This window comes from Antechinus flavipes, chromosome 1, assembly GCF_016432865.1.
Source record: "Antechinus flavipes isolate AdamAnt ecotype Samford, QLD, Australia chromosome 1, AdamAnt_v2, whole genome shotgun sequence".
Lineage (NCBI taxonomy): Eukaryota > Metazoa > Chordata > Mammalia > Dasyuromorphia > Dasyuridae > Antechinus > Antechinus flavipes.
In genome coordinates, this window is record NC_067398.1 from 180,286,275 (window position 1) to 180,358,363 (window position 72,089).

Below are 72,089 nucleotides of genomic sequence, written 5' to 3' on the forward strand. Positions count from 1 at the left end.
TTGCTTAACACTAAAAGTGCCAACGGAATCGCAGGCCATTATTCCAAATGTCATTTGGTGCCAATGCCATTTCCAAATGCCCTTCCCTCTAAGTAAAGGAATCAAGGAACATCTGCCAGTCCTCTTAATTTGTCCTTGTAAATTTTCCCTCAGAAAGAGTTTTGTGCAACTTAAGTTTTAACTGATGTGAACAAACAGCATCAGAAGGAAGACTTTTTGCTCTTAAGAAATGAATACTTTTGTACCTATGGGGAGAAAATAGTGCCTTGATGGCTCCATGATTTTGGTGGTTTTTGAGTCTTTGTTTCTGAAGTTTCTTTCTATAATTTCTTTTACATTTGTCTCTGTTTTTAATTTAGTTACTGAAGAAGTTTGTTAATATACAGTTTTAGTTAAATTTGCACAGTACACTGTCTCTGTTTTTAGTTTAGTTACTGACAAAGTTTGTTAATGTGTAATTTTAGTTCAATTCTCACAGTTAATATTTGTTTTTCTTTTTTCTTTTTGAAATACCAAACCAAAAGAAGATTTTTCTCTTTCATGAAGAAAGGAAAAAAAAAAAAAAGATATCTGGAACTTACTGTTTGTTTTTTCTTCTGAAAAAAAAAAAAGGATTTTCAGTCAAAACTATGTGACTTAATCTCACTAGGCCTAAATTTTCTATTCTGTAAAACAAGAGATTTGGACTAATGATCTCTAAAGGTTTTTCAGCTCTAAATCTATGAACTTATGATCTTTTAGTCCCAAATAGACGTCAAGGATCTGTATTTTACAATAAATCATTTTCAATTAACACAGTAGAATTTTATAAAGCCAAACATTCAAGTTAGGCAGGAAGATTCTGACATGGGTACAGATATCTATTTCTTGATCAATAAAGTCTATATTGAGCTCTGTGGCTATATTCTGGGGACATAGTTGCCTTTTCTTGGCTTTATCTCAAAATATTTTATTCTCATTGAAATTTGTTCCCATGATCTGTTTCCAATTTCTTGAATGCATGAAATTTTAGAGATTAAAAAATCAAAGGATATTTTTCTTTCTTCTACAGCACATTTAAAATTATTATATTTCATCAGCTGAGATGATGTAGATAATGAGCTTTGTAAGCCTTAAAGTGTCATGAAGATTTTGGCTGACATCATCATCAATAGCATCATCATCAAAAATATCATTACTGAATAACTTGGTACTTCTATCTCAATACTATGGTATATTCATTCTTTAATATTACCAAAATTACAATTATAATTTTTATATAATTGTGTAACATTGTGTCTACTACAATTTTTGTGTAGGCCTAATAATGACAGTATATATATCTTATGAATCCAAAGGTAAAATCTAATTTCAAAGTTGTCATATGCTACTTCTCCCTTAAATGCATTAGATAAAAAGAAAAACATTATTATGAACCCAAAATAAGAAATCTTTCCCAAATATTGAAAATAATGTGGAAAATAAAGCTTTACCTCTTGTCCATAAAGGTGTGAACTAAAAATTACTCACTTCAGTTTACAAAGTGCTTTTCTTGTATTCTGGGCTGGGGCCAGCCTAAAGCCATGACTCTCATAGTTATATTCAATATTAGAATGAAATGAGACACTTGCAGGTCATTTGACTGCTTAAAAATTCATTTAGTAATAGCAGGATCATATTCGACAAGGATATGCAAGGAGAACACCTTGAGTTGATTCATTTGAGTGAAGTTATTTTGCTTCAGATATAAACATTATGGTCTGCTAAAGAAGTGTCAGAGTAAAGAGGGAGGGGGCTGGGGATTGGTGTGATAAACCTCCTTGTTCCGGCTTTGTACCAGTAAATGAGGTTAGTATCCTGAGCCTTTAGTCTTCTGAAGTCAAATTTTGAACATGATCTCAAAATATTTTAAGGGAAAAAATAGACTAACTTCCATAGGGGCATGGGAATTAGAATATTATTCCCATTGTACCTTACAACTGTCATTTGAATCCTTTATTACCCTTATTCTTTGCCTATTTTATAGAAAGAGAAACAAGTCCAAGTAAATAAAGTGGTTTGGCCAGGATCTTGCAGGTGTTAAGTGACAAAGGCAGGATTGGTCTTCTGGAGTCCAGGGCTTAATTCATTATCTACACTGTTTCTCTAATGAGTAGTTTAAGGTATGTTTTCTTTACAGGAATATGAAAACATAGAAAACATTATTTTTTTTTTACCAGAAAATAGGAGATATCTTTCATATTTACATTCTATTGATAATCGTGTGTGTGTGTGTGTGTGTGTGTGTGTGTGTGTGTGTGTATGTGTTATTCTGAAACTATGGGTTTAATTAATGTGGGGAATTTCTTGCAGTCAAACTCTAGGTTGCACAGTGGATAGAATAGTCTGCACTTAACAAATCCTGAGTTCAAGTCCAGCCTCAGACACTTATTAGCTGTATGACCCTGGGAAAGTCACTTCATTCTATTTGTCTCAATTTCCTCATCTGTAAAATGAGATAAAAAAGGAAATGGCAAACTTCTCTAGTATCAATGCCAAGAAAACCCCAAATGGGGTCATGAAAAGTTGAACATGACTGAAATGAGTGAACTGCAAAATCCTCCCTAAGATAAGCATTCTTAAAAATAGTCTCACCTGTAAAGACCTTTTCAATGTTAAAACCACACGAATCTCTAATCTCTCTCTGAATTTCTAAATTCAACAGGAGTTAAATGTTACCAGCATTAGGATTATGATGAATCTTAATTGTGGATAGGATACGTCAGCAGGCAACTTTCTTTTTAAAAAATACTTTTACTTATGTAATTGTAAGCATTTCAGAATGAAAATTGCAGCAGGAAAACAAAACATAGCCAAACAAAAATCTTAATAGAGAAAATGATCCAATTTAACATACTCTCTGGCTACTAGTTAGAAATAGAGAATATGGTTACATCTCTTTATAAGTGAAAATATCTGAGACGATGACATCTGCTTCAGTGTCTCTGATTAGCTTCTAATGTTGTACGTTATTCTCTATGACAGAATAATAGACTTTTTTGCCAATAGTTGGTACTCTCCTACATTTGTACCTAAGCAAATATTTCCTGCTGTGTACAGTGGAGATTTTGCTTAGCATCACAGGGAACTCTCCTTCCATACATGATTTTTTTCTTTAATTTCTGCATGCTGCAGAGCATTGGGTACAGAGATGTCTACATAAGATTCAAATATATATACATATTATATATATATGTATATACATATATACATATATATACACACACATATACATATACACATACACATATATTATTAACAATTACTTAATATTATTAAATTAATTCCTCAATATCAACAAAAGATATTGTATAGTCTACTAGGAATTGGTACCAATGTTTTGTAACAGTAATTAAAGACTACATAATTCATTTACTTGGTATTAATTTTGGTAATTGAATCATTATTTGCTTTACTAGGTAAAGGAAGTACTAAGCACTGCATCCACTAAATAATGGCACTACTAAGTAATCTTTATAAGTAAATTATTTAACAGAATTTGACAGGAACCAGTTTATGTTTGTTATGGTTTTTATAAAGGAGTAATAAAATTTCAGTGTGGTGTTAGGCAGGGGAAAACAATTGCAGTTAGAGCAAAATGGAATAAATTTTAGCTTTATAAATGGATTCTTCCTATATTAATATTTTCTTCTTTATTATTATGAACATAATTTCTGCCTATTTCCCTAACTTTCTTCAATTCTAATTCAAAAAAGAGTTAAACAACCAAATCTTAAACCCTGTAAAGTTTGCAGATCAAATCAGAATGTGGAAGGATGTGATTTTTAGAGAAAATACAAAATCTCATCATTTTTTGTTTGCATGGAGAGAGCTGTCTGAATTTATCTTTATGCCACTTTTTAATTGTGAAGAGAAGTGTTTCATTTCTAGTAACTATATAGGACTTTGGCTTAATTTTGATGATAACAAGGCAGAGAGGCAAGGTGGTCTTGAAGTCCAGATGATATGGGTTGAAGTCTCTCCTCTGTTAGTGGTTGTATGATCCTGAGCAAGTCATGTATCATGCAATTCTATAACTTAAAGTTCAGGTTGAGGTGTTAATCTGCCCAGCTAGAGGACATGGTCAAGCCTGGAAGTTCCCCACATAGAGTTACATGTTGCTGTTGTTTCCTTCATTTTTGAAGAAGACCAAAATGACATTACCATGCTAAAATCAAGGTACAGTGTGTTTTACTGTGGCTGACTGGACCAGTACAAACTTCAGATTTTCTTGACACTTTTTTTATAATCCTGCTTTTGACAACTCCCTTTCCAGTGGAGAACTCTTCTGTCACAGGTGTTCAAAGTCCTCACACTAGCTGAATACTTTTCTCTTTCTCTTGATCTTATGCAATTTCCTTGACTTTTTAAAATTCTTCATAGCTAGGAGTAGGAAATAAAAATTTACTCAGTGCCTACTATATTTAATACTTTACTTAATATATTATGTCATTTGATCCTCACAATAATTCTGGTAGGTAAATGCTAATGTTATCCCCACTTTACAGTTGAAAAAACTAAGGTAGACAGAAATTAAGTGATCTTCTCAGAATAACCCAGTTAGTTTCTGAGGTCATATTTGAACTCAGATCTTTCTGAGTCTGGACCCAGGACTCTATATATTGATTCACCAGTGCCTTACACCCAACTAGATTGCTGTTTGTCTTTTGTTCTTAAAGAACACCATGACATAAGGGAGGTGATGCCATGTCATGCAAGTGAATTGAATTTAAGTGAGGAAAACGTGCTAATCTTTATCCATCGTAATGGTCTCTCTGGAAATTAGAATGAATCAAAAAGATCATTGGTCCCTCACACACTAAGATATATTAAAACACAGTCAAAAGATTGAAAAGAAGAAAATATATCAGCTATCAGAAACAAATTAGGAAATCATTAGGTTTCCTGAAAACCATGTTTAAAAAAAGCCAGATCATATTTGGAGTATTGTGTTCACATCTGAATATTTAAAGAAATATGTTAATAATACAGAAAAATATATATGGAGAAGGAGAAAAGAACTATAAAGGTCCTCAAGTTCATGACACAAGAAAAGATATTCAGTCTGTAAAAGAAGTAGCATGATGATTGTTTTTAGCTCTCTGAAATACTGAAATGGGAGAGGAATTTCATTTTCTCTGCTTGTTCCCACAAGGTAGAGCTAGGAGCAATGGGTTAAAGTTTTTAAGGTTGGATTCCGGAAGAGCTTTCTAAATCATGGTGTTCTACCAGAGTAAGAAAAGTAGCTTTAGGATGAAGAGTTTCCCTCCTTGCTCCAAGTATTTAACCAAGGCCAATGTACTTCCAAACCCAAGATGGTGTGATTAAGTGGACTCTCTACTTAGTGCTTCTCAGTTATACCTTATGGCAATTGATACTTGGTGAGCAGGTAGGTGACACAGTGGATGGCATACCTGGTCTGCAATGATTAAATCTTGAGTTCAAATCTGACTTCTTACTAGCTGTGTGATCCTGGGCAAGTAGTTAAATATCTGCCTCAGTTACCTCAAATGTGAAATGTGGATAATAGTAAGATCTACTTTCCTGGTCTCTCATAAGAATCAAATGAGTTAGTATTTGTAAAGCATTTGTTAAGCTTTATTATTGTTATTTAGCCTTTTCAATTGTGTGTTTGGGGTTTTCTTGGAGATATTGGAATGGTTTGTCATTGTCTTTTTCAGTTCATTTTATAGATGGGGAATCAAGGCAAACTGGATTAAGTGACTTGATCAGGGTCCCATAGCTAGTAAGAGTCTGAGACCAAATTTGAACTCAGAAAGATAAATCTTTATGTCTCCAGATCTAGCACTCTATCAACTGGACCACATAGTTCACTCTTTATGGCACTGTATACATGCTGGCTATTGCTGCAGTTATGGTACTTGGCTGAACATAAGAATGAGAGAAGGAAATCAGCGATGAAAATGATCATATTCAGTAATATGGACTTTTACAATATAATGATTGGTAACTTGGTAAAAAAAAGTTTAAATCCTGATTCCTGCTCTCAAGGAACTTACAATTTAGTTGGGGTAGGGGAATCAACCATATACACATAAGAGAAGAGGAAGTAAATCAAAGAAGAAAATAAGTACAATAGGAGATCAGAGAAAGAGAGAAATCACTTTCCACAGTAGCCCACATATATTGTCTTATTTTTGAAGATGATTCGCTTAACCCATTCACTACGATCTCTTTTTCTATTTGTGGTGGTGGATTTGTACTGATCCACACATATTCTTTTATCTATCTCTCCCTCCCCTGTTTTGACCAAGGATATGCATTTGTGAGGTGGATGTCCAGGGCTTAGGCTTCAGTCTTTGGCCACAATGGAGTGAAGTTAACAGGCCCATGTGGGGATTGAACCCATGACCTTCATCTCATTAGCTTCCTGGGCTAACCAAGGGAGCTAGTCTGCCACAAAACCTTAATACCTCCATGGAAAACTACACTAGCAATACAGAGGTTGCTACTCTGAGGAAGCTGTATATCCATTTTTAGTCATTAGGGGAGAAGATCTAAGAGAAATTTCAAAACAGCTATTGAGCTCACTCTTAAAATACACACAAGCATATATGTGCATGTATTTCTGTGAATCTAAATGTTTTATAATTAGTGAACTAGACTGAGTGATAAATTCATCCAATAGAAACTGTTCAGGGACCAAGATTTTAAAGATCTATTGGAATACTCCTGATTTAATTCAGTCTCACAAACATTTATGAAGTACCTACAATATACTTTGTATTGTGCTCCTCACTAAAGGAGATATGGAGTTGACTAAGTTTTGTCCCTCCTCCAAAATGCCATGTACTTAATATATGTTTTGTTTTGTTTTGTTTTGTAGTTATTTAAAACTCATAAAATTTAAACCTTACAGTGACCATAGAGATATTGCCTCTTTTTCTCTCATCTTAAAGGTGAGGCAATTAAAGTCAGAAAAAATGGAATATCTTGCCAAAATTCACAAGGCTTGTGAATAGTAGCATTAGCTTTAGAGCCCAGACCTCTTAATTTTAAATGACTTTTTCCTGTTTGATTTGTGTAGCTTGGATACTGGTAACAATGATTTTTGATTGCCAAATTTTGAATTAAAATCCAAAATATGAATAAGAAATAGTCATTATTCCTAGTTACAATCTGGAGTTTTAACCTAAGATCCATGAACCTCTTTAAAAATAATCACTTAATTAATATCCTTTATAATTCTATGTATTTTATTTTGTGAACTTAAAAGCATTGTTCTGAGAAAGAGAACATAGATTTCACCAGACTGCCTTTGGGGTTCATGTTGTACAAAACAGTAAAATATCCCTTAATTAGATATATCTTCTCTTTGCAATTGGAAGATGGAGGAGAAGGATAAGCCAGTAAGATTCTAGAAATATATCAAGAATGTTTATTATTGTTGGTTTTAATTTCTATCAAAGGATGTGTTAATAAAACAAGATTTTTTTTTCTAATGTGGCCAACATAGCCTCCAGATTCATCATCTGCCAGCCAACCTTCTAGTTTTAAGCCCCTCTTAATTTAGAGAGGCTAGTCATCTCTAAAATATATAGCAAATTGACTCAAATTTATAACAATTAAAGCCATTCTCCAACTGATAAATGTTCAAGGGATTTGAACAGAAAATTTATAGATGAAGAAATTGAAACTATTTCTAGTCATATGAAAAGATGCTCTAAATCACTATTGAACAGAGAAATGCAAATTAAGACAACTCTGAGATACTACTACACACTTCTCAGATTGGCTAAGATGACAGGAAAAGTTAAAGACGAAGGTTGGAGGGGAAGTGGGAAAAAAATACATTGTTGGTGGAATTGTGAACAGATTCAACATTCTACAAGCAAAATGCCCCAAAAGTTATCAAACTGTGCATATCCTTTGAGCCAGCAGTGTTTCTACTGGGATTATATCCCAAAGAGATCTTAAAGGAGCGAAAGAGACCCACATATACAAAATTGTTTGTGGCAACCCTCTTTGTAGTGCCAAGAAACATCAGTTGGAGAATGGCTAAATAAATTATGGTACATGAATATTATGGAATATTATTGTTCTGTAAGAAAAGACCAGCAGGATGATTTCAGAAAGTCCTGGAGACACTTACATGAACTGATGCTAAGTGAAATGAGCAGAACCAGGAGATCATTGTACCCAGCAACATCAATATTATATGATGATCAATTCTGATGAACATAACTCTCTTCAATGATGAGATGATTCAGATCAGTTCTAATTGTTCAGGGAAGTAGAAAGCCATCTACATCCAGAGAGAGGACTGTGGGAACTGAGTGTACTTCACAATATAGCATTTTCACTCTTTTTGTTGTTGTTTGCTTGCATTTTATTTTGCTTTTTTTTTTTTTACTGGTTTGATATGATTTTTCTTGTGCAGCATGATAATTGTATAAATATATATGCATATATTGGATTTAACATATATTTATATCATGTTTAACATATATTGGACTACTTGCCATCTAAGGGAGGGTGTGGGAGTAGGGGGGAAAGTTGAACACGAGGTTTTGCAAGGGCTAATGTTGAAGAATTGTCCAGTCATATGTTTTGAAAAATAAAAAGCTTTAATAAAACATTTAGAAAGGCTAGTCTGTTCACTGTTATCATCTGTTGCTTGTCTATCCCAGCTTGGTGTAGCCTCCAAGAGCCCTGGTATATCCAAAATCACATCCATATCATGAAGAGCCAATGTAGTAAAACTCTTGTGGAGGATCTCTATAATAATAATAATAATAATAATAATAATAATAATAAGTGATAGTCTGTTGTATGTCTATTACTTTCAGGATTTTCTTTTCTTTTAATTTACTTTGGGAGAAAGAATGGTGCAAAAAAAAAAAAGAATGCTGTTTATTGTCAGGAAGTTGTGTGTGATTTTGGGCACTATGGGCCTCAACTGAACTGAAGATTAAACTAGATAACCATTAGGTCATTTTCAGCTGTTTCTCATACTATCTGAGGAGAGGAAAATTATTCTTACTGTACCTAAACACTTCATTGTATTGTCAAATAATTGATCATGTAGTCAATATTCTGCCAAATAAGTGGAATTTATAGTGAAGCAAGCTATATTTCAATATAAGGAAAAAAAAATTTCCTGACAATAAGTATCACCTGAGAATATATGGAGGCAACATCCTCCTGACATACTGCATTTTCTGTCATACTGCATTTTCTGTCATCAGACGTATTCAAACAGAAACTGGCTGATGCCTTATCAGGGATGCCATATGGAATTATCTCTGGGGTGTTGAACTTTGAACTTTGTTGTTTAGTCATTTTTTTTTTGTCATGTCCAAATTTTTGTGACCTCATTTGGGATGTTCTTGGCAAAGATACTATAATAGTTTGCCAATTCCTTCAACTTATTTTACAAATAAGGAAACTGAGGCAAACAGAGTTAAGTGACTTGTCCAGGATCATACAGCTGTCTGAGATCAGATTTGAAGTCTTCCTGATTGCAGGTCCTGCATTGTGCTACCTATCACTAGATCAAACATTTTCAAAGGTCCTTTCAAATGCTAAGGTATTAGAGCAGGGTGGGGAACACCCAGCCTGTGAGCCATAAGAGGCTTGCAAAATCCTTTTGTTTGGCTCTGCTCAGGCAACCAAAGGTAATGTTTTATATGGCTGGCAAATGATATAAATATACAAAAAGCCCTTGGCAGAAATAAAGGTGCCCCTTTGCATTAAAGTGACTAATTAGTGGCTAATACCTAAATTTCAATATTTATCAACTAAAAAGTTATTATTAAAGGTTATTATTGTTTACTATTGGGAGAGTGTGTAAATAAAATAGTTCAGGGGTCATATGACAGTGAATAAAAGTCCAATCTGGGTATCAAATCCTGCTTTTGACAAAATACAAGATATGTGGTCAATGGAAATTCAACTATTCTCCCATTACATTTTTTTCTTTTTAAGTTTTTTTATTAAAGCTTTTTAATCACAAAGCATATGCATGGGTAAATTTTCTAACACTGACCCATGCATAACCTTTTGTTGCAAATTTTCCCCTCTTTTCCCCACCCTCTCCCCTAGCTGGCAGGTAGTCTAATACATGTTAAATATGTTGAAATACACGTTAGATCCAATATATGTATACATATTTATACAGTATGTTGTTGCACAAGAAAAATCAGATCAAGAAGGAAGAAAAAGAAAAATTGAGAAAGAAAATAAATGTAAGGAAATAACAACAGAGAGAGTGAGAATGCTATGTTGTGTTCTACACTCTGTTCCCATGGTTCTCTCTCTGGGTGTAGATGGCTCTCTTCATCACTGCAAAAGTGGAACTGGTCTGAATCATCTCAACGTTGAAGACAGCCACATCCATAAGAATTGATCAGTACCTTTTCTTTAAATAAAGAAGAAAAAATATCAAAAGAGAAAAAATTCAGTAAAATTAATCAATATATTGAAAAAATAGTATGAAGAATTATTCAGTGTCTCATATACTACAAAAGAGTGGATTGGAGTATTTTCTCACATTTTGGCTCTGCTTACTTCACTCTGTAGCAATTCATTTGCTTTTCCATATTTCTCTATGTTCATAATTTTTTTGTCACATAATATTATTTTATTTTCATTACTGCATTACTGGGGTTGGCTATTCCCCAATTGATTAACATCAATTTTTTTTCAAATTATTTGATAGCACAAATATTTGATACCACAAAAAGTATTACTATAGTTTACATTTACATATATGTATACATACATACATTATCTATATGTGTATATGCATATATATGTGTATGTATAGTTAGTTTCTTTTTTCTTATCAATAACCTTCTTGGGGCATATATCTAGCAGTCGAATCTCTGGATCAAAGAGTATTTTAATCATTTTATTTGCATAATTCCAAATTGATTCAAGTGGTTACATTGATTCATAACTCCACCACCTATGCACTAGTATACCTTTTATCCTACTCCCCCATCATTAGTTACTGTTATTGTTTGTCCTATTTGCCAATTTCCATAGCCCTCTTTACAAAAAGAAAGGAAAACAGAATTATTAAATTTTAATTGGAGAATTGGGTTCAAATCCTGTCTGACATATACTGCCTCTGTGATCATTGATACCTCATTTAACCTTTCAGTTTTCTGAGAAACTCAGAAATTGTAAGATATAGAAAAGTTGCTTAGTACAGTTCTTTATACCAGCTCTCTGTAGACAGTTTTATTCCCTATCCCTATAGTAGTTTTATTCTATTATCAGTTCTCATGATTGAGCAATGGTAATATAATAAAATAAAAAATACTAGTTAAAATTAATTTATAGATTCAATGTTACACCAAACTACCAAAGGATTAATAGAATTATGCAATATATTATGACAAAATAAAAGATAAATAATCCAAAAAGAATTAATAAATAAAATCTGGAAGGAAGGGAATCTAGCAGTTCTAGACAGCAAAGTATATTATAAGACAATAATAATGAAAACTATTTTGTATTGGTTAAACATCAATGGCAGTATAATATTTTGACAAGAAGAAGAACACCAGTAATTGAAGCACAATCACAATTTGATAAAAATTAATGAAAAAAACTGCCACATCATCTGGTACATATAAGATGTAGAATAACATCTCATATTCCACAAGTTTTAAATGAGTTTATATCTGATCATATGATATCACAATCAAAAAGAGAAGGAGGAAAAACTTTACACAACTTTGTCTAAATGGACAGTTCTTGACTAAATAAGGGATAAAAGTTATCATAAGAAAAAATAGACAATTTCTATTACCTAAAATTGAAAAGTATTGCACAAACAAAATGAATGCAGTTAGAATTAGTAGAAAAATAAACTAGGAAGATATTTGTAGCAAATTTCTCTGAGAAATGTCCAATATCTAAAATATATAGGCAATTGATATAAACCTATAAAAAGTATAAGCCTAGCCATTCCTCTTTAGATAAATGGTTAAACAATATGAACAAGTCAAAAGAAGAAATGAAAGTTATTATTAAACATATGAAAAAATATTCCAGTATGCTAATAAAGAAAAAACATGCTATAATAAAGAAAAAAATGCTGTAAAGAAAATACAAATTCAAACATGCAAAAGCTTCCAAATTGTTATAATATGATGAGATAATGTGAAATACATGATAATAGTAGACTGTTTCGTACAATGTCTGGCACAAAAGAGATGATTTATAAATGCTCATTCCTTTCCTTCCTCCCCATCTGATATTCCTCAAATTCTTGAAAGTGTTCCCCATGAGGAATTGTTGGAGCAGATTTGGGTGGTAGACAGTGATATCAATTTATTGTGAATATATCTGTGAATTAGTTTAATCATTTGAAAAAAAGGTAATTTGGAATTATATCTCCAAAGTCACTACACTGATGAATTGAATACCGTGAAATGATCAGAAACTGAAGGAAAGAATTCATATTACAAAAATATTTAGAGCAGAAGTTTTTGTTTTAGCAAAGAATTGAAAACAAAATAAAAAGCCATTATATTCCATTTTATCAATGGTCTATTATAGTGCCATAAGAAATGATGAAGAATGGAAATAATTCTGAGAAATCTGCAAAACCTTTTTTGAATTAATGCAGAGGTAAGTGAGCAGAAACAAAAGAACAATTTATGTGATGCCTATAATAATTGAAAGGAAAACAACTTTGAAAAACTTATGATGAAGCATGCTACCCACCTTTTCAAAAACAGGAATAGATTGTAGATGTAGAAGGGGATAGGCATTTTTGAGACAATATCTCTATATGAATTTGTTTTGCTCGACTTTTTTTTAATCACAAAGAAAGGCTTTTAATTTCTGGTAGTGGAGATGTAGGAAGAAGGAGAGCACATGGTAGGAAAAAAAGAAAGGAAAGTACATCAGTGAAGTATTAAAAATTACAAAAAGAGAGCAGAAGATTATGAAAGAGATAATCAGGGAATTATTGATACCCTCATATTAAAATATACACATAAAAATTTAAACTGTGTACAGTAGACACACAGTTTTATATATAAACATTTTTCTATTGTTTATATGTGAAAGATTTCAATTTGTTGATTATCAAGCTCATAAAATTACTTTTTTTAAAGGAGATTAATGAGCAGAGGACAGGCAATTAACTTGGGACTTCAAATCTCATTTCTGATGGCATATTACCTCTGAATAGTTATATAACTACTACGTGTATCACTTTCTTCATATCACTTTCTTCATTTGTAATGTTGGAGGGTTAAATTTCATGGTTTCTAAAATCCCTTTTAGATCTCAATGTATAACCTATGACCTATGAATTTCTGAAGAAAAATATTAAAAAATAGGCAAAAATTAGATTGCCTTAAATATTTTTTAACATTTGCTTTTAACGATTATTTAAAATATATTTATATGACAGAAGAATTCTATTTCATTTGATAGCTTTCATACTAAATAAGTAAAATCCCTAACATGATAACTCTTAGTAAAGGTTTGTGAATTTATAAAAGATAATGCCATTTTGAGAATATTTTAGTTGAAGATAGGAGGAAAAGAGAAGGAAAACATCATCAAAATGGTATACAATGTGATGGTGATGATAAGGGTTAAATATGTAATTAATTTAGGAAAGCTCCAATTTTTTTTTAATAAGTTAAGCTAAAGGCTTTGTTATACCTCAACACATTGTAAGAAGGAGGACTCCTGGGTCCCTGACTCTTTAGAGGGAATTGACTAACCCACTATCATACTTAGCCCCATAATAAGTTAATTACTTAGGGCTTCTGTGGTTATATGCAGGACACAATAATTTGGGGGGAGGGAATTGTTTGTATTATAACATTTATTAAAGTAAGAAGTTGCCCAAGTAAAAATAATGGCTTGTACAAGAAGAGAAAGGTTAAAAATGTTAGAACACATGCAATTTTAATTTTCAATTTTATAAACTTATTTTTAAACCAAGGACAATTTACATTTACTTTTTTACATCACACCTATGCTTTTTTTTAAAAGCAGAGATAAATGTATCTTATTAATATCATTAAATGAAAGCTTACGGTCTATGAACCAACAGTTATGTATTGAGTATGCTCTATACTAGGCACTATGGAGAACAAAATAAAAATAAGATAAATATTCTTACCACAGGAACTTAGGTAAACAAATGTTGTAAAATAGTGAATAGAACAATTAAGATTATCTCTTATTTCCATTCCTCTTTTTCTCTATAGCTACAGCTTTAATTCTAGAGCTTTAAAGAGTAATCTTTAACTTATCTTTATAAACAGTTTTATATCTTGATGCAGAAGAGACGAGGATAATTGTACAATAATTATATATGAATCACATCTGGTAGGTCAACATTACTAGATTAGGAGTCAAAAGTACTGGGGTATAGTCCTGAATCTTCACCTGATTGTGTGACTTTGGATGTCTGACCTTGCATCTTTCTGAGACTTAGTTTCCTCATCCAAAAAATGAGGCATTCAAGAAAAACTATCTCCAAAGTGCTTTCCAATTCTTTCATTGATAACTCTATAATATTATTCTTTTGTAACTGTGATAATAATGCTCATTTCAAGGCTGAACTTACACAAAGGTAAATATGCGAGTCTAGGTGTTGTGGTATGATCTGTGCTATGCAGGGAAGGATTTCTTCCCCTTCTCCAAATCTTCTGTCAATTCACATACTATATTATCTCACTGGTTCTTTTAAAAACAACAACAGTACTTCTACAAAATGATATTAAATACTAATTCATATTTTGGCATATAGCAGAACAGCTTTCCTCCTTATAATAGAGTGGAGAAAGGTAATGTCTGAACTATAGAAGGGACTAACAAAGGGGGAAAGTAGCAAAAAGGGAAATTATGTTCTCTTTCATGATTTTTGCAGATTATCATGTTGTTTCATATCAAATGGACAAAGATGACCTACTGTGCAGTACAGTCATATTTGGGTGGGAACGGGTTCTGAGTGACATTGTTTCATTTATTCAACATAAAAACACACCGATTTGTGCAGAATGGTGTCCAAATCTATTTAATTATAATTATATGTCCATACACATACACACACATATGTACACACACACACACATATATATACATATACACACACACACACACATATACACACATATGTATATATCCAAATTATGGTGAGTGTTAAAGTTTGATCCTTGAAAAAGAAGAATTTGTTAACAGAAATAATGTCTGTGAAAATGGTTTTAAATATTTAAAATACTATTCAGATACATGTTATGCCTTTGATATTATTATTACTAAAGTAGATGATTTTTAGGAGACTGATATAAATGAATCCTCTGGATTTTGGTGAAGGTGCAATCTCTAAAGATATATTTAATTTTCTTTATTACTCATTTAAGAAGAATTAATTTACATGATCACATATAATAATTTAAAAGCAGGACATATGTTAACTCTACAAAGAAGTAAAGTCTTGTGCCCTAAGAACTTTATCCTGCCCTCTTGGGACTTAGCACATTTAAAGTTATTCACAACTGGATTTCAATAGACCTTTCTAAGTTTATTGTACATCATTCTCTTCTATGCATGATATTTCTATCTAAACTGGACTTTCAATTGCTCTGTACAGTGTCCCATTGGGTGTGCTGAAATCAATCTTAACTGGTTTCTGAGAGCCAATTTTAAAATTTCCTGTATATGTTTATACCTTAAAACTGGCAATTACTTCAGACCAGAGTTTGATTTATTATTTAGTTTATTGCCTTGAATTAAGAATGGGCTAATAATGAAGATTAAACCTAAGAGTATATGTATTTTTTTCCTGGAAAGCCTGGCTGCTAAACATTTACCAGCACAACTTGTACTGCTTTATAAATATTGCCTGAGTTCAGTAGGAGTATACAAAAGATTCAGAAAATGAAGTCATTATAGGATAATAATAATAATAATAATTGGAATTTATATAATACTTTAAAGTTTACAAAGTGTTTAATATCTATTTTCTCATGTAAGCCTCACAGCACCTTGATCTTTCTTCTTCATGTCTTTGGAAAGGTTGTACCTCATGTCTGCACTGTATTTCTCTTCATCTTTACCTCTTAGAATGTCCAGTTTCCTTCAAAGATTGGCTTGTGTAGCACATTTTACTTGAACTAGAAATTGGAAAGCTTATAGTTGAATGGAGAGCCATAGAGAATAATGAAGTTCTGTTACCTCTCATGATAATCAAGGGATTTTCTTTCTTATCTCTTACCCTGACCCCCACCCCATGGGAGATCATTTCTCATAGAAAATAAACTCCTTGTGGATAGAGACTTTAATTTTTGTCTGGGTATCTTCAGTACCCAGGACAGTTCATAATGGAATAATTATTAGGACTCCCAACTCTTATTCTGCCCCCACTTTTCCACTCTCTCCTCTGCATGGATTAGATTAGTTCTCCCTCTTTCCACTCCCTTGTCATTGCCCAACAAAAGGCAACAAAGGTGTGTCATTAGACTTTGTCTGGTGCTAAGGGACTAATCCTGAAGTTGTGCCTCTCTTGAAGCAGTTTTTTACTGTCTCTTAATTGAAGTAGCTTCTGACCTCCTAATTACATAAAAAAGTTAACCCACTAGGACAGGAATAACATCTCTTTTTACTTGTGTTACTCTCTCCCCAGCTAAGTATTATAGGGCCCTTGTTAAATATTCCTTTTATGCTTTGATTTAGCAAACCTATTTTTTATTAAAGTAAGTCAGCATTTATTAAAGGCCCACTATATGGCTGGGAGCAGTTAGATGGGCCAGTAGATAAAGGTTGGGTCTGAAGTAAGGAAGTCAGGAAGAGTTAAGATTTGACCTCAGACACTTACTAGCTATGTGACTCTAGGCAAGCCACTAGACCTTGTCTGCCCGAGTTTTCCCATTTATAAAATGCTCTGAAGAGTATTTCAGTATCTTTGCCAAGAAAACCTTCAAAAGGGGTTATGAAGAGTCAGCATAATTGAAAACAGTTCAACAATAAGAACAACAACATAATTATGGCACTACGTTAGTTAAGCTCTAATAATACAAATATAAACAAAATGACAATTTTTTGCCCTCAGGGACTTTGCATTCCAATGGAGAAAGATAACACTGAAAATCAAGCTGAAGAGGGTTGGGAAGGTTTATGGAGAAAGAAATCTAGAGGTTCTAGTGCACAGCCTATAGGGGAATGAACGATTAAACTGGGGTACTTTCCTAAAAATGATGATGTAGGGAGATACTAACCAATCAGAAGAAGAAATCTCAGGATAGAATGATTCTCCAAGACAAAATAGACTGTTTAGATTCATTGTGGAGATGGAAGACTGAAAGAATCAGGAGCAGGGCTCTAAAAGAAATCAACATCTGATTTCATTCCAAAATGCAACATATACAATAGTGGACAGGCATGCACCAAATCTGTGCTGTCTGGATCTGATATGGGTGATAGAGTAACAGACAAAATGAAGGGATACAATAGATACTGGGAGTGGTAAATATGAAATAGAGTGGGAAAGCACATGAAAAACTACTTCCTCAGTGGAACTAATAATTACCTGAAAGGAAATACCCCATGAGACTGGGGTATGTCCTTAGGTGACAGGCTAAATCTTGAAAGGCACTAGCACTCTAAAAAAATTAGCTGTAAAGAGAAGTAGAGTTGGGAAGCATAGTGCGATTAGGAGAGATATATGGTATGGGAAAAGGGGATGGGGAAAGACACCACTGCCATAGTGGACTGACCCAAAGAAAGGCAGCAGCCAAGGGATGGTGTTAAGGTAGATTTGATAGGGAAACTTTTGCCTCAGAGACATGAGGCTGGGATTTCTGACAGGGCATAGCAAGGTGAAACAGCTCAAGACCCCTCAGAGGATGGGTCTCAGGGATTTGAAATTTGGATTTCAGACTGGACCATCTTCCTAAAGGTGGGATTGTGGAGCTGAACTAATCTCTATCAGTGTCTTCTCCCTACTTGCCTCAGGGAGCAATTCTTTAGTTTTTCTCTGTGCAACATACTACTCAAAACCTCATCAGATCCACTACAAATTTATGTTACATAATCTTAACTAAGCTCTCTCTCTACAGCAAAACAATCCTTTTCACTTCCTCACTCTCCCATTTACCATGAATCTTTTTTAGACATGCCACTGAGAATCTTATTTCATATTTCAATAAAAAATTGAGGCCATTCACTAAGGACTTTCTCTTTTCTCTTCTTCTCACATCTTGTCTTCTGTCACTATCTCTTCCTTAACCCTAAATGAGGAAACTGAGGCAGAAGTTAAGTGGCTTTTCTGATTTTAAGTCTGAGACACAAGAAGTCTTTCTTGATTTTTTCATAATGCTAGTACCTTTACTCTTGATTATCTCCAATTTATGTTTACATATAATTTGCTTATTCATAGTTGTTCATCTGTATTTCCTCCTTTAGGCTGTTGGATTCCTGAAAATGAGAGCCATCTTTTTCTTTTCCTTGTATTCTGAGAACTGTGGGTGAAGTGAGTGTGAACATAGTAGGTTTTTAATAAATGTTTATTGATTGAACAAATTAAAATTTACCTTCTCATCCAAGTCATCATGACAGGAAAGAAATCATCTAAGACATCAGATTGGGAACATATGAATTAACTCAATCACTGTAGCCTTATTTTCTGTAGTCTGTCTCTGATCCCTACAAAATGAAATGGGAATAAAATTGCAGTTGGTTAGTGCTAATGATGAGAATGGAAATTGTTTACTGTTAAACACTGTAGCCTAGTAATATGAAAACTGATTGAGCTGGGAGATCACAGAACTTTTTTATTATCTGTACCTTCCAATTCAGCAACCAGCTCTCCAGTTTTGATTATTGCCTTGCTCTAGGAAATATTCCTAAAGAAAGTGGACATTGTTCTTCTTTAGTATTCTACTCTTAGTAAGTTGTGATTTTGTTTAATTCATGGATTATTCAATATATTTGTGCAATGTCGGTTCATTTATCTATTTTATATTTGTCACTTTCCTATTAGCTTATATTTTTTCTGTCTTCAATGATATAAGCTTCTCAAGAATAAGAATTTCTTCTTCCTTCTTTCCTTCCTCCCTCCCTTCCTCCTTCCTTCTTTCCTCCCTCCCTCCTTTCCTTCCTTCCTTCCTTTCCTCCTTCCTTCCTTCTTTTCTTTTATTCTTAATTTCTTTCTCTTTCCTTCTCTCTCTCTTTTCCTCTCTTCCTTCCTCCCTCCCTCTCTCCCCCTTCCCCTTCTTCCTCTTTCTGTCTGTCTCTTATAATGGTATTGAAAGAAGATTTGTTGTTTGAATGAATCACTGTAAAACTTGAAAGGGCAAGAATCACAAATTCACTTTCTATGATGTCCAGGCTTGGTCTATCACAAATAAATACTGAATCCATGTTTTGATGAAGAAGAGAGAGGAGGGAGGGAGAGAGGGAAGGAAAGAGGAAAGAGAAAGAGAAAGAGAGCAAGAGAAAGAACAAGAGTGAGGGGAGGGAGGGAGAAAGGGAGGAAGGAAGGGAGGGAAGGAAGGAGGGAGGGAAGAAAAGAGAGAGAGAGAGAGAGAGAGAGAGAGAGAGAGAGAGAGAGAGAGAGAGAGAGAGAGATTGAGATTGATTGAGGGGGAGGGAGAGGAGGAGGAACAAAGGAAAACATAAAACATTAGTTAAACCCTTATTATGGGCTGGATACTTAGGTAAGCCTTGGGATACAAATGCAAGCAAGGTGGTCCTTCCCATTAAGGATCCTACATTTTAATGAAAGAAGAGGATATAGGAGGGGGATCCAGAAAAGGAGACAATAGATGGTAGAGTATAGAGATGTTTGAGAAGTGATGGGGATGCCTGATCTTGGACAAAATAAGGCACAGGTATTGTGATGTAAAAATATTCAGTTGCAAAGGTTGGTTGTGATTACGTAATCTTCATTCCATGAATAATTCAGACATTAGACTTCAACTCTGGAGGAGATTGCTGCGATATAGCTATTTCCCAAGTCTTGTTTTTTATTATTGAGATATAAGGAGCTTCTGAAAATGCAGGGTCTCTGGGGCCTTGTTACAGGGGCCAGCCCTTCAATTCCATGGTAAACTCTAAAGAATATATCAGAAGAAACTCTGGAACAGGAGACCAACATCGCTGGAAGGATTTATTTTTGGTGGGGGAGGGTGCCAACAATATACATTAAATTACATGAATACAACCATATTTATTTAGGTCAGGGTCATGAGCTAGGTTTTATTATCTCTTCATATTTTTTAATGTAGCTTTGGGCTAGAAATCTCAATAGAAAAAATAAAAGAATAAGGACTTATATAGACACAAGATATGTATGGATAATAATCAGATAATTATATACATGATATAATATGAAGTATTCATAATTTAAATATGAGAAGTTATTTTATTAAGTTATCATAGATTCATACCAACTAATCAAATGATAATCAGATGTCAAGGGAGGGGGGAAAGTGTATGCTGTATGTTGCATATGCAATAAGAATACCCATAAGCTATCTTAGGAATAAAAATGAATTAATGCTCACTGCAAACACTAGGCTAAAGAAGTGTCTGAATCTTATACTATGTCCCTTGAATCAAACCAAAATTAAACCAAACCAAACCAAACCAAAACAAAAACTCTTTTAAACTGGAGGAAGAGGCTTCTAGTAATTTGTTTTGAATGGAAAGTTTTCTGTGTTGAATAAATAATTGCATTAGTGGATTAGCTAGATCTTTATATTTCACTCCAGATGTGAATAAATATAGCAAAGATATATTTTCCCATACTTCTAAATAATATTATTTCATGAAAGCAAATAACATTCAACTTTAATAAAGGCATTCCCATAATCATGGGGGGAAAAGCAACTTAATGGCCTTTTTTTTTTTTTTTTTTTTGCTAGTATTTGATTCAATGAAATAAACCATTTTTCTACACTACTAACTTTTCTTTTTCATGTACAGCACAGAAATAAAATCCTAGGTGAATATTTTCAAAAATATTGCTTCATTTACAATTTTGAATAATACTTTTCATAAGAAATCTTATGACAAAGGCAGCCCAAACAGGAAAAACAATAGGAAAGTTTATGACGTATAAAATGAATTCTTCAAAAGAATTTTGTTTCGAAATGCCAAGGGTTATAAGTCAAATATATGCAGCACATATTACTATTTATTACCTTGCATTGGCTGAAATTCATCTCTTCTGACAGCTCTGGGTAAATCATGTTACATATTTTTATAAAATATGAGTGCTGGTCTTTTTCTGAAGATACCACTTAGTAAGTGAACTCACTGCTATTGGCTGCATCCCAGTTGCTGTAAGCTCCCTTAAGACTCTTACTTCTACATAGTACTATGGCAGTTGAATCAGAGAAGAAAGAGTATTTATAGAAAACATATGCAAAAGGTTGATGGCTCGTCCAGTATTTTAGTGCACAGACTGACAGCTAAATACAAATTGAGAAATGTAAGTTTCACTTTCGAGCAAATTTACTGGGTGAAAGCCTCATTTTTTCATTTCATTTGAATATGTTCACTGCTTCTCCGAATATGCAACTTTATAGTGAGCATATTTTTTATTCTTGAAGGCTCATTATTTTACAGTGAGGTTACTGAACCTAGACCACGTAGTGCAGATTACACAGCATAGTATTAATCAAAATATACATGGCAAATGGGATTCCAAACAGTGCCAAATAGGCATCTGCTTTTAGCAGAGAACAAAAAAAAATGCATTTAACTCCTTTATTAAAAGGTATTATGGACAATTTATTTTTAAACCATCTCTCTAACACCATTAACTAGCATGTAATTTAATGTACTCCCAAGCAACTTGACTTTTACATTTCCTTCAAAACATTAATTTGTGAAAGCAAGTTGATGTAAAAAATGCCTTTGACCTCTAGGAGCGATTCGAGCCATTAAGAATAAATTAAATTATCTTTTGGATGTATGTAACTCTGACTTTTAGGGTTGCAAAATAACATATTTATAGTTGCTATGTGTAATATAATATCACCAGGTAGGAAAATTAAAAAAAACAAAAAACAAAAAACTTTAGCTAGTTCTAATGATAGAATTCTTTTCTTCCTAACTAATGATGTCAGTTTCTGTCAGATTAACTGAAACATGAAGATCGTCTCTGTATTCTTAGGCCTTGATAACCAAACAAATTAGAGAAATCCCTCAAAGATTATCTTGGATTGAAAAAAGAGGAATACAGGGAGACTCTGGTGAATTTTTGCAGTTGGACATTTTTGCACTGACTGTTATGCAGTGCTTTTAAAATTAAAAAATAAATAATTAAACTAAGCTTCTGATGGTGCAAGCCAACCAATTTGGACTGGGGAGCTGAAGGGTAAAAAAGAACCAACTATACTTAGAATTCAATTTATGTAAGTGATATTTGTTAATTGAGAATCAGTTGTGAGTAATAACCTAAATGTTATATATGTCCATTTTCTACCCTGAAGTGTGATTTTTATTTTCTTTCTTGAAGCATCTAATTAAAGATTAGTTAATTCAAATCATTAACTTCACTGGAATAATTACATCCTTATTTTTATGAGGGAAAAATGGTACAACTTAAAATATAAGAGTAACTTGCTCTAGTTAATACATACATATAGCAGGTGTAGAAACAACTTTTTCTAGTTACCAATCAAACTGATTGAATTAAAATGAGACCTATTTTTGGAATGATCATATTTTATATATAGCTTGAGGGAATTAGGAAACCCATTTCCTCCTGCTATAGGAGGGTAAATAGAAGATATTTGAATGGGATCTTACTCATACCTACAGATAAATTGGTAAATAGCTTGATTTTGGACAACATGAAATGTCCATTGTGAACCTGCAGTTAATTGGTCTGTAGTATCTGATCTGAAATCTTCCAGATTTCACAAAATATAATTTTCTATTATTAACCCCCCTCCAACAAATCAAATGTTTTGAATAATGACTTTGTGAGGCATTTATGAAATGTGTGTGACCTTAGTGGGAACCAGTCTGAAAGTTCAATTATGACTAGGATTCTAAATAACCATATATCAAGTAGGCAACAATAGGAAATATTTTGAAGGGGTAGGTAGAACGCCTAAAATTATGTCTTCTTTGAAGAAAAAGAACCATCGTCTTTGAGGAAAAGCAGGTGTTTACTTTGTAATTGTAAATTTAAAAAACGACAGCACCCCAGACTCAATTTCAGTCTGTGATGAGTAAGAGAGTTTATTGAAAGAGTGAGAGAGACTCTTCCTTCCATCTCATGACAAAAGTGCCTTTTAGAGAGTGCACTGTTACAGAGGCCAGAGGAAGCTTTTCTAAATTAGTCCACTCCCTGCCCCCTCCCAGTAAGCCTTTAATTCGCTGGGATGCCAGCCCTTTTCTCCACCCCATTCTTTCTAGATTTGTGTCATTGCTCTCCTCTCTCCCTTCTACCTCCCCCTTCCCCTGCAGAGAAAATCCTGTGTATGAACCTCATTAAATAAGCTCAGTAAAGAAAAAAAGTCTTCTCTTGGTCTTTGACCTTGGCAGTTTAAGTGAGTTCCTAGCCAAGACCCCTTGTCAAAAATTTGGAGCCAAGTGAGTCTCTTCTGAAATTTCCCAGATACTTATTATCGTGCATCACCTTGAAGCTAACAACATTCAGTGGAAACTTAGCTTTTCAATATTTTTCATTGTCTGCTCAAAGTTTCTGAAAAACTGTTCTGTGTAAACTTAACTCTAGTTTGTCTCTCACATTATGTCCAAAGGAACATGTATTTTGTAGCCACCCTCTCTTGATATAGATGTAAAGTTGGCTTAAAAAAATTCCCCAATGCAATTAAAAAATGTAAAAAAAAAAGTCACACTCACTTTACAAAAAATCTAAGGTATAAAATGAAAAATTTATAAAATCAAACAGTTTCTGAATATTTGTTCTTGATTGAATGTAAGCTCTTGGAGGGGAGGGTTGTTTAATTTATGTCTTTATATTCCTCAGCACCTAGCAATTTGCCTGGCTCTTTGTAGACACTTAATTAATCCTTGTTGATTGATTATCTGAATTCTCCTTAAAAATAACCCTACAAATATTCAAAAAAGTGTATCAGACTTAAAAACACATCATGGAGTGACAACTCTTTTGTCTTTTATAGCCTTCAAAGCCTATGCACCAATAAATATGGATGAGAAATATTAACATAATTCTATCCCAAAAGTACCAGTGAGATTAAGTAGATTTATAACTGGAGTATGGCAGCAGAAGATTATGTCTTGTTGAAAAGGAGCATATCTGAAAGAAAAAGAATAAGTAAAATATTTATTTAGAAGGCTTACTTTTTTCTAAGTAATGTTGCTTCCTTCTTTCTTAGCTTGCTAGTGATATTATAGATCCACAAGTTTTTATACTACCTATCTATGAATCATGGAACACCATTATCTCAGCTGAGAAAAATCGAAATTATTAGTGACTAAAAGGCAATGGAAACATCCATCAAAAAAACTGGTAATCAGAACCATAATACCAATGCTGTTGTGTACCAATACTGACATTTAAGTTATTTTCAGGAATATATGCAAAATAAATACCTGAAAAAAAAGAGGTAGGCCAATCAAAAAGAAAGAATGAGGGGGGAAAAGGTGAATGACTCAGTACCACTAAAATATTAAAATATTCCATTAATTGATCATATTAGATGGATTGTCAGTGAAGGGTTTCCAGAAAGATAGGAATAATAATCAGATAAGTCATTCATGGTTTTGTGTATAGCCTAAAGGAAGAAAGAAAATATTTATTAGATGCCTATTGTATAGCAGTCATTTGCTAAGTGCTTTACAAATATTATCTTGTTTGGTGCTTATAATAACCTTGAGATATAGCTGTTATTATTTACCCCAATTACAGTGGAGGAAACTGAGGCAGATAATTTAAGTGACTTGCTAAGGGTCATATAGCTAATCATATAGCTAATAATAACTATTATTTTAGATCTCTCTCTTTAAGAAAAAAATGAGTTTTACTTGGAGGCTAGTGTTTGCATTAAGAAATTGGCAGAAAATTTTAAATTACAGATCACGTTCTCCTAAATAATTAATGCCAGATATCCAAAGGAAAAGGTAGGGTGAGGTGAACCTGTTATACAGTGAAAGTTTCAAATAGCACTGGTGGGGACAAAAGTGGGATAAGCATAGACAAGTTGCAAGTTGGTGCTTAATGCTCGAGTCATAGCAAAATCTTGTTGGATTAGAGGCAGAGAGCTGACTATCTCTGAGAGAACAGAGGAGATGGAAGTGACTGGAAGTTCAATTTCTTAAAAATACCTTTGGACAGGCAATACTTGACAATAACTTATTTAAATCTGTATTTCCAGGAATCACTAATTATAGATTTAAAAAAAAACCTGAGCCACTGGTTATAGACATCGTGAAAAAATAGATAAACCTGATTTTTTTTCCCCTAAAATGACTTTACTAAGGAATTTTCAGATAGGGATTATCATTGCATATATACCAGCCTACTATTTATTCCTTGAACATTCCTTTTTTTTTTTTTTTTAAATCACTACTATGTTTTCTCATAGTTGTATGTTCTCTCCATCCTCTCAGACCTGAATGGATTTCTTAATTTTTTCCTTTTAGATTATCTTAGCTTTCTTCAAGGTATCAGTTTCTGGGCAGTTGGTGTTGGTGACAATAGAGATGGAGAACTTATTTGCAGAGGAGTTGTTCTGAATAGCAAGCTGGTAGTTGAAGAAGCCTGCTGAAGGTACACCAAGAGTTTTTAGAAGGATGGACTTCCTCTACCAGAGTGTGAGAGGAGTTGCTGGTCAGTGTAGAGACCATGTTTTAATTTGTCTGATATTGTGCTTCTTAGCTTTCTTTCAGGTCACATTGCTGCTTTGTTCAAGTTGATTTCCCTAGAACTCTCAGATATGGTTATTAAGTCACTATTGGTTGCTTTTGGAATATTATAGATACTAATGTAAATACTCCAAGATTAGGAATGAATAAATGTTATCAGAATTAAAAAAACAACAACACCAAGTATGGGGGGAGAAGAATGAAATCTACATAGCACATGATTAAAACAATGGGTAGTGGACATATTAAAAATGAAACCACGCTCAAAAAGAACTAATGTAACTTTATTAAAACCAGATCACAATAGACTAAATGCATTTCCTTTGTCAAAGAGGAGATTAGAGGAAAGCAATAGATATAATAATCAAAATACATAGAAAGATCAAATAAAGAGATAAGATCTGGATAGATATGATGATAATAGATAATGAAGAAAAAAAATTCCCTGTCCAAATTTTCAAAAAAAGGAGAAAGGTGGGATTATTCAGGCAATTAGTCCTGTTGTGTTTAATTTTTTTTTTAAATGACTTAAATGAAAATAAACTCTTAGGATCAGAGTGTTAAATCTGGGAGAGGCAAGATTTTGACTTGTGAGGTCACCATCCCTCTCAAAAGAAAAGATTAAGGGTTCTTAAAGAACACCTCTCTCCCTTCAGGTTAAAAGAGACTTAGAACCTAGGGGCAGCCATATGATGCAGCGGATAAAATGAGTTGGAGAAGGAAAAGGCTGTATCCCTCCAGTATCTTTGCCAAGAAAATTCTAAATGGAGGCACAAAGAGTCAGACACAATTGAAAAGCAACTGAACTAAAGAGAATTGTTTCTAAATAAAATAGAAGCTGGATTTTAAATTGAGCAATAAAGGGATTTGAGGTGGAGATGAAATGTGATTTGTATCAAACAGATGAATGTTGGAAAGAACTGGAGGATCCAATGAGGATGTAATTTGCTATTTTCTAAGGAATGACATAGTATATCTACAAAAGCTTTTGGATAAGAAAAATTAAAATTTGATTGAAATTTAAATCTTTGGCAGCACTGCTGTTTATTGCTTGAGACTTTAGGTAGGTCACTTTATCTCTCTAGGTTAAGAGAATAGGCTTTGGAGTAGTTTAATATATAGATATAATATATAGAAGTAATGATTTTTGGCATTACTATAATACACCAAAAGGAAAGATAAATATATATTTTTGGATCTTATAAATCTATTAAAAGGACTTTAAACTACAAAAGAAGGGGGTGGTAAAAAACTGCCTATATATTTCCACAAATATAGATATCATAGAAGTGAGTATAATGTAGGAATAAAAGAAATATATGTAAGGGTGAGACAGAAACCAGTCCACTCTATTTTGATTCTGGTAATTTGGTAAAACTAATTCTCAATCAATCAAATGAGCTTAGGCTAAGTGTAGAAAGTGTTCAAATGCCACTGGATGAAATAAAATGATTGTGGACAAGGAGAGTGTTTTGATAGGCTGGGAAATTGGTTATATCTTCAAGGATAATCCATACAAAAGGAATTTCAATGAAGGTATAATTTGGACTAGATGACTCTGAGTTTCCTTCCAACTCTGGGTGAGTGAAATGGAAGAATATGTTCTTAATGAAGAATAACTGTCCAATAACTGTCCAAAAATTTGAATCCCTAAAGAATAAGAATTAATGATATTTAAATTTATCATAATATGCATTTTAATTTTCCAATTGATAGTATAACTTATTAGATACAATTTAATTAGGTGATTATGTATATGAGTTTAGTTTGTATAATTTTTCCATTGAAAACTAAGTCAAGGAATTGAAAGATTAAAGGTTTTGCAAGGTCATATTCCTCAACTAGAAGATAGAGTCTTTAAGAAAGATTCCTAGAACTTCACACAGTGTTCTGCATCTGTTAGATCCCTAATAAAAGATCACCTAATTTAATTAAAAACTTAGGTTTTTAAAAAAATTTTCTTTGGCACAAATCTGCCAGAGAAAAAAAATTAATTAAACTATCAGCATAAATATCTCCTCCTGAATCACTGCCTTGTGGCAGAAGGGTTTGTATCACTCGATAACACTGTGATCTAAGCCATTCAGAGTTATCCAAGACAGGTCAAAGTGGAGCGTGTTGACCCAAGGTGATCCACTGGACAAGTAAATGACAAACTATTCCAGCGTCTTTGTCAAGAAAAGCCCATTAACAGTATTAAAGTAATAAAACATGACACCAGAAGATATGCTTCTTAGGTCAGAAGTTGTCCAATGTGCTACCAGTGAAGACCAGAGGGCAACTAAAGTTGCTCCAGTACTAATCAAGCAATTGGGCCAAAGCACAAAAAGGAAGCTTAATTGTGATGTGTCTGGTGATGAAAGGAAATATCTGGTGCTATAAAAATCAATATTCCTTAGGAACCTGGAATGTAAAATCATTGAACCAAGGGAAACTGGATGTGGTCAAACAAGAGAAAGATTAAGCATCAACATTTTGGGTGTCAATGAATTTAAATGATTAGGAAAAGATAAATATATGTCAATTGTCCATTACATATACTACTGTAAGAAAGAATATCTTAGAAGAAATGGAGTAGCCAATATAGTCAATAAAAGGATGAGGAAAGCAGTACTAATCTTAAAAACAACAGAATGATATCTGTTTGAATCCAAGACAAACTGTTCAATATTACTAAAATCCAAGTCTATGTTTCAACCACTGATGCTAAAAAGACCAAAGTTGATCAGTTCTATGAAGACTTTCAACATCTAGAAATAACATCAAAAACAAAGATGTCACATTCATCACAGGGGATTGGATTGTTAAAGAAGGCAAATCAAATAATAGGCAAGTTTGGCCTCAGAGTACAAAATGAAGCAGGGCAGAAACTAGATCTCAAGTCTTAGCAAAATACTCTTTTTCAACAACTGTAAAGGTGGCTCTATGAATGGATAGTACTAGATGGTCCAAATCAAAATTAAACTGATTTGTACTTTGCATCCAAAGGGGGAAAAGTTTATATAGGCTCAGATCACAAGTTTCTTATTGCAAACTTCAGACTTAAAGAACATAGGGAAAATCACAAGACCACATAAATATGACCTAAACAACATCTCTTATGAATGTGAAGTGGAAATGATGAATAAATTTAAAGGATTAGATCTGGTGCATAGAGTACCTGAAGCATTCTGGACTGAGGTTTATAATAATGTGCAGGAATTGCAACAAAAAAATCCAAAGAAAAAGAAGAGCAAGAAAGCAAAATATGTATTTGAAGTAGTTTTATAAATAACTAGGGAAAGAAGCAAAGAGAAAAGTAAAGGAGAAGGGGAAAATATATTAACTGAAAGCAAAATTCTAGAGAAAAACAAGGAGATATAAGAAAGTTTTCTTAAATAATCAATGCAAACAAATAGAAACCAATTGATGAGGAAGAAAAGAGATCTCTTCAAGAAAATTAGAGATATTAATGTAATGTTTCATGCAAAAATGGGTATCATAAAAGGTAAAAAAAGTAGAGATTTAACCAAAGTAGAAGAGATCAAGAGAAGTTGGCAAGAATATATTGAAGAGAGGCAGTGAGGTATTGTAATAAATGGAAGCACCAGCTGAGTTAGCAGTCAGTAGGACCCAACTGAACCTCAGCTTCCATTTGAGACCTTGACACCTTCTAGTTATGTGGCCCTGGCCAAGTCACTTGCCTTGAAAAAAGGGTGAAAAAGAATATATAGAAGAATTATACTAGAAAGATCTTAATATCATCAACAACCACAATGGTATGATTACTAATCTATAGCCAAGACATTCTGAGGAATAAAGACAAGTAAGTCTTAGGAATCATTGCTAACAATATAGCTAGTGGGGGAATTGAAATGCTAGCTGAACTATTTAACATTCTAAAGGATAATTCTGTTGAAGTGCTGCAATCAATGAGTCAGTAACTCTGGAAAACAAAATAGTGGTCATTGGATTGGAAAATATGTGTCCATCCTAAAGAAAGGCGATGCCAAAAAATGTCCAAATTACCAAATAGTTAGACTCATTAAGCTTATATTTAAGATTCTTCAAGCTAATATTTAGTTATACATGTGAAATGAGAATTACCAGAAAACTAGACTGGCTTTAGAAGATGCAGAGGGATTAGAGAACAGATTGACAACATTTGATGGATTATGGGGAAAACAAGGAATTCTAGGAATAACAAACAAATAAACAAACCAAAAAAAAATATCTGCTTCTGCTTCATTGACTAAAACCTTTGATCATGTAGATCACAACTAAAAGTGGCAAATTGTCAAAGAAAAAGGACTAGAAGATCAGCTCACTTTTCTCCTACAGGATCCATATTCAGGGCAAGAAGCAACAGTTAGAACTGCACTTGGAAAAATTGATTAAAAATTGGAAAAGGAGTACTACAGAACCATATATTGTCACCTTATTTGTAACATGCATAATATATCATGTGAAATGCCAGGCTGAATGAATCAAAAGCTGGATTGAATAAAAATCAAAATTAAAGTTTTTGAGAAAAAAGCCAACCATCTCAGATATGGAGAGAATACCACTCTGATGGCAGAAAGCAAAGAAGAATTAAAAACCCTTTTAATAAGGGTGAAAGAGGAGAGTATAAACACTTGGTAAAAAACAACAAAAACAATAAAACAAACCGAAACAAAACAAAAAACTAAGATCTTGTCAACTGGTTCCACCATGCCTGGCAAATAGGAAGTGAACAAATAGAAGCAGTATCACACTACATTTTAGGCTCAAAAATCACAACAGGCAAAAATTGCAATTATGAAAGGCACATGCTTTTTGGGAATAAAGCTATGGGAAATCTGAACAAAAAAGAAAACATTACCTTTCCAATAAAGATCCAGATAATCAAAGGTATGGTTTTTCATTAGCAATGTGTGGCTTTGAGAATTGGGCTATAAGAAAATTGTGCATTGTACTTTGGAAATGATACTTTCAAATTGTAGACTTGTGAGAGGAGTACTTTGAACATCAAGGAGATCAAATCAATCAATACTTAAAGAAATTAATTTAGACTACTGAAATATCTAAATATTGAATCTGAAGATTAAATACTTTGATTACATAATGAGAAAATAGGAATCATTGGAAAAGGCTGATGTAAAAGACTGAAAGCAAAAAGAAAAGGACCTGGTAGAGAATGAGGCAGATAGAGAGTGTCTTGGAAGCAATTAATAAGAGCTTGGATAGACTTCATTAAATAGTGCAGGATAATAGGATCTGATTTCATGGAAAGTTCATGGGATCAAGAAGAGTTGGATACAAATGAACAACTGAGCAATAACAGCAAATGAATATGTAGAGTGAAATCCAAAGTGACAGCGCTATCCATCTTTCTTACACAAGTTATTTGTTTGCTGTAATATTTCTGGACAAAGAACAAAATTCCACAATGAAACCTAAACAGGAGGACAGAGTTTCATGTTGCAAGAGTTCTCTAATCTAATCTTTTCAGATCCAATCAAGTTACATTTGTTCATCTTCCCTAGGCCTGAGGGGTCTCTTTTGTATAGCTAATGGCTTAATCTCCTTCTGACCATGTTATCCACATTTTTAGGCAGCCTTGACAAGCAATCTCTGTCCCACCTTCCACTAATCAATTAATCAATAAACATTTAGTGACAACTATGGGCTACTTAAGTGTTATGTTAGATATATAATATCATTTGCTTTTTACAGAGTGTTATTTATAGATATGGCAAGAATAAAATACAAACATTTCATCTCAGAGTATGTTAGAGCCGTTCTTTTTCTTACAGGGAAGCCCTACAAGCATCTACAAGGTTCAGTGATAGAGACAGAGAGGGGACTTGGAATCAGGAAAATCTGAATTCAAATTAGTTACTTGCTAGCATGTAACCCTGGACAAATCATTAAGCTCTCTGTCTCAGTTTCTTCATTTGTAAGATATAATAATAATATATACTTCCCAGGATTATTATGAAGATAAAATTTTAAAATTCTTAGCATAGTACCTGGCACATAGTAAGAGCTATAAAAAATTAGGTATTATTATTATTATTATTATTCCATTATTACACCATCTTGTTCTCTGGGGCATAAGTTCAGCATTGGTCTCACAAAGTTTATGTCCAGAGGAGAACTGATGAATTCTCTTCTCAGCTTCCATTGGACTAGATCCAGAAAGGAAGTCTTCTAGTAGCTCTTTGCTCCCTGAAAAGTTGAGAATAGCCTGTGATTCCTGGATTTCTGTAGCTTTTGAAATTACAATATCAGAGACTCCAAATTCTTCTCACAAAATGAAAAAGGATAAAAATAAAGGCTTTAAAACCTTTGGGTTCAGACGGGAGAAAGTCCCAAGGTCTTTCTCCTCAGGGCAAGGCAGGATACTGTGAACAAAGGAGTGGAACCATCCAAGCAAGACAAGAGGAAGCAAACAGAAAACTATAGAGGTTGCCTTAGTACTTTTGAATGCTTTTCTAAGCCAATAAAAAGCTTTCCCATTCATCACCTAGTTAGCAGACCAGAAACAATTACAGAATATTTTTCCATTCTCTAAAATATCTTGTAGGCACTTACATTACATACATGTCATCATCATTATTGTGCTTATAAGCTCCTCAGATTCTCCATTTGGAGAGATGATATTTGAAGATCTTTGGTCAGGGGCCAGACCCCCATTATACTCTTTGGAAAATTTGCCATCACTGGTTAAGAGGCAGTATTCATATTGAGTATATTCTTAATCCAGAACAATCCTCTGGGGTATCTGAGAAAGCATAAATGTCCTTTTGCAAGCTTCCCTGTTTGAGAAAGGAGAGTCTCAAAATAGTGTAATAAATCTTATATAATCCCATCTACAAGGGAAAATCACATTTGTCTCTAAATAATAATAATAAAAAGTTATGAGAACTTGATAAGCAAGGAATGTTTCTCAAAGTTTATCAAATATTAGTGCTTGCTCCAAAAGCAAAAAAGAAAAGCCAAATAAAATTGACTTCCTAACCCAAAAGGAATCTCCCGCAGACCTCTGCTTGAAGAGATTGAGGAACTTGGTTGACTGGAAGTTGCCTCCTGAGTCCTAAGAGAGAAGCCAGACTAACTTAGTTTGATGCTTACAAATTAATTCTAGGTCAAAGAAAGCTGGGAATGCTTTATCCTCTCCATTTCTTAACTAAGGGAGACATTGTTTTCTTTTTCATAGTCCAATTCTATGTGATTTGGTAAATGAAAAAATAATCTGTGTTATTTAGAATTTTCCTAAAAATTTGTTTATTTAGGATTTTCAAATGTTTTAAATTATACTATGTATAAATTAGGTCCACTTTGCAAATTTTATAAAGCTTTTAAAAATTTTATCATGTTTGCTAAATGCTATGTTTCTTAATAGTTGTAACTAAAAATAAGTGAATATTTTAATATCATAAAATATTTAACTAAATTTTTGTCTATTATTTTACTTTCATCGAAGGCATATAAACTCAAGTACAAATTCTCAGCTATGTAACAGAATAGGTATTTTGGGTGCTTGCAAATTATAGATATGCAAACACATTCAATCTCTTCCATTATATTTTATAGATGCCAGCATATATAAGCCATGTGGATCTATCTCTTTTTGTTTCGTGAGCTATCAAACATGCACTATAGAAAATAAGTTGAATTACCCATATGAAGAACTGTAGTCTCTATAAGCAAGTTACATTTTGGCAATAAGTGAGTCTTACTGCTTGAATACTTCTTTCTAAGTGGACATGATCATTGAAAAAAATGTAGAAGAACAGACCAATGGCAAAGGACATGTGGATTTTCCCTGTAAATGACCTATATGGAAATTAATTATAACTCCTGACATCAATGTCAGAGGTCAAATTCAAGACCTTATTGCTAACTCAGGGAAAATTCTCTTTTCAATGACATATGATATGACCTTCAACTTTTCGTAGTTATAGAGGGATGAAGGTCAACTATTCCTATATTCAAAAAATCCAAATGATATACATGACAAATGATAGAGTCTATTGTAACTGAATTCTGAAGGCATTTGCAGTAAAATATTGCCCTTTGGGTTGAAAGGTTTTTGACCTTGTGATAAAATGTCTGATGCTAATCATTATTTCTCAATTGAATTATTTCAAAGGATAGTCAATACTGTGTTTGTTATACTTTTATACTTCTTACTTTTATTTCTAATAAATGGCAAAGTCAGAAAATTCTGAGAATTAGAATCTTTCTATTGCTGTTGGGAATTTATCAGTCACAAGTGTATTTTAAATAAGAGAGGGGATTTTTGTTTTGGGATATTTTTTGGCTTTTTTGGAGCTATTTTTTAATTCTTATTTTTTTTAAATCTAAAACTTTTCTTTTGCTCCATGAGTAAGAAAAAAAATAAATTCCCAATTCTCATAGATTGCTTCAGGATCTAAGAAAAAAAGATATAGTATTTCAACCATGATGAACAATGTAGGGCTTATTTTTTAGAATTTTTCATATGCTTAATCTTCAGTAGAATGTGCTTTAGAAGTACTTAATCTGTCCTGTCTATAAAATGTCTGATGTTGCTGAGCTGTGTAGTTTTGCCAGGTATATTCTCCCTCCCCTTCTAAGTTGACATTTTCTCACCCTATTGTCCCCTTCCACAGCTATCTACCAGCAGTCCAATTGCCAATTAACAAATGCTATCCAGACACCTTCTCATAACATACTGGATTGTTTTAAAGGCCATTGTCCCATTTCATTGGGCACCCCATCCATTATACAGTATTGGCCACACAGTGTTTTTTAAAAGCTTAATGTATCTTGAGTACCATGTATGCAGACATCTGCTGCCTACCTCAGGAAAGCCACTATTTAGATTTCTAGGCAACAGAGTAGAATTGCAGATGATCCTTTGATGAGACCTCTTCAGGAAACCAGAAATTTAAAGAAAGAAAGAACATTTCACAAAATTATTTGACTTTTTCTCTTTAATGTTTTATAGGGGAGAGACAGGACAGCCAGCGATCTGACTGTATTCCTTAGTCAATTTCTTCTTCCAATTCCTCTTTCTTGCCCTTACCCTTATCCCAATTCTTATTACCTTTTTAAACCTTGAATGAATACTTAGCTGCTTAGTGGATTCAGTCTTTGAAAAAGAGCTCCACCTTTTGCTGTACTTCATTTAGGACACAATACTTCTTCAGTTTTCCTTCGGGAGAAAATTCTCCCGTTGAGGCCCTAGATTCTCCAAAATTTATGCTTGACTACCTCTACAGAACTTCTAGGCTCCTCCCATTTCCTAGCTTGGCATTGGGAAGCTGGGGGCATAAAGGCTTTGTGAGATTCTCAGATAGTGTACATATTTTTGTAATTGAATAATTAAATAAATTATGAAATATTCATGTATGGAGCCCTTAATTTGTAGTCCCTAGACTCTTATGAATATATGGATAGATTTCCAGGACTTTACCAAACTGCTAGAGGAGTGCAGGATACCAAAAAGATTAAAAATCCCTTTTTTAATGGAATGTCAAGGGTCTGTAAAAAATAAACATCAAAAAAGACAGCAAAACACAATAAATATAAAAGATATAATGAAAATTATAACACCAAAACAAAGTGATACAGAGTAAAATCAACAAATCCAGACTTGACTACAGCTATATATGAAATAGGAATGGGAGTTGGTTTTGTGGTTTCATTGGAATAGCAAATTCCTAAGTGAGGAAACCTTTCTACAAATATGAGTTTAAAACTTAATATCTTTACAATATTTTTAATATTTTATTTTTCCAATTATAGGTGAAAATAATTTTAGCTTTTTTAAAAAAAAGAGTTATAAATTCTCTCCCATTCTTCTTTTTCTCTCCCCTCATTGAGAAGGCAAATTTCACAAATTAAAACTAAAGTTTTAGAGAATATAAAACATCACTGAGAATAAGTGACTTGCACAGGGTCACATACTATGTGTTGGATGGAGGACTTGAGCCCAGGTTTTGCTGGCTTTAATTTAACTTTATCTTATACATTCTATTTTTGATAGATAGATAGATGGATGGATGGATAGATATTCAAATGGATGAATGGACAGAAAGGTAGATAGATAGATAGGTAGATAGATGTAAATAAATCATAACTAATTAACTGGATAGTTAGGCACTTAAAAGAAGAAAGAAAACAGACTCCAAATGATATCTAGACAGGCCTAGAAGAGACAGAACAAAAGTATTTTCTTTGCTTGTGGCTATTAATTCTTTTCCTAGGTGTTTGGGAGTAGTGGTGGTTATGGAGATGGCTTTGTTCCTTACTTTGATTAGATTGATTTATCACTAGTTATTGTGTTTATAATCTAGAAAGAAATTAATGAAGATCAATGTGCATTCTGAAGGTACTGCAAAAAATTCAGTGTAAAATGAAACAATCTTTTTTTTGCAGAAGTCTTGCCAACCTTGATCTGGAAGCTGCCTAGAATTATATTATATCTCTGGCTTAAGTTGTAGGGCATATCAATTTCCCTTGAATGAACGATGAATATAGCAGAATGGACATACTTGTAAGCTGACAAATGTTCTATAGTTAGCAAATTTCCCATAGCTAATAAAACTTCCCCTACCAAGAATTAGAGCAAACTCTTTTTCTGATGATGAATGCTCAAGTTGAAAACACAGAATGATTTGCTCAAATATCAGTCAGTATCACTTTCTTATAAAAGTGTAATTTCAGTCTCACATCTGAGACTCCACTGTAAACATGTGATACATGTGTGTCCCATGGTCTTATGGTCATTCCTCCTCCTACCTCCTTCAAGCATTCTGGATTTAATTGGACTTGGAGCCTGAGAGTCTGACCCTAAAGAAATGAACTTCTTTTTAGCTTTTAAATTCCTCTACACAGAATAAAACTCCTGATAAATTTTAGTGAACTCCAGGATTTCTTTCTATTCTATTTACAATTCAATTCAACTCATATCTAATATTTCTTCATCTATAGATAACTAGATTCTTTTATATTAAAGTACTAATTGTACAATGTAGGTATAGAGCAATTTTTTATTTCTTCTACCACAGAAATTGTACAAAATACAATGGACTGAAAGAATAGTATCACTAGATACAAAAAACAAAACAATAAAATATCTCAATAGACTCATTACATTCATTGCCCTAGTAGGGCAATCTCATTGCAAGGCTACTGAAAAGCTCACTATAGCCTTGCTCTGCTGAAGCAACCCCCACCAATCATCACAGAGAATTGTTAAGGTATAGATCACCTAGTCCCTCATTGAATAATTTTAGTCTGCCAGAGACAGAGCAATCCTTTTGGTAATACTCTTTTAAAAAATGGTCTTGTGATGTAGAGAGCCATCTGTACCCACAGAGAAGACTGTAGGAACTGAGTGTGAATTACAACATAGTATTTTTTTTTTGTTGTTGTTGTTTGCTTGCATTTTGTTTGATCTGTTTTTTTTTCTTTTGCAGCATGATAATTTATATATATATACATATATATAAATTAATATATATATATATATATACATATATATATAAATTGCACATAGGACTGATTCAATATTAGGAAGACCATTAGCATAATTGACTACATCAATAACAAAAAGCATCATAAGATTACCTCAATAGATGCAGAAAAAGCATTAGGTAAGATACAACACCCATTCCTATTAAAAACACTAGAGAGTATAGGAATAAATGAAGTTTTCTTTAAAATGATCAATAACATCTATTTAAAGCTATTAAAAAGCATCAGATGTAATGGGAATAAACTAGAACAATTTCCAATATGATCAGGGGTGAATCAAGGTTGCCCACTGTCACCATTATTAATCAATATTGTATTAGAAATATTAGCTTTGGCAATAAGAGATGAAAAAGAGATTAAAGGTATTAGAATAGGTAAGGAGGAATACAAATTATCACCCTTTAAAGATGATACAATGATATACTTAGAGAATCCTAGAAAATCAACTAAAAACTACTAGAAACAATTTACAACTTTAACAAAATTGCAGGATATAAAATAAATTCACATAGATCATTAACATTTTTATAGTTGTTTGCCAACAAAGTCCAGCATCAAGAGATATAGAAAGAAATTACATTGAAAATAACTTTAGATAATATAAACTATTTAGCAGTCTACCTGCCAGGGAAAAGTCAAGAACTACAATAACATAATTACAAAATACTTTCCACACAAATAAAGTTAGATCTAATCTCTTGGAAAAATATCAAGTGCTCATGGGTAGGATGAACTAGTTTAGGTACAAAGGACACAAGAGAAACAGTATGATATTTAGTGGGGATTGAAGGATCAAATGAAAGGTTTATTTTTTCAGAATGAGGGAAACATGTAACATATTTATAAGCACTAAGGAATGCATTGATAGAGAAAACTAAAACAAAAATGTGATAGTGAGGACAATAGAGGGCAATTTATTGGAGGAAATGGGATGGAATGTTACAACTTGAACAGGTAAAAGAGTTAGCTATGATAAGAAGCAAAGTCAATTCATCATGTATGACAGGAATTAAGGAGGAGATAGTTGCATAAGTCATTTGTCTGAGTGATGGGAGATGAGAAAAAGGAGATTATTAGGAGCTCATTAAAAAGAGGCTCATTTATTTTTTCTGTAAAATACGAGGAAAAGTTTTCAATTATATTGGGAGAAGAGGAGCCATGAGAAATTTCATAAGTGAAAAGGTTTGGAAGAACTTTTGTGGAAACTGGGATAGTGAATTGATAAAAGAAGTAGAATAGGCTTGTCTAGCAGCAGTGAAAGCTCAGACAAAGTTGTGGAATATAAATTTCTAGTAGCTCCAATCAGAACAATTGCGGAATTTTTTCCACTTTTTTTTCAGCAGCACATATATAAAGACAATGAATGGGAATGATCCAAGTCTTAAAGTCATGAACTCAGCATCAGCCACGAAGTAACCCCCAAGTTGTAAATACACATTTCTCAGGATTGTTGACTATTAATTGATCTTTGCATGCAAATTCCTGTTATATGATGAGAATTGAAATAAAAAGTTTCTTCTTTCTCCTGGGCATTCCCTTCTCTTGAAAAACTCTAGAAGCTCCATATTACCTCTAAGAGCATCTGACATTTATAGCTATTCATAATCTGTCCCATTCCAATCTTGCCAGTCTTCTTCCGCTTTGCTCTTCATTCTACAAGCCAAATACAATATTCTTCTATTTTTTCCCACTAATGAAATTCCATTACTCAACTTTGTTTCTTTGTACTGACTCCTCCATGCCTAGAATATTTTCTTTTTTAATTCCTGCCTCTTTATTTCCATGGCATCCTTCAAAATTCAGCTCAAAAATATCTGGAAGAGTTTTTTCTTGAACATCCCATCTGCTAGTCCCTTTCATCTGCCCTATTTATTATATATGTATATTTAATTATATGTTATCTCTTCCATTAAAATGGAAGATCATTGACTAAGTCCTTTTCAGGACTAAGTCCACTATGAGGTATTCTCTTTCTCCCTCATAATACCTTTTATTTAATGGTGTCTTTCCCCTTTCTATATAGCTAACTCTTGTTAGTCAACTAAACTACTCTATGGATTTAACCTGGCAGTCAATAGTATATCATGGCCTCTTGACTATTCCTTTAATGACTTCTCCAAATTCCTTTCTATGATGATGATAAACCTATTGCTCTCCCAAATCTATTTCATATTTGCCATTCCTGGTACCAATTTTACCTTCTATTTTGTCTATAGCCTCTTCTCCTAACCAACATACATTTTGGCAAAGAAGAAAAAAAATTAAGATCCTCAAGGGTAAAGAGTCTGTTTTTACAATTATCAATTCTTATTGATTAAGTAAGAGGCTACAAAAACAAGAAATCAGAAGAGGCAGGGGACCTCTAAAGAAAGACAATGTAGGAGGCAGAGTCAAGATTTCATAGTAAAGACAGGAACTTCTCCAACTTCTTCCCCCAAAAGCACCAAATTCCTTTAAATAAACAAATTTTAGAGCATCAAAACACTCAAAAAAAATGGATTAGAACATTTTCCAGATGAAGGCAACTTAGAAACTTAGCAGAAAAAGTCTATGATACCAAGATAGGAGTTGACTGTGCAATCTCTGGCCAAGCCCCAGCCCTGGCCTAGGCCTAATCTCAGAATCAGGAGTAGTCCTGGTGGTTTCCAGACTTTTCAGCCCAGATACACCAAAAAGGAGCTGGAAGGTCGGTAGAAAAGATCTGTGGAATTAGAGGGAAACCAAGCAATCCTAGCTCAGGTCCAATTCTCACCCCAGCTCTGGCCTAGACCCTAGTATCAGTGGGGCAGGACCTATGAAGTAGCAGCAGTCCTGGAGGCTTCTGGACCTCTCAGCCTGGGGACACCTGGGAGGTCAGTGGAAATGGGGTGGGAGTCTAGTGCTCAATCTCAGCACAGCCCAGATCAGTGGAATCCCAGCCCTGGCCAGCATACAAGACTTTACAGCTACAGTGGGGCACTGGCACACCTAACAGCTCAGATTTCTAAAAGGATTTTTGAAAATAGCTGCACAAAACCCTGAAGCCTGGAATAGTGCACCTCTCACTCTGGAAACTTTCTGCTTTAGCAGAGTTAAAAACGGAATAATAGACAAGGAAATTGAGCAGAAAACAAAAATAGCTTTTGACCATTGAAAGTTATAGTAAAAAGGAAGATCAAAACACACACTCAGAAGATAGCACAGTTGAAGTCCTATATCCAAAGACTCCAAGAAAAATAAAAATTGAGCTCATCCCATGGAAGAATTCTAAAAAGTCTCAAGTAAGAGTCAAGTAAGAAAGATAGAGGAAAAATTAGGAAAAGAATTGAGAGAGGTGCAAAAGGAAATACGGAAAGCTAATGAAGAGAATACCTTAAAAAGCAAAATTGGCCAATTGCAAAAGTAGGCACTGAAGCTCACTGAGCAAATAGAAGCTAATGATGTTATGAGAAATCAAGATCTAATAAATGAAAATTAAAAAATGAAAAAAAATTAGGAAAAATAGCTCATTGACAAAACAATTGACCAGGAAAATAGATCCAGGAGAGATATTTTTAAACTTATTGGTCTACCTGTAAATCACCATAAAAAATATCTGGACATCATCTTTCAAGAAATTATCAAGGAAAACTGCTCTGATATTCTAGAACCAGAGTGTAAAATAAAAATGGAAAGAATCCACCAATCATCTTCTGAAAGAGATCCCAAAATAAAAACTCCCGGGAATATGATAGCCAAATTCCAAAGAAAATTTTGCAAGCATCCAGATAAATAAACAAACAATTTCAGTATAGTGGAGCCACAGCCAGGATAACACAAGATCTAGCAGCTTTTAAATTAAAGGACCAGAGGACTTGGAATATGATATTCCAGAGAGCAATGGAGCTAGGATTGCAACAAAGATTCATCTGCCCAGCAAAACTGAATGCAATCCTTCAGATGAAAAGGTGGTTATTCAATGAAACTTAGGATTTTCAAGCATTCATGATGAAAACATAAGGATTTAGTGGAAAATTTGATTTTCAAATACAGGACTCTGGAAAAGCATAAGGAAGTAATCAGAAAAGTAATGTCATAAGGGACTTAATGAGGTTTATTTGTCTATATTCCTACATGCGAGGATGACAATTCATTAGAATGCTATCAATACCATGGCAGTTAGGAGGAGTATATATAGACAGAGGGCATGGGTATGAGATGAATATGAAAAGATAATATCTTTTTTAAAAAAAATGAGGAGACTAAGGGGTGAGAGAGGAATGTACTGAGAGAAAGGAAAAGGGAGAAGTGTAATGGTGCAAATTATCTGCTATTCAAAAAGAGGCAAGGGGGGCAGCTAAGTGGTGCAGTGGATAGAGAACCAGCCCTGAAGTCAGGAGGACCTGAGTTCAAATCTGATCTTAGACACTTAACTCTTTCTAGCTATGTGACCCTGGGCAAGTCACTTAAACTCAATTGCCTCAGGAAAAAAAAAAGAGGCAAGAAAAAACTTTTGTTGGGGAGGGGGAAAAGGAGAGAAGAGGGTGAATGAGTGAACTTTACTCTTATCAGAATTGGCTCAAATAAGAAAAAAAACATATATACTCAGTAAGAATATAGAAATCTATCTTACCCTGCAGGAAAATAGAATAATGAAGAATGGGAAGTGGAGGCAGGTGATAAAATAAAGGGCATATTGGAAGTGGGTCAGTGGCAAAACACTTTTGAGTTGGACAGAGTAAAGGCAGAGAGAGAATAAAGGTGGGGGAAATACAATTAGCAATAATAATTGTAAAATTTTTTTTGAAGCAAGTTTCTCTGATGGAATATTATTGTTCTCTGAGAGATGATGAGCAAGATACTCTCAGGAAAAAAAAAAACAAAACAAAACAAAAACTGAAAAGTCCTCCATGAACAAAGTAAAATATATTGTATACAAAGTAATAGCAATATTCTAGGATGAATATCTATAAATGATTATTATTTTCAGCAATATGATCATCTACAACTACTCTGAAGGACTTATGGTGAAAAATCATATCCATATCCTGAGAAAGAACTGAGAAAGAACAAACAGAAGCATTCTTTATTTCTCTCTCTATCTTTCCATTTGTTTTTAACTTAATTTTTCTTGAGGGATTTTATTTTCATTAGGAAAAGAGACTCATGTTTTCTTTCACTATTTGACTTTTATGGAAATATTTTATATAACTTCACATGCAGTTTCTTAATTGTGGGTGGGTTTTTAAGGAAGAGAACCTAGAACTTCAAAATTTTAAAAACAAATGAAAAAATTGTTTTGAATGTAATTGAGGGAAAATATTAAATAAATAAAAAAGAAAGACATTGTAGAAAATTTCTGGTCATTTATCTTTAATAGAATCAAAATTAATTTTTTCAAAAAATTATTATTATAGGACTCAAATGCTTCATAGTGGCATCAAGAAATATATTTTACTAGATTCCTTTCATATAAAACAGCTTTTCTTAACAGAAGACATTATATACCTGTTTCCAAAAGATATTACCACCAATCACTCCAAATATAGAACAATTACTTGTTTATACACTTTCAAAGCTATTACAACCTTGCATATCATGTATAAATACATATGTAGACTTTCAATGAAATATATATTGACTGAGAAATAAAAAAAAACCATTACCAATTCAGTAATTTTTAAACATGCTCTCTAAAAACATTGTAATATTTCTTCTGCCATTATTGATAAATAGAAAGCCTTTCATTCAGTTCTACACTCATGGCTTACTCATTTATTACAAATATATAGAATAGATCCTTGAAGTCCACATGAAAAACTGTCTTCAATATAAAACACATTACCATCATAATATTATGTAGTGAATCTCTGGCAGTACTTTTCAAACCATCATTTATCCTAGCAGAGTTAGGCTGCCACATCTCCCCTCAGGATTTTATGGGTAGTCACCTGGGGTTGAACATTACTTTTCTTTAGAACTATAGTTCATGAGTACCCATTTATGTTCTTTTCCCATGATTTTCAATTGATATCAACTAGTCAGTCAGAAAGAATTAACTTTTAGAAATGAATATTTACTCCAATGGTACAGTTGATATAAAACATAACCTCCCTACTTTTGTTTGTGAATCATTCTTCCAGTAATACAAAGTCTAAGCAAAAGTGGACTTAGTATTAAGAAGCATATGAGGAAAAGAGATAATCCAAAGGTATAGGAAGTTCTTTGGATGGAGTCTTCAAGATATACTCTTTAAATATTGTGTAGATTTTTCTGCTGGGCTCATTTTAGAGCCTTAAATCAGTCTTTCTTTACTGCATCTATCCTAGGGACCTGCTACTAGCTATGATTGACCTGGGAACATTGCTATAACATTGGTGAAAAGTATGCATTCTCTGGTACCTGAAGTTTATAAGGTCCTACTTTGGTTAGGGATAAAATAAGTAAAAAGATCTTGAAGTTAAGATGCTTTCTTCCTTTCTACTCCCCTCTATAACAAGCAATTCCTTCTCAGTAGTCTTAAATAGAGCCTTCTGCCAACCAGCAACTAGGTTGTCAAATCATTCTGACACGAAACTAGTTTGTCATTTTATAAATTACCCAGAAATTATGACCAATTTTGTTCAAATAACCTAGATGCACTTTCTATACAATAATACTTGAGCTCATCTAATAGCTTTCAAAAACATTTAACTCAATTGTTTTCTTGGGGTACAGAATCTAAAGACTATAATTAGTTGATTCAATAGAAATGTGTTCTCACTAGACATATGAGCATATGAAATCATATGTTTTTTCATTAGAAGTGGCTTTATTTGTTTGATCAATCCAAGATCATTTGAATAAATGTCAAAAAAATAGATATAACACATGAGATTTTCTGTGGAAACAGTTTAAGTACATTGTAGTTGTGCCTCGCTTTACATCTACTACCTACTTTCTTTTTTTCTCCCCTTTTTTATTAAAACTTTTTATTTACAAAATATGTGCATGAGTAATTTTTCAACATCAATCCTTGTGAAGTCTTCTCTTCCAAATTATCCCCTCCTTCCCCCAAGTAGTCCAATACATGTTAAATATGTTAAAATATATGTTAAACCCAATGTATATGTACATATTTATACAGTTATCTTGGTGCACAGGAAAAATCGGATCAAGAAGGAAAAAAAAAAACTGGGAAAGAAAACAAAATGCAAGCAAAAAAAAAAAAACAACAGAAAGAGAGAATTCTATGTTGTGTTCCACACTCAACTTCCACAGTCCTCTCTCTGGGTGTAGATGACTCTCTTCATCACTAAACAATTGGAAGTGGTTTGAATCATATCGTTGTTTAGGAGAGCCACTTCCATCAGAATTGATCATTGTATAGTCTTGTTGTTGCCATGTATAATGATCTCCTGGTTCTGCTCATTTCACTTAGCATCAATTCATGTAAGTCTCTCCAGGCCTCTCTGAAATCATCCTGCTGATCATTTCTCATAGAACAATAATATTCCATTACATTTATATAACTTAATTTAGTGAGCCATTCTCTAACTTATGGACATCCATTCAGTTTCCAGTTTCTAGACACTACACAAAGGGCTGCCACAAACATTTTTGCACATATGAGTCCCTTTCCTCCTTTAAGATATCTTTGAGATACAGGCCCAGTAGAAACACTGCTGGCTTGAAGGGTATGCACAGTTGGATAACCCTTTGGGGGTAGTTCCAAATTCCTCTCCAGAATGGCTGGATGTGTTCACAACTCCACCAACAATGTATCAATGTCCCAGTTTTCCCACATTTATCATTATCTTTTCCTATCTTCTTAGCCTATCTGAGAGGTATATCCCCTTTCTTAAATATAATGAAACTTGATTCAGAATTTAGAGAACAAGTAATTTCTAAATCTAAATCAGGAAAAAAAAACATTTTTTAATTACAATTTTGCCTTTGGTCAATAAGAAGTTGAAGTTAAAAATAGACTTGAGCCCGTGTTAACTTGTTAGCTTAGATTATTTTGTCTTCTAAAAAGTTTGACTCCTGAGCAATGAATATCCTTATAAAGAGGAAAACTCTTTATTCAAAGATTTAAGAACATAATTCAATTCTTATTAGAGGAAAAGCTGCTGTAAGTTTTTTCCACTGTCTGTTGACTATGTAAGAGGATTTTATCTTTCCCAAATGCTTTAAAGTCTTTGAATTTAAGGTAAAACAGTAATGGCAGAGAAACTCATCTTTCTCTTATAATAAGAAACTAGAACCTTAGTTAATAACACCAGCTGAAACCTGAAACTGAAGGCAGAGAGAATCTCCATAACTTCTTGCTCAGTAGAAGCATAGGGGGCAACCGTGAATAAAGACCAAAGGAACACCATTATGAAGCGATCATTTAAAATGAAAATGGAACATTCTCAATAGAAATCACATATTTGCTGGATACTATGTGTCTGGATGAAATTATGTACCATAAAAAACTAGTGGAGCCTTTCGATAACATTATTAAAAAACATCAGGAAGGTCTGAAGCATCAGAGCTGTTACCTTTCTATACATGTATCCTGCCTATCCCTGTGTTTTCATTATATATCTCTCCTTTTCTTATTGATATTAGATGTGTTTATGAGAAAGTGAGCCTTAGGTTTATGTAGGAAATATTCTATTGATGCTTTTTTGTATACTATTTCATTAAATACTTTATTTTGAAATACTTATTTGCTTTGGCTGATTACTAAAAATAAATACATGGGTGTAACTGATAAGATATGTTTTTCAGGGACATGGAAGCATACTTTGAATATGGAGAAATTTTGTTTCATTTACATGTAAGTTGGGAGGTACTCTCAGATGCTATATATATATAAAAATAAATACTAATCTTTCCTCAATTTTATGAGTAGATAAATATAGCCATAGGAACAATTATGTGACTTTTCAATAATATACCATATCACTGCAAATCAAGGATGGAAATGAACTAAGAATCCATATTTCCTGGCTTAGCTTTCCTCTGGACCTACATCAAAGATTTTAAATCTGCCACAGTCAGTGAAATGATCAAATAGGTTTCATCTAACACAGAGAAGGAAGTGGTCAGGATAAGAAGTACAACCCTAGGATGCAGTATTTTTCCACATAAATTCATCATATTTTCAGACAATAGGATTGAAAGTACCATTATGAAGCAAGAAGGGCACAAAGGAGATTTACTGCTGACCAAAAAGGATTAATAATTCTTTGTTTGCTCTTATAAAACTCACCATACAACAGGGAAAATATATTAAAGGAACATTTAGAAGGTATATCATTGCAAAGGAGAGTATTTGAGGTAAAGTATAGAACCTGCAAAAGAGAAGTGGGTGTCCTCTGGCTTCTTATGATCTTGTAGTATTCAACACAATACTTTTAGAATACATGCATTGGCGTTCCTTTCTGATAAAAGAAAATACTTTAAAATGGACTTGTACATTCCATGTATAGTAATATGTGCATATATATGAATTCTACTGATGTCAAAATTGGAAGAACCATCAATGCTTTTTGAAAAAAAGGGAACTTTTCCCATAAATATTAATATATTTTTCTCTAGGGAAATATAACAAATGTGTTTGCGATAATCATATCTTACATTTCCAAAGTAATTAAAAATTTTCAATCAATCTTTGCATCCTTTATGGATTCTTATATGGTACAGAAGGTAGGCATTGTTATTCTCATTTATAGATGAGGAAATAGAGAGAATGTGAAGTTAGATGATCTACCCAGGGTCAGAGGGCAAGTTTCTAGTAGAATCAAACTCCAATTCAGATGTCCTGATTCCTAGCCCAGGAAACTTGTCATTATCTCATATCAACTATGAAAAAAAATGGGTGTAGATATTGAGACTCAAAGAAAAAATAAAGAGAAACTGTTTGAAACTAACAACTTTAGTATGCAGTCCATGGGAGGCACCATGTTGTGATGGATGGAGAAACCAGGAAAATCTGAATCCTGCCTCTGGCGTGTGCTTGATGCTGTAAAATCCTGAACCTGGAATTGGAAGATTTGACCTCAAAATCGATCCTAGACACTTCCTCCTAGTTAAATGTAACTGAACAAGTCACTTAATTATGCTTTAGTTTACCTCTTGGTAAAATGTAGCTAATCATGATAGCACCTAACACTCAGGGTTGTTATGAGGATAATATTAAATAACATTTGTAAAGTTATTTGCAATCCCTTAAAATCATATGTAAATGGTAGATGATGGTGATGATGATGATGAGGATGATGATGATGATGATGATATGTAACTCTGTGTAACCCTGGGCCAGTCATTTAACCTCTCAGTGCTCTAAGCCAGAAGTATTAAATATGAGGTCAGAGGGCTACACAGAGCTCATAATAATCCTATGGTCTCAAACCAGATTAAAATGTAATTGGGAAATAGTTAACAAAATAAAATTAAAAAGCACAGCTAATTCTAATGTGATTTTCTAAGTCAATCTGTGAGTCACAGGGATCGTTATGTGCAGTTTAGTGGCCCTCATTTCTATTTGAGTTTGAAACCACTATTTTAAGTAACTCTAAAAATGAATTCTAAAAATTGCAATTCTCTTAACCTGAATTGAGAGAAAGAGCTTCTTTATTTGACCTTTACTTTTGAAATCACAGAAATATTCTTCTTATCCTTATGAACTTTGTGCAAAATAAGTAATATTTTTTATCAGGCAAAAAACTCAACCATTTTGAGTTTCAGTTTGTTCATAAGTAAAATGGGCACATTAATAGTCATTCTGAGATGTTATGAAAGAACTTTTTCAATCAAAAAACCTATGAACATATGAGTTATAAGAATTATATTCTTGATGGTAATACTAATCTTCTTGAGCATTCTGACCTGAAATTTAATCAGTGTAGGAAATTCCTGATGTGGAATATATCTTGTTGCTTCAGATTGGTAAATTGTCTATAACTTTTAATCTTTTCGAATTGAGTGGAAGAGCCAAGTGGTTGAATGACTTGTTCAGAATCACCTAAGTAATGTTTCAGAGGTGGGGGCTTGAATCTATGTCTTTCTGATTCCAAGATCAAATTTTGTCCACTATACAATGGAGGTTTCTGATGATGATATTATAACAATAATAGTAATAGTCATGCCAAAACATCATACAAATTACATTGTATATGGATGATATCAAATTATGTGTCCTCCTTAAAACATATTAGATGGTTCATCAGTAGTAATTTTCCTCAATGACACTAGTACTCAAAAAACTGTATTTTATCCACAAAAATCATAGCGATTATGCATATAGAAAATGAAAACCTATTAAGACCATTTTTCTGGGCCTCTGTATTTTTAAAAACATGAACTCAAAAATTACTTTTTTTTTTCTTATTGGTTGTCCTTTGTTCTCACAGGGGACCAAAATGACATCATTAAGTTAGTTAAGTTACATTGTGTTGGACTTTGACAGATCAGACCAAGATGAGCTTGGAATGCTCTGCTGCAGGTTTGACACAAATCTTCCTTATGAACATTTGATGTGGCTTCTCTAACTTTGCACCATTGGAAAAAGTTTAACAAAATAAATTTACAAAACCATAGCTAATGCTAATGTGAATTTTTAAGTCAGTGTGTGAGCCACAGAGATCCTAATATGCAATTTATTGTCTCTCATTTCTATTTAAGTTTGAAACCATTACTCTAAGTAACTCTCCAAGAATATGAGTTCCAAAATTGTGTTTCTTCTGAGCTAATTCAATTCTATTTTGCTTGTAGAGCACAGCATCTTCTCTGAGGAGGTCAGCATCTCATGATGCTAAGTGTGACCTTCATTGTATATGGTAAGGAAGACTAAAAACTGAATGCTTGAACTTGAATTCAGAGATAAAGTTAAGTTGAAGGATTAAGACAATACATGTTATCCAGGAAAGTTGTATAAAGTATTAGAATATTAAGAAGAAAGATGAGGCTATATATATATTTTAAGACATTGTTATTTTGAAGTCAAAACTTAATGGGAAGAACACATTTAGAGTAATTAACATCAGTCAGTCTTAAAATATATTTTTGGATTAGTAAAAAAGATGGTAACAGATTTAGAAGGTGTCCAAACAAAAGCCCACATAATGTTAAGAAAATACAGGTCCTTTACCACAAGGCAACTGGAGAAAGTTAGCACATCACATCAGGAAGAGGAAGAAATTGATAGATATGTTCTGAGTAAAAGATAAAGAAGTTAATAATGCAAAGAATTACATTTGGAACAAACAGTTTTTATTCCAATTCACCACTGGATTTGCTAAATGTAAATGAAATTGTTTTTTCTCCATATGGAATTATAAAACTTCTTCTATCCAACAGTGTAATCAAAAGGTGTTTCATGGGTAAAATCTGCATGAATTAACCCAACACTTCATAATCAAAGAAACTTTGACCAAGTGGCTGAGTTATGCAAATGTTTTGTAGACATTGAGTGGTTTTTTAATAGGAATTCAAAATCAGGTCATCACTACTGAATTCAGAAAGATTGACCTTAAGGAATTCAGACTTACAATGAGTTCAGACTCTTTTATACTTATTATGCAATCAAATTATGTAAACTATTCAACATGTCATATAGATAATAAAAATGAAGTATCTACTGGATACCTAGAAAGATCTAATTAGGCACTTAGATACACCAGAGCTATGCAAATTCACAGATGATATCATATCCTTACATTATAAGAAATAAAACCCAAAATATTTTTGACAATACAACAAATACATTGTATTCCAGCAAAATAACTGTATGGACATGTATACATATATTGTATTTAACTTATACTTTAACATATTGGTCAACCTGCCATCTGGGGGAATGGGTGGGAGGAAGGAGGGAAAAAGTTGGAACAAAAGGATTCGCAACTGTCAATGTTGAAAAATTATCTATACATGTATCTTGTAAATAAAAAGCTGTAATAAAAATACATTGTATTCGATCAAGATAATCATAAAAATGGAACTATTGCTTCAAATCATCTGAATGTAATGTTGATGCATAAAAATTTAAAAAATTTTGAATAGTTGTCACTATAATAAGTACTCATAATCTTCAAATTACCTGAAATGAAACATATTTAGTATAAACAGGACCAAAATAAAACCTTAAAGGTGGGATATATTATTCATGTTTTCTTGCTATTAGAGTTGTCTATAGATTCTTTCAGGGCCTACCTCAGATGAGTCTATAGATTAGTAATCTTATTCACTTAAAAAAACAAGTAATTTCATCTAATTGTGAAATAGACTTCAGAACTTTAGCTATAAAGATAAACTATGTCTATCTGAACTTTCATATAAGATGAAAATGACTCCATAACAATAACAAATGGTTGTTAAACTACTACATTTTTTCTAGGGCAGTTGATCTGTATATTTAAAGTACATATTGAATTAATATTTAGAAAGGTCTCAAGGTACATTTTAAAAAGAAATAAAATAAAACTTTAGCATCCCAAATAATTTGGGATCATAGCAGTATTTGTGAAAAAATTGAAAACAAAATTAAAAAAAATCTCTTCTTCCTTTCAACAATATTTTACTAATTCAAGACATGGTGAGGGTGTAGTAGAGGGGAAGGAAGAGGAAGAGGGAAAAAATGAAAAGTAAGGGAGCAAAGTTACTAAAAGAAACAACTACTTAGTCTATGGAATCATGAACTCTTAGGATAAGAACAGTGGGAAAATGTATTGGGAAGCAAATTTTCTTTTGTTTGTTTTTTTTGCTTCACTTCCTTTTTGGTTCCATTTTTAGAGTTTATGGAGTGAAACTGTCAGTTTAATCCTCAAAGTCTAGATCCAGAATTCAAAATAAATGAGCAATAATATGCAGACATCCTGTCTTTGCAGTCCCAGTCTCAGTACCAGTGATGCTCTTTGACTTACTCTTTACTTTTTGTGACTGTGATAATACCTAGGCCAGGGCTCCATATAAAATAGCTAGGAAATAATTGACAATTTCAACACCCCAAGGACCAAAATAATAGCTTTGGCCTTCATGGGTGGTGCAGTTAAGTATCCTCAAAAAATTCAGTTATACTAGATGTTATTGTTCTTACTTCATTGTTTGTCATGAACTTTTGCTCATTTCTTAAAGTTTGTGGGGATTCAAATGGCAACAATATTCTACCTCCTGATTTTAATTAGTTTTCTCTAGTCTTTAGGATTTAGGATTTGTTATTAGCTATTAGGCTGGGAAAAACTGCAATAGAGAAACATGTAAAAATCCTTCTACTGTTGAAAAGTTTTCTTCATTGTAATTCAATTTGATTAAACAAATGTTTATCATGTGCCTACTACATATTAGATAATATGTAGTTAGAGAGGTTAGAGATATAAAGACGAAAATGAAACAATTTCTGTCTTTCGGGAGTTTACATTCTAATGAGTGTGTGTGGTGGCTTGAATGACTAAGGGGTAGGAGTATTTCAGAAAATATTTCATAGGGAAAGTGGTACTTGATGCTTCATAAACCACTTTAAGAACCCAGTAATATACTTTTTAAATAGACAAAAGAGGGCTTTTAGAGGAAATTATAAATTAAATACAGTTCACAAAATTTGTTTACTTATGGGTTAGAAAGTAACATTTTAAATATTCTCAAATATATATGTATTATTCCAAATATATGTATATATACATCTATCTATCTATCTATCTATCTATCTATCTTTCTATCTATCTCAGGGCTTTGCTTTAACGAAAGTCCAGACACCTAACTTGGAAGGAGACATTCGAAGTTCCCCTATTGTGTAGATGGGAATAGTCTCTATTCTTGGCTTTGTAGTCAGGATAGATTGAATTTTTAAAGCTAATAAAACTGGGATAACCTCCCTAGTTTACTAGCCACTCCAAGCAGCATTTATGGATAGAACAGGTCACATTCACCTACAACATGAGCAACATGAACTGAGTAGGTAAGAAGATTCTGTGGCCTTGTTTGTCCTTTTTAGTTTTAGGAACAGGCAGTGGGACAGCTGGCTTAATGAGAAGCTCTGAGAAGCCAGAGTACTTGAGATTTAAGCCTAAGAAGAGTTTTGGATTTAGAGCTTGGTGGCGCCATGATAATAGGAACTTTTCTAAACTATGAGTGTGAGGGGTGAGAATTATGATCCCTAATGCTTGGGGGATGTTCCTTTATTTGTTATTATTGTATTTATGAAGGAAATATTCCTTTGTGAAATCTAATCTGATTGATAAGTGGTTAAATGAAATGACTAAAGGGAATTCCATATGTGGGTGTTAAAGCCAATGATAGAAATTGGACACCCCAAAACTCTCAAATATTTTGGAGAACTCTGGGGAAGAGTAAGACATAACGTACCTGGCTTTCAGGCAAAGGGGTCCAGGGGAGTCACTGTTACCTATATACAGAACAAGTCTATGCATGTATGTCTCTAACAAACTTGCTGAGATTGAAAGTAATTTACTCCTCCCAACACAAATATTAGATTCAGTTATGTGAAATCCTGCCTAGAGGGAAGCAAAATATTCTAAAAGACTAGCTTAACCTGAGGGGCTCTGGTCTGCAGCTAAGTATGGATCTGATTTTCAAAAAGCTCAAATAGCCCTGAGGCTGATTCACAAAATAGCAGTAAAGGAAGCATTATTACTTAACCTTTTTTTTGTGTCATGGATTCCTTTGACACATTTAGATGCCTTATCAGAATAATTATTTTAAATAAGAAAAATAAAGTGTATAAGATTACAAAAGAAGCCATTGAAATACAGTTACCAAAATATATTTTAAAATAAATTCATGGACCCAGATCTTAAGAAATTTGGATGTAAACACTTCTTGTGGTGTGAGCCCAACTTGCAGTGAATCAATTTAATAGCGAAAGCAGGTATGGCAGAAGAAAATCAACAGAGGAAGCAGCCCAGCAAATATCATTAGCTTAGTAGAAAAGCAATAAATGGCAACTTCAAATACTGTGAGAAATTCTAACAAGAAGCAAGCTTGAAATTCCTTCTTGAACTGGTAGTATGGCAATAGGGGAGACAAAGAACTTTTTATCTCCAGAGAAGATTCTCATTGTTTCCTTAAACACATAAGAATTCTACAGAATTGAAAAATATTATTCTGAGAAGACTCCATTGTTGTTTAGTTGTTCAATAATCAAGTCTGACTCCTCTTGTCCAGGTGTACCATCTAGTTGCCCCATGGATTATTGGTGAAAATAAAAAGAGATATACTTAATCCAGTGCCTGGCACATAATAAGTGCTTTATTAATGGATATTTTCTGTTTTTATTATATGCCCTTTGTTGAGAATATTCAATGTCAAATTTGACTTGACTTGAGATAATATATGCTAAATGGGGGCTGAATCAGAAGTTTTGAATAGAAACTTACATAAGGAATACCCCAAACATTGATTTATCTTTTTTGGTTATACAATGAGAAGGAATGAGACTAGACAAAATTTAAACAAATAGAATCAGACTGCTTAAAGTCTTCTCACTTATAAAATGAAGAGATTGAATTAGATCATCTCTTAGGGTCCAGAGTTCATTCAAGATCTGATATATTGTATCTATATCCACATTTGAAAAAAAAATACAAAACCCTAATATTTGAGCCACATAGTCTTCTATTGAGTGATATTAGCTTCCTTGCTGTTCCTAGAAAAAGACACTGTCTTTCAACTCTGTATTTTCTCTGACTGCCCCCATATACAAATGCTTTACCTCATCATCTCTGCCTAATTCCCTGTCTTATTTCAAATCCCAGCCAAAGTCCCATTATCTATAGAATGTCTTTCCCAAATCCTCCTAATTCTAAGTGTTTTCCATCTTTTAATTGTACATATATATATTTTTGTTGTCTCTCCTATTAGTTTGTGATCTCTGAAGACTGACACTCTTTTTGTATCCTCAGTTCTTAGCATGATGCCTAGCACATAGTGAGCATCCTATAAATACTCATATATTAATTGATTAACTGAAATTCTGGTGTATTCTACATAGAGCGTTATATTTTGAATCAATGGATCTGTAATTAATTTCTGGCTCTCACACTACAACTATAATGTTGTGAAATGCTTATTTTTTTCTGAACCTTTGTTTTATTTTAACAGTAACAATATTTATGATGACTAAGAATAGAAATTATGGAAATACCCATCAATTGGGAAATGGCTGAACAAATTGTAGCATATGCTTGGGGTAGAATATCACTCTCCTATAAGAAATTATGAGCTTGATGATAAAAAAAAACAAAACATGAATAGATTTCCATGAAATAAAGATGATCCAAATGAGCAGAACCAAGAGAACATCAGTATACACTAATAGTACTATTGTTTTAAGAACAACTTTGAGCAAATAAGTAATTTTGACTATTATAAATTCCCAAGTCAATTACAAAGGCCATTTGAAGTAAGCTATAGTCTCCAACCAGAGAAAGAACTAATAAACAGAAGAATGTATGGAATGATTTTATATATGTATACATGCACACACACATATTTGTGTTTTATGGTAGTCATTTCTAGGGTACAAAAGGGATGGAAGAAAAGAAAAGGAAAAATATTTACATGACAACTCCATTATATGTTTAAAAGTAATTTCAAGTTGTACATAATGAATCTACATGTGAAATTATCTTTCTTATTTTACTTTGCTATGAAAATTCTTATTTTTCCATGAATTAAAATAAAATAAATAAAAATTTTAAAAATATAATAATAAATAGCAAGTATTTTTATAGCAGTTTAAGGTTTGCAAAACACTTTACCTATATTATCTCATGCTTACAACTACCTTGTGAAGTAAATGCTTTTACTGTGTCCATTTTACAGATGAGAAAACTGAGTCTGAGAGCAATTCTGTGACTTGCACAGAGTCAAACAGTGTCTGAGACAGACTGTGACCTCAGTTCTTCCTAATTCCAAATTAGGTTCTCTGTTCTTTATACTATCTACTGCTGATCCACAAAAATATTAATATTTGGTATATGCAAATAGGTGCTAGAGATACAAAGACAAATATGAAATAGCCCCTCCCCTGATTGGGCCTCCTCCTGGGAGGATATAACTAAGCACAAAACTAAACAAAAAACAAACAAAAACTAATAATCTGGGGAGAGAAAAAATACGCACACACAGAGAAAAGACAGAAACAGATATACAGAGAGAGACATGTACACAGAAAGAGAGAAAGACAAAGAAAGAGAGAGAGAGGTAGAACAGAGAAAGATAAAGAGACAGAGGCAAAGATAGACACACAAAGACACACAGAGAGACAGAAAGTCAGAGACAGAGACAGAAAGAGACACACAGAGAAAAATAGACAGAAAAAGACACAAAGACACAGAGACAGAAAAATAGACAGAGACAGAGAGATAGACAGAGAGAGACACAGAGAAAAACAGAGAGACAGAGAGAGACAGAGAGGGAGAGACAGAAATACACAGAAAGACAGAGACACACACACAAAGGGACAGAAAGATAAAGATAAAGAAACAGAGAGGCAGATAAGGAAAAAACAGAGAGACAGAGACACAGAGAAAGAGACAGAAAGAGAGATGGAGATAGAGATATGCAGCAACAGAGAGACAGAAAGATAAAGAGACAAAGATAGAGAGTCAGAGTCGGAGACAGAGACAGAGACAGAGAAAAACAGACAGAAGGAGGGACAGAGACAGAAAGAAACACATGAACAGCCAAAGAAGCACACAGAAAGACAGTGACAGAGCGATAGAGAGAAACAGAGGGAGACAAATACCTTTGCAGAGAGACACACAGATACAGAATTCTGATACCAAGTGGGATAAGTAAAGATTTTGTTTAAAAAGTCGACTCTAAACTGTGCATTGGAGGAAGCTATTAGTTCCATAAAATGGAGGTAAAAGAGAGTCTTCTAAATGTTCGAGACCATTAATGCAAAGGCAGTAAAGTGAGAAATGGAAAGTTGTGTAGGAACACAAACGTGTTAAAGTAGGAGATTGGAATAGACCAATCAATTAACAAGCATTTGTTAAGCTGTTAGAATGCACAAAACATTGTGTTAAGCAAAGAAGCAAGAAAAACAAAGGTGAAACACTCTCTGGCCTCCAAATACTCTCATTCTCACTTGCTTTTGAGGACAGTTCTAAATACATAATCTTTTAAGTTCCATTTCCAGTTACACAAATCTATGATTTCACCTCCTTACAAATAAGACATCATCAAATGGTGTTCCAAGCCATAACAACTCCTGTAACTGCACTGAGAATGTGTTTGAAGATATTGGGGTCTCCTGGAATTCCTAAATCCCTATATCATTGGTTCATTTAGGACTTTGAGAGAGAAGCATTATTTGGGAAACTAAAGCATTAAGTTTTATGAGGGTGGTAAGGTCCAATGGAATAGGTGTAAGATTCAGAGAAAGAAAATATAGGTTTCAGTTCTTTACTTGACATCAACTATGACTCTAAGCAAATCATAACCTCTCTGAATCTCAGTTTCCTTATCTGTAAAATATGGAAATTAGCCTAAATGATATCTCGGGTATCTTCCAGGGACAATTAGGTGACAGGATGGATAGAGGGCTACGCCTGGAGTCAGGAAGACCAAAGTTCACATCTAACTTCAGATAATTGGTATGTAGTCCTGGACAAGTCATTTAACTCTGCCTCAGTTTCCTCACCTATAAAATGATCTGGAGAAAGAAACAACAAACCATCTCAGAGTCTCTGCCAAGAAAACTCTAAATAGGGTCATGAAGAATTAAAGATGACCCAAAATGACTGAACAGTAACAACAAAGAGCATCTTCCAGAATTAAACCTAGGTTCTTATGATCTTCCCTTCACACATTTTTTTCCTGACATATTCCTCTAATCCAATATATAGCTCTGAAATTAGCATGCATAATAATAGTAGATTACATTTACATAACACTTACTCATAGATCCCCAGCCCTTTTCTGCAGAATATCTTCTTCCCAAAAGACAGAAGGGGAGAAAATGGGTCCCCAGCCCTAGGCTCCAGAATTTACTCCTCTAAAAGACAGAAAGGGGGGAGATATTGCATATCTAGCTAAAGAATATGGAGCAATAAAACTTAAAAAACAACCTGGCTTCTTTATCTCTCTTTTATAATTTACAACCTTGTAGGCTGTTGGCCTGCAGACCGAAGCTGCAGATTTTCAGTATAAAAACTCTTCCAAACTTCCTCTAATTTCTATCTTCCTTAGAGACTAGTCTGCCAGCTATGATATAAACAGCTTTTGTAACCATAAGAGAATCTCTTTAAATTCTTTCAAACTTCATGACTATATACTAGGTATTGTGCTAAACAATTTAGTCCTCAGAACAACTCTGGGAGACAGGTGCCATTATTATCCCCATTTTACAGATGAGGAAACTGGGAAGAATGGAGGTTATGTTTAGTGTCACACAGCTACTGAGTTATTATAACCATATTTGAACTCAGGTTTTTCTGAATTTGGTTGGCCACTTTATGTACTGAGCTACCTCGCTACCTGTTACATGTTAAACACACTGCTCAAACATTAATTTTTTAAAAAAAAATTTCTACATCACTTACTCATATTGGGACAAGAAAGAAATTGTTGAATCCTTTTTTTTCTTCAATTCTTAGAGTGTACTTTTCAATGGGAGATGGCCAACACTACACGTGATTATTTCATTTTTTATAATAATACTGGAGTGCTTCATATTTTGTGAACTTTATTCACAACTTTCAGATAAATGGAATCAACTTTCTCTCTTTTTTCAAGTCAAAAGGATCTCCATTGTGAGAAATCTTTCAAAACCAATCTATTAGATATGAAATAGATTTGTAGTCATTAGGATGTGAAGAAATAATTAGCTGACTTTCAGAAGGCATTTGGCAAGAATTCTGTTTTCAAAATATTATAAAAGTTTTTAAGCTCTTCACCATTTTCTTTTCACTAGGCTTTTCACATATTTTATAACTTAAAATGAAAATAAAAATGAAAACTTGTTACTGAACACAATGTTCAATGTTTGCCTCTAAAGCAAAATACATGGAGGAGGAGGATTCTTTCACCTAAAAAAAAAAAAAGCCTTAAGTTTATAATCAGGATGACAATAAAAGCAAATGTATATTTATTTACATATCTAGAAGAAAAGGGTGTTTAATGAAAGTCAAAAAATATTGACCTTTTACCCCATGACAAAATTCAGTGGAGGTATAGAGATTTATAAACTAAGGAGGTGAGATAAAATTAACTTTGAGGTCTTTGTAGATGTGTCAGTTACTATGTAAATGGAGTATTTTATTCTGTTGTATATGGGTAATGTGGAATTTTATTTAGTGATTAAACTCTTAATCAGGCTTCATGTTATTTCAGAAGGCTATTCTGTGAATAGGTAGAAGTTTATGTAGGAAATATCTAAATTCAGCAAACAGAAGCATCTCAGAAGCATACATCATCAAATGGTGCAAAAATGTGAGGAGGGAATGACAGAACTAGAGTAATTAGATGTTAAAATTCACTGATGGTGAAACTCATTTTTCTAATGCATAGTGAGAGAAAGCTAGTGGAAGGGGAAGGAAAATGGGTCACATTTTGTCCTTCAAGTACTTAGTTCAACTGGGCTTTCCTTATTTCTATCTAAATTTTAAGACTAAATGATACAAAAGGATTTCTATCACATTTTTGCCTGTATTCTTGGAGGATGATCAGGTTATAATTTGTGATGAATTCAATATTTTGAATTGAAAGCATTAATAGTATTTTAATTAATAGTATAACAAATCTTTCTAACAATGGCTTTAGCATAATTATTTAGATAAAATCAATGAATTCACAGAGAACTTAACAGAAACTAAAAAACACCTTTTTAAAAATTTTTTTCTATAGAATCATTAAAATTACTTTGTACCTCTGGCTTTTCTTTGGCTATTGTAACACATCTGCAGAGATTGAAACAATGGAATGGAAGAAAGATATACAAGAAGGTGCACTTTTCTCTGAAAGAAAGTACAAGAAATAAAGCAAACTTAGAACTTAGGTCATCTCCTTCAATGAGGAAGTAATTCTTTAATTTCTTATGGAAAGGCCTCATTTTGGTTTAGCTACTAATGGTGTCTTGTTAACTCTTATTATAACAGTTATATTGTTTTGTTTTTAATGGTGCAAAATAGTTATAGTTTTTCTTTAAATTTCCGATGTCAGATTTTTTAAAGTGTGGAAGCTTCATAAACTACATTGCTTGGTGTCCTTGTGATACAATTATGCCGACTAAGATGTTGTCGGTAACAATGACCCCAGACTATCTTTCTTCACAATATTCCTGACCCATCTCTGAAGTTTCTTTTACTAAACTTGCTTCCTCAGAAAATGCATATTGACTCTGATATCCTCCTTTATTATTGGAATTCTACTTAAATTGCTAAAGATATATCTTGACTTATGAATAGTATTTTGCCTATTTTATCTGATAGTAATAATAACTCACATTACCAAATTAATTTTTTTTGCAAAAATAAAAATCAATGTAAGGAAGCTAGTTTTAATATTATTCATTGTGTTTTTAGATTAAGCAAATGAAGTACACAAAGATTAAGTAACTTGCCCAGAATGATGGACATAATAAATGTTAGAGTCAGGATTGGAATATGCTTTTTCTTAATGTTCACTGTCATCAGTTCTCTTAAATGAGAAAATGCTTGTGCAAGTCAATGGAGTTGAGTTTGAGTATAAGTGTATCATCCACAATTAGTTTCTGGGTATTCCCATGTTTCATTATGGTATCTTAACCAGATTAAAGTACTCCAAACTTTATTTTTTTTTCCTTATGAAAATTCTCTTTCACCCACTATCTGTTTTATAGTCAAAAGAAAGAAAATGGAAGGTAATAAATTAATTCACTCTGAGGTATAGATGACCCATTCCATATCTTACCCACATGATTTGAATTTCAAAAGAAGATACACAGCAGTGTAATTAACTGAAACTAATGCATATCGATATTTGAGAGAGGCTAATATATGAATCTCTTGGGCATCAAGTTCTTTTCATTTCTAAAATCACTGATAATGATTTCATATATGTGTAAAGTGAACCTTACCAACAAATAATTGTTGTTGTTCAATAACAATACCCAAATAACAATAGCCATGCCATCACCACCACCCAACTGCATCTTGGATGCATAGATTCCATCTCAATTTTTATCCTCTAAGAAGCAAGAGGTACATAGACTTACATCTCACATTCTATACCTTAATAAGATCAAAGTGACTACATCACTTGGGTTTAAAGGATGCTACCATAAACAAATTAGGAGAGCAAGGGGTAATTTACTTATCAGATCTTTGGAGAAGGGTGGAATTTGTGACCAAAGAATAACTAGAAAACATTATAAAAGGCAAAATGAACAACTTAGATTTCATTACATTAAAAAGTTTTTGCACAAACAAAACCAACAGAAACAAGATTAAAAGGAAAATACAAAGCTGGACAAAACATTTATAGATAGTGTTTCTGATAAAAGCCTCATTTCTAAAATATATAGAAAACTGTGTCAAATTTATAAGAATACAAGTCATTCCCCAATTAATAAATGGTCAAATGATATGAACAAACAATTTTCAGATGACAAAATTAAAGCCATCTATAGTCATTTGAAAAAATGTTCCAAATCACTACTGAGTTGAGAAAAACAAATTAAAACACTTTTCAGACTGGCTAAAATGATAGGAAAAGATAATGATAAATGTTGGAGGGGATGTAGAAAAACTGGGACACATTATTGCTGGATACATGAATTTATCCATACATTTTGGAGAACAATTTGGAACTATGGCCAAAGGGCTATAAAACTGTGCATATCTTTTGACCCAGCAGTGCCATTACTGGGTCTTTATCCCAAGGAAATCATAAAGAATGGGTGATGATCAACTATGAAAGCCTTGGTTCTTCTCAGTGATTCAGTGATCCAAGGCAATCCCAACAAACTTTGAGGAGAAAATGCCATCAGCATCCAGAAAAAGAAGTAAGGAGAGTGAATCTAAATCAACAAATGTTCACTTCTTTTTTTTCTGCATTTTTTTATCTTTCCCATGGTTTTTCTGTTTTGCTATAATTTTTCCTCCCAACATGATTTATAAAGCAATGTGTATTAAAAATAAATAAATTTACTAGAAAAAAAGAAGCAAGAAGTAAACCAAACATAAATCATAGATTTTATTGTTTAGTTGTGTTTGACTTTTTTTGTGACTCCATTTGGAGTTTTCTTGGTAAAAACCATTAGGTTGATTTGCCATTTCCTTCTCCAGCTCAATTTATGAATGAGTAAACTGGGGTCAACACCAGATTTGAACTCAGGAAGATGTCTTCCTGACTCTAGGCTCACCCACTGTGCAGCCTAGCTATTTCTTAAATCATAGGAGAAATTCAAGAAATTACTTACATATTTTTGAAAAATATAAATACTTTTGGTTCATAAAGATTTTTTATCTTTTAAAAAAGTCATTGAGTGCTCACTTCCATGAACAAAAACGCTATTGACAATTTCCTCTTCTTATTATACTACCAGCCTTATCTACCAAGAAGATTCTTCATCTTATTGGTCAGACTAGCTATGTACATTCCTTTAATCCTCTCTGAATTGTGCCCTTCCAGGCAACGACATCTACCTTGCAACAACTGCTTAGCTGCAGGATTCAAGGTCATCTTGACCTGGCTTTGAACCCCTCTGGAACCCCTCTAAGTGTCAGCCATCAGACTGGCAAAGATTGAGAAGAATTAGGAACGAGTGTGTTGGGCGTGTATCATAAATCAGGATGGCATAGGAGTGAAGCTGTTTTTATAGAGAATGACTAGTTTCTACTAGTAAACAAAACATTGCCCCTTCATGCATTGATTGATTTACCTGTTTTATGTTTCTTTATGTTTCCTTAGTAATTATATGGTTTTAAGACTAGAATATGGAGAGCATAGACACAATAAACTTGACCACATACATCCATGTTTCTCTTTTTTCTTGTTTTCATGGTTTCTGTGAGAGCCAATACATCTATCTGTCATTGACATTTCACACTGAATTCAATTTTTTTTACTCTCTGGACTTTTATTTTTTTTTTTTTACCTTCACTTTCCTATCTACTCCTTTTCAGATTCTTTATATAAGTTTTCTTTCTCTATTAGAATACAAAGTAACCAGAAATAAGGACTTTCCTTTTTGCAAACAAAAGTTTTCTAAATTCAGAAATAGAGCAGAGAGTAGGGAATAAGGAGGAAGCAAAGAATAAGGGAGGGATTTTTAGAGAGAAACCTACTCACATCAAATCAGAGTTAAAGAGAGCAACATATACATTTAGAAGGGAATAAAAATCTTCTAAATTTATAAAGAAATTAGAGAGGATAATAATGGAATAAGGGAGAATTATATAGAAAGATATGTTGATTAATGGGAATGGGCAAAGGATGGCAGGGAAAAATAAAAGAGGGATTCTTGGAATGAAGGGTAGGATAAACAATAGGAGAACAATGTAGTGGGTACAAGTAAAATAGAGGAATGTTAGGAAACAAAAGATACACACAAACACAATAATAAAGACCAGGAGTAGATTTTATTAGGAAAAAAAGTCATGATCTCAGACAAAGTTAAAGCTAAAATAGATTTAATCAAAAGATAAAAGATAAGGAAACTTTACTATATGTCAGCCATATTAATCAATAATTTTTAGATTATTTAAACTAGCTAGACAATATAAAGTTAAATGTTGCTATTGTATAGTAAATTATGAGTTGGTGGATTTAGAATAACTATGGAAAAATTTTGATTTGTGAAGGAAGATGTTATCCACATTCAGAGAAAGAGTGAACAGACAAGCATAGTTTGGTCTTACATAGGTATATGTAAATATATATGTGGTGATTATAAATACTTATGTATATGTATATGTATGTGTATATGTTTCCTTATACATATACATGTATGTGCATATAGGTATAATAAATACATCCATTCTTAATTGTAGCCTTCTTTAAAGAGAGTGAAAGGGGGAAAAGAATAAAATAAAAGTGCACAGCAGAAAACAAAAGAAAACCCATAAGGAAGCAAAGAAAAGATGAACAGTTCAGAACTCAATGTGTTGTACTTACATTGGCTTTCTTGAAAGGGAATTTTTTTACTTTATATTTTGAATCCTCTCATGTTCTGCTCTGCACATAGCAATGTGTTTTTTTTTCCCTTTTTCTTTCTTTCTTTCCTTCTTTTTTTTTGACTGAGGCAATTGGAGTTAAGTGACTTGTCTAGGGTCACACAGTTAGGAGATGTTAAGTTACTGAAGCCAGATTTGAACTCAGGTTCTCCTGACTTCAGGGCTGGTGCTCTATCCACTGCACCACTTAGCTACCCCTAAATAAATATTTTTAAAAGCTAAGAAGATACATTGGGTATCCAAATTTATATAAATAATTATTTGAATTTTTTGGAAAATTTATTTGTATTTTGAAGGGATTATTGTGTCACATGGAGATTATCCGTCTGAATTAATCCAATGAGCTTCAAATAGGACTAAAAAAGGTCTGATTTTTGATCTTGATGCTGTTATCTATCATTTATCTTTGACATAGTCGACAATCATACATTAAGTCTCCCAGAATTGTGAGTTGGAATTTCTGAGACAGCTTTAAAATTTTTAAAATTATAATTGCCTTTGGCAGTTGACAGAGCATACTATATTGGGAAGCCCTAATCAGAAAAAGTTTCTGTAAAATATATGGTCTTCCAAAGATCTATTCTTATTCTTTTATTTGTATACTTATATACATTTCATGGTCATATCATTAAAGGTCACAATTTGATTTTCATATTAGTACCACTATAATTCAGATTAGCTAACTGGTTCTTGAGGGACCAGGTCAAATGACTTCTCACTAAGTTTCCTATCTTAATTAGGACTTGAGATTGAATAATAGCAATTTTATAAAGTTTATAAAGTATCATGTATATATTCATTTGCATAAAATATATCAAGGCGGCCTCTCACTCTCCCCAAATAAATATTGATGAAAGAGAGGTCTTGTAGTATAGTAGGTAGTATTTGAAATTTGTACCTTACAAGATTTGCAGTCATCTGATCTCTAGTAATTTCTCTGAGTATTACAGCAACTCCATAAAACTATGTTTGAGACTAGTTGGTGAAAAGGGTTCTCACACTTAAAAATCACAAATTCTTAAAGCATGATTGAGTAAATTTAAATTTTATAATTTCCTTCAAGCTAAATATAGTATTCTGTGAAATCCAAGGGATTGGTTAAATCTAAGTTATTATATAAGACTTATTGACCAGGATTTTCAAAGAGCAGTTTCTAAGGTCACTTTCAAGTCCCACATTCTGTGTATATGGATCTAGAACATCAGGGATAACAAACGAGAATATGGTCTATTCTCAAGGAGCAGGTCATTTTCTTCTTGTGATTGAATTGTCTTTGTTATTGAATTATTTAATGAATGTCCTTCTTATGCTATGCTCACATAACATTAATGGCATAAGGCCTCTAACATGAAATTGTTATACATAATAAAGGTCAAAAAGAGAAACTTACCGATAACCAGAACCTAATGAAAACAACATTATGAAGAATATTCCTATATTGCTATATAATCATATAACAAATGAAGATCTCCACAGAAGGTCAGGGGAAGTACATACTATTGGAAGTAGTTATCTGTTTAGATAGATACTGTGTGGGTGAGTAAAGAAAAATCATGCAAGAGATCACATGCTTTCTTTTTTATTGTAGCAAATGTATTTATTTTTAATACACATTGTTTTATGAAACATGTTAAGAGAGAAAAATCAGAACAAAAGGGAAAAAAAAGCATGAGAGAGATAAAAAACAGAAAAAGAAGTGAACATAGCATTTGTTGATTTACATTCAATCTCCTTAATGTTTTTTTCTGGCTGCAGATGGCATTTTCTATCCAAAGGCTGGGATCACTGAAGCACTGAGAAGAACCAAGCTGTGCTGTTATTGTTTATTTCTACTTCTGCTTGTTTCTCTCAGCATCAGTTCATGTAAATCTTTCCAAGCTTTTATAAAATCACCTTGTTCATCATTTTTATAGAACAATAATATTCCTTATCTTCATATACTACCATTCCCCAATCGATGGATATCTACTCATTTTCCAATTCTTTGCTACATAAAAAGGTCTGCTGCAAACATTTTTATACATGTGGGTCTTTTTTCCTTTTTATGATTTCCATGGGCTACAAACCCATTAATGGTACTGCTGGGTCAAAGGGTATGCACAGTTTGATAATCCTTTGGGCATAGTTCCAGATTGCTCTCCAGTATGATTGGATCATTTCACAATTCCACCATCAATGTATCAGTGTCTCAGTGTAATGTTCCTCACTAAAAAATAAAGTTCTCTGGGAGCAGGCTTTTTGGGGGGCTTCTGGTCAAAGTTTTGTACTTTCCTTTTAACCTTGTTTCTGTTGGTTTTGTTTGTGTCCAAAATTTTTAATTTAATGTAATCAAAGTTGTCCATTGTGCCTTTCCTAATGTTCTCTAGTTCTTCTTTGGCCATAAATTCTTCCCTTCTCCAGAGATTTAATAGGTAAATTATCCCTAGTTCTCCTAATTTGTTTATGGTATCATCCTTTATGCCCAAATCATGTATCCATTTTGACCTTATTTTGGTATGAGGTGGATCACATGCTTTTTTGATAGCCTACTATTTGATGTACCTGCCTTCAAGACAGTTAAATATAGTTTATGAGAACATTTTAGAGCAGCTAGATGCTGCAGTGGATGGAATGCACTGGAATGAGGAAGACTCATTTTTCTGTGTTTAAATTCAGCCTTAGACACTTTACTAGCTGTGTAATTCTGGGCAAGTCACTTTGACTTGTTTGCCTCAGTTCCTCATTTGGAAGCTAGAGAAGGAAATAGCAAAATACTCTAAAATGTTTGCCAAGAAATCCCAAATGAGGTCATGAAGAGTTGGTGAAAAATAACAACGTGAGAATATTTTCTAAAAAAATAAGATAAAGCTAATCTCATAAAAAAAAAAAACCTGTAGTATTTTGTTATATAACAGAAATACAGAAAATATGAATTGATGTGGTTTAGAAGAGTTAGAGAAGGGTATATATAATAAAAGTGGGATCTAAGTTGAACATTAAAGAATGAATGGCTTTAGATATAGTAAGCAAAGAAAATGAAATTCCTGGTGGGTAGAATTAGGAGAAGTGGGTAGGAACAAATATGGTGTATAGTAGTTGCAGGGGTGGCTGGGAAAGATTGTGCTAATCCAGGTGAGTTCATCTCTTGACTCTCTGCATTTTCATTGGCTATCAAGGCAATAAAAAAGTATTTATTAAGCTCCTACTCTGTACATTCCATTGGGATAATTGCTGAAGATACAAAAGAAAAACAAAGAATAGTCCTTGTCCTTGAGGATCTCATCTTCTAATGACAAGATAGTATGCAAACAACTATGAACAAACAAGATACAAAGATGATAAACTGAAAATGATCCCTAGAGAAAGGCACCAGAATTAAGACAAATTTAAAAAATTCTTCCTCTGGGATATGAGCTGGGACTTAAATGAAGCTAGAGAATCCAGGAGGCAGAGATGAAGTAGGAAAACATTCCAGGCACAAATGACAGCCAGAGAAAATTCTGAAACTAAGAGATAGAGGGTTTTTATTTTTTCAAGGAACGACAAAGAGGACAATGTCTAACATTTTTTCCCTGTTCATATCCTTCCTGGTTTTCTTCAGATTTTATTTAAAGTCCCATTTTTTTTCCCTGGAAGCCTTTTACTGTTTTCCTTAATGTTATTGACTTTTCTTTAAAATCATGTCCCATGAACAGCGTGTTTTTATATAAATATACGTATATATTTGCATATGTGAATCTTACGTGTATGTAGTTTGGTTTTTTTTTTTTTTTTGCATGTTTCTCTCCCATCATATTGTTGTCCTTGGGGGCAGGGACTATTTTAAATCTTTCTTTGTATCTTCAGGACATAGCACAGTGTCTGGGGTAAAGTACATGCTTAATAAATACTTTTCAACTTGATTGGACTTAATTTAATGAAAGAAGCAGTAAGGAGATAAACTGATTGGAGGAGATAATATGTTTTAGATGGTAGAGAGAAAAAATGTATATGTGGGCCCAGATTATGGAGGGACAATGTACTTAAAAGCAGAGACATCATCTTGCTGACAAAGGTCTATAGGTCTAAACTATAGTTAAAGCTATGGTTTTTTCCTATAGCAATGTATGACTGTGTATGTTGGACTATAAGGAAAATTGAGAGCACACGATCTACCCTTTTGAATTGTGGTGTTGAGGAATAATTTTAAAAGTCCTTTGGACATCAAGGAGAGCAAATCAGGGTATTCATTGGAAGACCAAATATCACTGAAGCTTAAATACTTTGTTGTTGCTGGTCTTTTATTTTCTAAGTGGACTTCTGGAGAGTGATGTCTTGATTTGCAAATGAACTGGGATTTAAGGAAAGCAGAACTGTGCAGGAGGATAATGACAAGACATAGGTCAAGATGACTGGTGATGGCCCTGGATTCAGTGGAAGACCCTGGTTCTTTTAAAATAAAGTCTTTTCTAGATCTCCATTTGTTCAAGGCCCATTAAGTAGTAAAAGCCTAGTATTTTTAATGAGAAGACAGAACTCACTGAAAATGGTCTTGATTTTGGAAAAGGTTAAAGGAAAAAAGAAAAGGGGTTGGCAGAAGATGAGAAAGACAATGTCATGGAAATAATGAAGTTGAGCTTGGACAGACATTACAAGATAATGGAGGATAGAAGGGCCTAACATGCTATGATCCATGTGGTTATAGAGCCAGATACAACTGATTGAGAGAAAAACAATATTGCAGACATTGTAGCCAGGCACAGAAATTGGGACTTCATTCACAAAAAAACAGTAGTGGGTCCTTGAAAAAACTGATATCATTAGTGGTACTGACATTGAGAGCTATTTTGGGAAGACATACTAATCAAATAATCAATCAATCAATAAGCATTTATTGAATTTTTACTTTGTGCCAGGAGTGGTACTAGATAATGAAGACGCAAAGATAAAAATAAAATAGTATTGATTGAAGAGACACCAGTAGCAAGGATGACTTTCGCAATAATTTAGATGTAAGATGATAAAAATCTGTACTAGGGTGAAGATGAAGGGAAAGAGGAAACATAAAATTTTAAAAAAGTAAAGTGTATTATGAATTGTAAAAATTAGTTTTCTTTTCCCAAATGTTCTGTATGATGTTTAATGTATAATACCATGGGGCAGTTTGTGGTTTAGCTTTTATAGCATGTATTTATGCTTTAATCAGTTTGTTTCTACTCTTAATAATGCTTACATTTATATAGTAATTTATGATTTACAAAGTTCTTTGCATACAGCGTATTATTCAGACCTATTTTCTGTTTGTATCCTAAGCACTTAAGACATAGCTTAAAACATAATCAAAAGTGATTTTTCAATCATTTACTCATTCATTGAATCTCTTGATAACCCAGTGAAACAGATGTTATTATTAATCCAGTTTTCAGATAAGAAAACTGAAGCTCAAAGAAGTAAAAAAAAAAATTGAGTCTAGAAAGCGAACCAGTAAATCTGAGGCTGGATTCAAAGCCAAGTCTTTTTGATGGAAGTTCAGAATTTTACTTACTACTCCTCACTGCTTCTTGAAAGATGATTTCATTTTTGTCTTTATATTCCCAATATTTAGCACAGTATCTGTCAAATAATAGATTCTTGTTGGTGCTTAATTGAGTGGTTCATCACTAAAGTCTTGGAGATAAGGCATTTAAATGTGGGTGGGGTGGGATGCTTGTTCCTTGCTGTTTGTGAGGAACTGATTTTGAAACTCCATCTATTTGAGTTCATTTGCCTTTACTTCTGATTATGGAATGGCCAGCAGAAGTAACATAATAAGGTGTAATTTAGTGCTCTCTGTGACTTAGAAAGTAGTTGATAATTTTAGTAAGACTGATCTTCAAGGGGAAAATCAATGGTACCAATATTTCTTTTCTTACTGCATATAGGACACAGGCTAAATAAGGTTTCTTTAAACTTCCTGAAACCTATATCATTTTCCTACTAACATATATAATGATTTAGAAATAAAAGTGTATTATTATATTCATCAGCCAGGGAGAGATGTGTGTGTGTGTGTGTGTGTGTGTGTGTTTGTGTGCATATGTGGTATTAGGGATTGCCTCAATGCCAATACCCTATTAATTCAGTTTTGGGATGACATGATTCATTTGCCAGTAGTAAGACATCCACATGGATGAAAAGGGTGATCAGAAATCTGTGTCAAGGGAATAAGGGGCCTAATTAATTTCCCAAGAGAGCTTTATATTTTTTTTTTAAGGAAAAACTAATTCTTGTTGTAGAGGATAGAGAGAAGATATGAACCCAATAAATGTTATTGAGAAACAGTATAAGTTCTATCATAGGGTATAGGTATGTTTGAAATACAAATAAAATATCACAGAATGGCTATTTTGTTATGAAAAAAAACAATTTGCTTTTTCTTCTAAGTGAAAAGAACCACTATCTTACTACTACTACTAAACATCCTACTAAAAGGATGTTTACTTGTCCCTAACAGAGTCAAGATATGCAGTAAGAATATGATGGCATTTAGACTAGATTTTGATAGATATGACCTTATAGAAGCATGTCTGGTCAGCAGAGGAAGTTACGGAGACTCAAATGATCTCCAATACTCAGGTCTTAGAGAACAGACATCCACATGGATGAAAAGGGTGATCAGAAATCTGTGTCAAGGGAATAAGGGGCCTAATTAGTTTCCCAAGAGAGCTTTATATTTTTTTAAGGAAAAACTAATTCTTGTTGTAGAGGATAGAGAGAAAATATGAACCCAATAAATGTTATTGAGAAACAGTATAAGTTCTATCATAGGGTATAGGTATGTTTGAAATACAAATAAAATATCACAGAATGGCTATTTTGTTATGAAAAAAAACAATTTGCTTTTTCTTCTAAGTGAAAAGAACCACTTATTGAGTACCTACTATATATTGGTGCATAATCTATGAGGGGAGAGGAAATCTATATACATGTGATAGAAAGTAGAAAAAATGAATAAAAGAGCAATAATATATGAAACATACTGAACTGACATTTAGGCTTCAAGCATTCTAGCTCCTGCTCTGCCTTGACTCACTTTTAACTGACCAGAGGCCTCTAGGATCATAATTTACATTCTCTGTTTCTCAATTTCATCATTTGTAAAAGTAAGAAGTTGGATGGAATGATGACTGAAGTTCTGTGATTTGCTGAGGAATGAAGAATCCTGTGAGAGTTCAGAAAAGGAGAGATCACTTCTTGGATCTGAATGAGGGAAGAGGAAATCAGACAGGCAGGATTTCATGGAGGAAGCAGAGCCACCAAGATCATGGAAATAGACTATCATATAGCATGGTTTGGGTTTAATTCTAGGGAAAAAGTCAATAGCAATGCTCACCCAGCAAATGCTACACACACAACCCAATATCTATGTATACTTATATCCTTGACCTAAGGTAGGACATTTCAACAGGGAGAGATGTGTCGGGAGGGCATTTCAGGTGTAAAGAAAGCAGAGCAAGAAATGAATAATATCCTAGTTTGTGTTCACCTTCAAACTGGAAAAAACATACTTACTATTCAAAAATAAGATAACACCAGACTAAAAATGATCTTGCAAGGAACCAAAGATAGACTTCCTTCTGATATTTGAAACATAACTCCAGAAAATTTAGCAATGTCATAATTAAACTAAACAAAGCTCCACTAGAGGCGTCAGAAATTTTGCAGCTAAATAGCATATGACCTGTCATGTTTAAGAGAAAGTTTAACTATGATGACACCAAGTGGCTGAAACTATATTATGTAACACCTAAACAACCTGTTGGGAGGGTAGAGTTCCTGGTATGATTGAACAGATGGCTGATTGTTGTTGGTTGGATAATGTATGATATTGTGTCCTTCATATATAACCTGAAAGAGTGACATTGACCATCAATGAACAGTCTCCTCCCTCCTCCATGGTAGGATCAGCCCCAATCATTAGTGTTTACATTACACCTTCCTTCCATGGATCTCCTAGTGCTAAGGGATTCTGTTTTATAGCCATCAGTGGAGGCAGTTTGTTTTTCTATGAACATACTGAAATTATACATTGGGCAAATTAGTGAATTTTACCAAATATGTCTTGGGGATAAATATAGCAGTTTTCACAGTGAATGTTTTCCATTTCTCAGGAAATCTATGTTTGTCATGAAATGACAGATTTTTTTGGGAGGGTTTGGGGAATGGGGTGGTTGCCTTTCAAAACTGCTTTTGAATTTCATTAAAAAATGAGACAAACCTGCAAAATATTTTACATCTTAATAAAACTACTTAAACATGATCTTTTGGTGTGTGGCAAATGGAAAGGATTTTTTAACACATCTACTAAGGAAACAGATTTTACTTTTGAGCTCCCAAGCGATCATTATAAACAGTGAGTTAAAAATTTTAAATTATGAAAAATATCTTGCCTTGGGAAGTTTATGTGAATTGATACCAATAAACTAATCTTGGAATATTGTAACTGAGATTGTGGTTTTATAAAATGATACCTTTAGTATTTTTCTGTGTGGTGATGCAAAAGGTAATCAAGTTTAAAATATGAGTTGACTAAAAGCATAAATTGGCATAAAGTCGTTCATGTTTCTATTCCTAGTATTTATACATATATACACACAGAGACTCACACACACATATATTAAAGTATTAAATGAATAAAATACAAGCTACAGAAAT